This window comes from Aedes albopictus, unplaced genomic scaffold, assembly GCF_035046485.1.
Source record: "Aedes albopictus strain Foshan unplaced genomic scaffold, AalbF5 HiC_scaffold_40, whole genome shotgun sequence".
Taxonomy (NCBI): Eukaryota; Metazoa; Arthropoda; class Insecta; order Diptera; family Culicidae; genus Aedes; species Aedes albopictus.
Window position 1 is genome coordinate 27,008 of NW_026917199.1, and position 72,089 is coordinate 99,096.

A 72,089-nucleotide genomic window follows, 5' to 3' on the forward strand; every position below is an offset into this window, starting at 1 on the left:
ATGAATGAATGAATGAATGAATGAATGAATGAATGAATGAATGAATGAATGAATGAATGAATGAATGAATGAATGAATGAATGAATGAATGAATGAATGAATGAATGAATGAATGAATGAATGAATGAATGAATGAATGAATGAATGAATGAATGAATGAATGAATGAATGAATGAATGAATGAATGAATGAATGAATGAATGAATGAATGAATGAATGAATGAATGAATGAATGAATGAATGAATGAATGAATGAATGAATGAATGAATGAATGAATGAATGAATGAATGAATGAATGAATGAATGAATGAATGAATGAATGAATGAATGAATGAATGAATGAATGAATGAATGAATGAATGAATGAATGAATGAATGAATGAATGAATGAATGAATGAATGAATGAATGAATGAATGAATGAATGAATGAATGAATGAATGAATGAATGAATGAATGAATGAATGAATGAATGAATGAATGAATGAATGAATGAATGAATGAATGAATGAATGAATGAATGAATGAATGAATGAATGAATGAATGAATGAATGAATGAATGAATGAATGAATGAATGAATGAATGAATGAATGAATGAATGAATGAATGAATGAATGAATGAATGAATGAATGAATGAATGAATGAATGAATGAATGAATGAATGAATGAATGAATGAATGAATGAATGAATGAATGAATGAATGAATGAATGAATGAATGAATGAATGAATGAATGAATGAATGAATGAATGAATGAATGAATGAATGAATGAATGAATGAATGAATGAATGAATGAATGAATGAATGAATGAATGAATGAATGAATGAATGAATGAATGAATGAATGAATGAATGAATGAATGAATGAATGAATGAATGAATGAATGAATGAATGAATGAATGAATGAATGAATGAATGAATGAATGAATGAATGAATGAATGAATGAATGAATGAATGAATGAATGAATGAATGAATGAATGAATGAATGAATGAATGAATGAATGAATGAATGAATGAATGAATGAATGAATGAATGAATGAATGAATGAATGAATGAATGAATGAATGAATGAATGAATGAATGAATGAATGAATGAATGAATGAATGAATGAATGAATGAATGAATGAATGAATGAATGAATGAATGAATGAATGAATGAATGAATGAATGAATGAATGAATGAATGAATGAATGAATGAATGAATGAATGAATGAATGAATGAATGAATGAATGAATGAATGAATGAATGAATGAATGAATGAATGAATGAATGAATGAATGAATGAATGAATGAATGAATGAATGAATGAATGAATGAATGAATGAATGAATGAATGAATGAATGAATGAATGAATGAATGAATGAATGAATGAATGAATGAATGAATGAATGAATGAATGAATGAATGAATGAATGAATGAATGAATGAATGAATCAATGAATCAATGAATCAATGAATCAATGAATGAATGAATGAATGAATGAATGAATGAATGAATGAATCAATGAATGAATCAATGAATCAATGAATCAATGAATGAATGAATCAATGAATGAATCAATGAATGAATCAATGAATCAATGAATCAATGAATCAATGAATGAATCAATGAATCAATGAATCAATGAATGAATGAATGAATGAATCAATGAATGAATGAATCAATGAATCAATGAATCAATGAATCAATGAATCGATGAATGAATGAATGAATGAATCAATGAATCAATGAATCAATGAATCAATGAATCAATGAATGAATGAATCAATGAATCAATGAATCAATGAATCAATGAATCAATGAATCAATGAATCAATGAATCAATGAATCAATGAATCAATGAATCAATGAATCAATGAATCAATGAATCAATGAATGAATGAATCAATGAATCAATGAATGAATGAATCAATGAATCAATGAATCAATGAATCAATGAATCGATGAATGAATGAATCAATGAATGAATGAATCAATGAATGAATGAATGAATCAATGAATGAATGAATCAATAAATCAATGAATCAATGAATCAATGAATCAATGAATCAATGAATCAATGAATCAATGAATCAATGAATCAATGAATCAATGAATCAATGAATCAATGAATCAATGAATCAGTGAATCAATTAATCAAATAATCGAGTGTACATAAGGTATTTTTATCAAACGTGTAAGCACACGTGTATGACGATAAAAGGGCTCGTCTTACATTACTACGGTCGGTTCAAACGACGGTTAGAATAATCTAGTTTCAGTGGGAAATTTCCTTAAATAGTGTTCACAGACAACGATTTGCGAAATTTCTCTGCGATAAGTCGACAACCAGCTGCCTATTGTACAGGTCATGATGGATGGGCTTACATTTCCCCTTCTGCGTGAATTTGATAGAGCGGTGCACGTTTCCTCTATAATCCTGATAACACTGATAACGGCTTACACGAAACTCGTCCGAAAATCACGAGAACTGACATATGGAATTGGACGAAACATGGGTATAGTACAACTGATAAGATAAAATCAAGTGGTTTCTTCGGATGAGTTCGTTGGGTTTTTTTTTTTTTTTGGGCCAGTCAGATGCAATTTATGACTGTTTCAAACAGAAATGCGAGGCAATTTCTGACATCACGTGCATCACGCTGCTTCATCATCATCGTTTCGTATGTAATTTGGTCACATTCCCGCCAAGCTCGGTCATTCATTAGCTTCAATTAAGGCTCCGCGGGTGACATCGCCAAATCGCACTTGAGTTTTGTTAATTGATAAAACTATCACATTCACTATAATTGGTCTAGGAAGTTAGTATTGTGTTAGGGGTCGTTCATAAAGTACGAAACCCTCTAGTGTAACGTTATATATAATATTTCGTAAAAAAGATGTAAATGCATACATTTGCTCTGAATGTGAAAGTTTTCCCATGGGTTACGAAATATTTGAACAACCCCTTTGATAAAATGATATCGATGTGTACCGCGTCACAGTTAAGCAAATTAAGCGATAGCGGTTTGTGACACTACCAATCAACGACGTCGAGCTCACAACGTGGAAGCCCATCAGTAGGCGATGACAATCTGATAAAATAACTCAGCAAACCACAAACGCTTACTGCGTTTGACTTTTGCACGTTGAGTGAGAATACCCCAATTTCGACTAATTAGACAAACAAAAGTTGACCTTGGCTGTTAGTTATCGCCTCGCAATGGTAATGTTGTTTTATAGATATCATAGCGTGCGATGAATCGCTTCTACTAATTCATCATCAAGATAAAATGAATCACTGTGACCAAGTTCTGAATAGATAAGGTTTCCGTCATACAACAAATGACAATATCAGTGCAGTGGTACATCAATGGGTATTACGATTGTGTACTAATTAAACATTATCATACTGATATATCTTATTTATCATCATCAATTGAGACCTAGATTGAGACTGAGACTACTTCAATAGTTTTCTACTAAGAGTATATTTTATCTACGGAACCATTTCAACTGTTGTACCTAATTTGGTGGGGTTAAGTACAACGTGTTACAGCTCTGATAGCGTATTTTATAGAAAATATGGTTCAGGTGACGCAAATCTGATTGCATATGCATCACCTCAGTGACAAAGATAATAAAACTAGTAATAAACGGCAAATGCACTTGCTTTATTCCACCATTTGTGTCATGAGTCGAGGTTTCTAGGATTCACCCAAATTTATGAAAACTGGCTTTGCGTCTACCATATATTCTAGAAATGACTCCCTAACACTCAATCCTGAATTGTCTGGTCGGTACTTTTTTGACAGGAATATGGGGCCCAGGTTATGGGGCCCAGTGGTCAACTGTTTCGAACACAATACAAACTAAAACTTCGAAACCAAGTTAGGTAATTTTTATATGGCACGAAAACAGCTGAAGACAGTATTCATTTAGTAAAAAATAATAATGATTCACTGATTAACATAAGCACGTCTGTCCTATCGCCATTTGTTCCATACTATGGCACAAAATCTTCGCAAATTCACAGTGTACTGACATATACTGACATATACTTGGTACTTTTCGTTGAAGAAATAAGCTAGGCGGCGGCGGCGGCAAAGGCGGCGCAATCGAGGGAGGCGTTGATTCCGCGCGCAGCGCATTTATGAATCGTTCCGCGTCGCGTCGCGTTGCAGAGTATCCAATCCACGCACGCAAGCAACGGGAGTAAAATCAAGTCGAGCGAGAGTGGGTTGAGTTGAGTGTGGTTGCGGGCTGAGTCAGACTGCGGCCGGCTAAAAATGCGCAAACCAAACCGACGCACTCGAAGCCCAATGGGCCTTTTCATTTGACGTCTTAAATCAGCTGATTGTTCGGGCGTTTGACAGTTCTTCTATGAAGATGACACGTTCTTGTTAGCAGCTGTTGTTCAAGCTTTGTAAACAAATGCATGCACGGATCTGTCACATGAAAAGGCCTATCCTCCACGTTTTGTCGAGACAATGGATATACCGAACCGATCGATGGATGGACTAGAAGCGAACGGAAGGAGAGCAAGCCTGATGGTACAACGGTGCGAGAGAGGTTGCACATGTTTAGCTTGGAAGACGTAGACTGAAGACGTTGGTTGAAGAACGAGAAAAAGAAATTACACCACGTCACAGAGAACAGACATGCACTTCCAAAGTCGTGGGGATTTGAACTACGAGACGGACTGGCCTTTATGATTAAACATATTATGCGTTGCGCGAAAATTTGTACGCGCAAGCGCCCATACATCTCCGCCTGTAAGAAAAATCATTTCGGTGTTTTCGGCGCAGTATTCCTTGGCCAATTCGCGCACTTATTGTAGAAGACACCATAACGATTAAACATACCAGCGGAGGTCTATTAGCGATTTTGCACCTTTTTCGCTCTCTATTTTCTTGCAACGGGTAATATTAACCACAGTACAACGTAGAAAATTGTTTGGCAGCCTTTTGGATGAGGTTATGGATCCAACCACAGAGAACAGACATTGAAGTCCAATTTCAAAACTGTGTAATAATTTACCAATAATTTGAAATAGAACAATAAAAAATAACACCTATGTCAGTGGTGAATATAAAACTTATCTAGATAAGTTCACCACTGACAGAAGCAAAACACTGCTTGATGGCGCTAGTGTTTTCAACGCATTTTGGTTTGAATTTTTTAACAGCTTTCGAGAGAAAGATGTTTGAGCTTGGATGTGCTGTGCTCTCAGAGCTAAAAAAATCTTTAATTTGAATTCGAATCTTCATCTTTATTCTGATGAAGCTTGCATGTCCATTCCCTTCGGTATACAATCAATCCGTTCGTTTAGGTCACAGACAGGCATTGCTGCTGGGCCGATAATAGAGGAGAGAGAAGCTCAGCACAGCACAAAAATGAGCAATCCCAATGACGGCTTCGACCTCTGGCGAGATTGGTTTTGGGTGGTTCGGCTCGCAGTCAGTCAGTCATTCATCGCAGCAGGCTGGGTGGTTGGTCTTGGTACGGTGAGCGAGCAACTTGCACGATCGATCAGTTCGCTACTCGCAGTCAAGCCGTGTGGACGTGAAATTGTGCGAGCCGGGGAAATTCTCTCGAGTGTCTCGTGTGGAAAAAGTGTGGCAAAAAGTGATTATTTCTGAAACTGTTGGCTATTAAGTGACTGTGAGTGGCACATATCCCTGGACCGGATTCCAAGAAGCAAAAAGTGGGTTTTACACATTTTTTTTTTTGCACTGTATCCCTGTTTTAAGTTGGTTTCCGAAGCTTGGTGTTCTTGATGTGTTGGTGGTAAACTGCAGAGAATAAGCAAATGGATGTTTAAATTTATTTCGCTCAATGAAGAGAGTTGCAGTTATGCACGCGAGGAACGGTGCTTGAATATTTATAGAAATGCTAATTAATCTAGGCGAGTTTCAGCGATTTTTTTGACCTACAGTTGCTGCTTTGTGCACAGAAACCGGTGACTCTTTTGTGGAATGTGTCGTGAAAGTTTCCTTAGTTTCTGTCAAATCGGTGCAATTGACGCGTGTGTAAAGCTATCAAGTGCAATCAAAGTTGGCATTGATCGTGTTACGCCGAAAATGACGTCAAATCGAAATTGACCGAATCCAACTGTGCTGGCAGCTGTTCGTAATCGCCCGAAACGACGCAGCTTATCATCGTAGGATGCCGAGTTGATGAACCAAACGTATCATAAAAACGCTCATCAATTAGCCATAGCCTACTGTTTGTCCGACTTCTCGGCGGTGTCGAAATTGCGCGAAAGCAATTCGAATCCGTCCGCCCTCTTCCAGTGTGTTTGTGAACGGCAAGCAGAACGTTGAACGCAGGGGGTTTTAAAAATGCAATAAGAATCTTGGATATGCGGTAATCGATTCATATTGCACCGGTTACTCGACCTTTCCTCGTCGTCTCGCCATGTGTGCACACATTTTACCGTTTCTTTTTCTCCCCTGCTTGCAACGACGAAGGTTTCATCTTTCTATGGCCTACTGCGGAGGGAAGCACTGTATAGACAGACGCATGAAAGCGGGTGGAATGTCTCGAGGGGTGAGCGAACCTCACCTTTCATTCATTTTATGAGCTTATTTAACATATGAATCGGATCAAGTTAAACAGGATAGGATACTGACCTTTCTCACTGGATGTATGTTGATCCAAGGTTTGGATCGTAAACGCTCGCTGAATCACGTGTTGTCGCGTTCTGCGTCCAAGCCAGTTCAATCCAGAGATGCCCACATTGGAAATGTTTTCGATTCGAATTGGGTATTTCCTTCTACGGTCTTTCTCATTTTACATGTGAATCTTGGAACGGCATACGTGTCCTTTGTTTCATTGCTTATTCATTCTTAACTTGGCAATCTGAAATAAAAGCCAAATTTAAACTCTGGATAACTTGCATCAATAATCTAAAAACTCTGATTTGAATTTACTTTCGGCGTAGAATCAAAGTAGCCATGGCTCAATATTTTGAGTTGAGTAGACTACTGCGATAGCTTTCTCGATTTTCTCATCGGTACCATGCTCAGAGCCAATTTTTTTCGAAACTGCTTTATCATGATTAGTTCTAGAGATTCTGACTAGGGGCAAGACAGATATAACGAGAGTGAATCTGTTTTCAAAGTAATGCTCACCATTCCTCAGGATCTCTCAGGATTACTCTAGGGATTACTCTGATTTTCCTTAGGGGCAAGACAGATACAGCGAGAGTAACTCTGTTATCGATGTTTCTAGGGGCCAGACACTGTGCAATTCGCAGCAACTCTGAGTAATACTTTTTATTCGAATCTATTCAGAAAAGTCTCTACGAAGCGGAAAATCGGGCAAGACTGCTCGATTTTTCACTGATATCAGGCAATACTTCGGGAAAACCAGAATGATCCAGAGCTGTCCAGAGGAATTCTTGTCTTGCCGCTAGCTCAGAATTGCTCCAGACTAAAGAGTTCCTAGAATTTTCCCAAAGTGTTGCCTGATGTCAGAGGAAAATCTAGCAGTATTGCCCGATTTTTCGCATTTAAGAGTCGTTTCTGAATGGATTCGAGTAAAAAGAGTAACTCTTATAACTGTTATACTCAGGATGGCTCAGAGTTGCTCCGGATTGCACTGTGTCTTGCCCCTAGGATTCTGAATCTGCATTTAATTATTCTGTGATTCCTAATATTCTGTTTCAAAATTGTAAACTTGTTAGAGCGTTATGGTGTAGTAGGCTGCGGGAATGGACACTCGTTTTCCCAAACTAGTGTCCCCCCCCCTGGTGGTAGGTGGAAATATTCCCATCTTTGCGTCTGGTTGTTTTGCCTTTCTATATTCGAAATTTCGTGATATTTTCTGACTTTTTTCAAGTCCACGATTCCAGTAAATCTAATTATTTGTTCAATACAGTGGAACTTCCATAAGCCAATAAATAGTGTTGAGACCATCGACTCGTCGTTGAGTCGAGAATTGCAATAAAAATCCTCTGGAAATGCTGTTCGAAATGAAAATCGTAGAAAACCAGGAATGACAGTGACAGCTCCGTTTGGCGTTTGATTTGAATAAGTCATATGTTTGCTGTGATTCCTATGTAGATTCGACCTATTCAAATCGAACGCCAGCTTTGATGTCTGTCAGATTGTGCAGTTTTCATATTAGGGGCAAGACAAATACAGCGAGAGTAACTCTGTTATCGAAGTGTTGCTCAGAATTCCTCTGGATAGCTCTGGATCACTCTGGTTTTCCCGAAGTGTTGCCTGATACCAGTGAAATATCGAGCAATCTTGCCCGATTTCTCGCTTGGTAGAGACTTTTCTGAATGGATTCGAACAAAATGAGTTACTCAGGATTGTTCAGAGTTGCTCCGGGATTTCGCAGTGTCTTGCCCCTAGGTTGAAATAACCCCACTTTTGGGTAAACGGTTAAAAACCCAAACTTGGCTTCTCGCACGGACATTATCGGCTAGGTAGCTGCTTCTCGCTTTGTTTTTGACAACATTGCGAGCGGGAGAGCGAGGAAACAGCCCACTGCTGGGTAAAAAGTTCAAGCGGTTTACTTATTTTTGCGTTCTTTCAACGTATTTTATATATCAACTTTCGTACATGAGTTGATATCGCTCGTCAAGTAATATCGAATAAGGGAATTTTCCTGTGATTACGAATTATCTACACGCAGGGAATAATAAAAAAATGTCCCTAAAATATACTTATCGACCCGCCCTATATTATATATCTACATCTACACTATATACATTGTTTGAATTGGGTCGCGTGTTGCCGAATATTAAATTAAACAAACGTCTCTCATGGTCACACCGAAAACGCGCCTTTGTTGATTTGCCTGGTTGGTGACGAACCGGCGTCCCCACTCCGGCGAATTTATCATAGCCGGGATTCATTCGTTGATCACGGCCACCGATAAACATCGCGTAGCCTACTTGAATCGTGGCGTGCAAACCACCATCATCAGCATTATAATCGCTCACTCATTCGTACTGACAGCTGAGCTGATGAGGCGCCTTTTCGGCCTACCTTGTTTCCTGATTTTCGATTTTTTTAGCTTCACGCGTACGCAGTAGGCCTAAAAATATCCATCCACATGGAGGCACTGAAATATTGTGAACGACGACCACCCGAAATGTTCGTCGCTCCGATGATTCATCGCCCCCTCATTCTACGCATGCTGTCGTCGGTCACATGCGGCGACGGCGAGCGAGCGCCACCCATATGAGGCTGAATTATTCATGAAATATTAGCACGTTTTTTGATTCGCCATTTATTGGTGGACGTCACGTTTTCTGCGAAAACCGTGCGCGACGCAAAGCGTGTGTTGATGCGGTGTTGATACGCGCGATCTCGTGCTGTTTGTGTCCCATTCTGCGAGGGGAAAATGGCCAACTTCGATCGGTTTAATGACTTGATGCGATCGGTCCGCTCGCATCGCATCATCGTTGTTGGGTTGGGTTGGCATCGAAGCAAGCGGTTCGCCTCCGCAACATTTTTGCGCACTTTCCGTTCGTGTTGGTCATCAGGCAGGCAGGGCTCTGAGCCGTTGATGACGTTCGCGCGGAATTCCGTCGTATCTTTTTGATCGAGAAGGTGAAGGTTGTTTTATATCGCGTCGTGTGCTGGGCGTATTTTCCGCGATAAAAACCGGTTTCGCTCGGGAAGACATTCATCAATATACCGACACGGTTGCGCCAAATTCCGAGAAGACGCGCGTCCTTTCCGGTGTGATTGAGGATTGGAGTTCGAAGCCGGTATTCGGCGTCTACCTGAGGAATGTTGAAAAGGTACGCCCTGAAGGCGAAATTTGAGATGATCTGGGATTCAAAAAGCGAGATAACTTAAGTGGCGGTTGGCTTCACTTCCCTCTCAACACGCGTAGCCTGCTTAGTGGAAAGCTGCGGCGTTACTCTAAAAATAACCCGTGCCCGGCCCGCCGCCATGATAAATCAAGTTCACATGTGCGTGCGGCGGTGCGGCGGTACAGAAGAGAACGAAGAACCGGACTGCTTGGATCTGCGATCCTCAACCGCAGCATACGATGAAGGATGCCAACTCAGCAGCAGCGCTACTCGCTCTGGGGATGCGGGATTCACACTTGCGGCGAGAGCGAATTGAGTTCAGACGAGGTCATTTCGCAGAAGCCGCCCATGCAAACTACCGCGCTTCATTGCAAATGAATGGCACAAAACGGGTTGAGTAGGCGTTGAGGGAGCGGAGATGTTGCAACTTGCTGCACGCAGGAATGTGGCGCGAAACGCGTAAGCAAGAAAGCACGTGATGCGTTGGGCATGGTGATGCACGGCCCAGTGGCGTAATGTGGCATAAAATGAACTTTGCGGCGGCGCTGCATCTAGTTATCTCGGTGTTTGGGGATGTCATTAAGCAAACGATCGGGTTGGGGAACGTTCAAAAATTACGTCCACCATTGGGGGGAGGGGGGGGGGTGGTCTACAAAAGTGTGACACTACGTGTTTTAGGTATAGGGAAAATGCGTGACAGAGGGGGGAGGGGGGGTCTAGAAATCCCAAAAATTGATGGACGTAATATTTGAATCTTCCCTTGCTTGATTCCGATAGATTCTCGGCTAATATTTTTGAATATAAATAGTTGACATTTTGATTTGTCAATCATTGAAACAAGCATCGATGCCCATATAATCGATTTATTTCGAAATTTTGACATCACTAGTACATACTATCATATGGGCCTTTTCATTTGACGTCCTAAATCAGCTGATTTTTCGGGTCTTTGACAGTTCTTCTATGAAAATGAAAGTTCAGTGTTTTTTTATCTCCCTTTTTGGCACAGACCTACTGGTCCATATCGAATTCAGTGTTTGTGCCTTTGTTCGGCAGTTGTAAACAGTGACATGCACGAATCTGTCAACTTAAAAGGCCTATACAACCTAGAGTCAGTCTAGTTAGAGTCTGGCGGACTGTCACTTTCAATCGGAGCCAATCGAGCATGACGTCACGGTGTAGCATTTATCGGTGAGGACACTATGACGTCATGCTCGATTGGCTCCGGTCGAAAGTGACAGTCCGCCAGACTCTAATTATAGGGACTCTAATACAACCGTGATGTGTCGTCTTGTGAATAGGGATGGCCGACTGTAAACTGTATTTTCGTTTCAATGCAACAAGTCGAAGATAAAGATGTGGTAAATAATCGATAATTTAAGATACTCGATTAAAAGCTGTAATCGATTATCAACTAATCGATTAGTTTATTATTTTGCCGCATCAAACCCAAGTAACAGAACTAGCTGAATAACAGTTTCTTAAGCTAAAGTTTGCTGAAGAGTGGTTTGTTCCACTCTTGTACAGCAAAAATTTTTGTTGAGGAGGGACGTCATAAATTAATCGTTTTATTCGACTAATCGATTAATAGCCTCTAATCGATTGCTGAATAACCGATTAGTGGAGAATTTGCGGCACCTCTAGTCGAAAAAATCACATTCCAGACACGATTTGACGACGGTCTCCATGGTAACCAAGAACGCTGCGAATAAGTAATGTTCTAGCAATGCTTACTCGATCCCAACCGGAATCAAAATTCAAACACTTGCTTTTGGCTTGGCACTTCAACAAACTGCTCGGCAGACTGCGCGAGAACGGGCATCGTAAAGTTATCGTTTTCGGTACGCTTGCCACGCTAAAGCCTCAAACACAATGACAACGGCAAAACGGAACGGAACGGAACGGCAAATTTCCAATGTATGGAGCTCCGTGCAGTTGCTCACAATGAGTGCGCAACGGCGTCAACGGCATTGTACTAAAACGCATTTTTTTCCAAAAATCTGGAAAAATGCAGAACGGCAGAAACGGCAAAGACGAACCAAAACATTGATTTCTTCTTTTTACCGTATTTTATGATTAGTGGGCTATGTTTACGTCAGAAGGAAAATCTAATTTTATGGTTAAATTCTCAATCAGAAATCTCTCAGATTTTCTACGGGTTCTCATCCAGAAAGAACTTCGAAAATAATATTACCAAATCATTCTTCAGGGAATATTTGAAGAATTCCTCCTGTAGTTCGTTCCTGGGCTCCTTCCGGGGTTTCTTCAGAAATTCCGGGTTTCTGCAGTGAAGAACAAAAACATTTTTCCGAGTTTCATCTAGTGGATCCTTCCCTGATTTAGCAGAGTTTCTTACCGGATTCGTCAAGGATTTCCTTTCGGTATTTTCCCAATAAATACATACGGGAATCTAATGTGTTTTTTCCTTGATTTCTTCAGTAGACTCTTCCGCGCTTCTTCCAGGACTGCCTTCCAAAATTCCCCCAGGAGCTCATTCCCGGATATCTCGTTAAATTCCGCATTCCTACAGGAATTGGAATTCTACCCGGGATAACTCCAGTTATTGTTTCCAAGATTTTCCCAAGGCATCCTTCCGGGATTCCTCTAGGTGATCCCTCCGGTATTCCATGAGATTCTTCCAAGAAATCCTCCCAGGATTCTTTCCAAGATTTTTCCAAGACATTCTTCTGGGATTCATTTAAATGTTCCCTCCGAAATGCCATGAAGTCCTTCCAGGATTTCCTCCTGGGAATCTTCAAAGATTTCATCTCGAGATTCCTCCAGGAGTTCCTCTCGGGTTTCCTCCAGGAAGTCCTCCCGAGATTCCTTCAGGAATTCCTCCCAAGATTTTTCCCGGATTTTTCATCCCAGGATTCTTCCAGGAATTTCTACCACGGTTCCTCCGGAAATTCCTCCCGGGATTCCTTAAGAAACTCCTTCAGGGATTCCTTCATATTCTTTCCGAGATTCCTTCTGTGATTCCTTCAGGAATTCCTTCCGGGATTCCTTCAGAAACTCCTTCAGGGATTCCTTCACAATTTCCTTCCAGGATTCCTTCCGAGATTCTTTCAGGAATTCCTTCCGAATTTCTTCAACAATTTCTTCCAGTATTCCTTTCCGGGATTTTTTTCAGGAATTCCTTCCGAGAATCCTTCAGCAATTCCTTTAGAGATTCCTTCAAGAATTCCTACCAGGACTCCATCAGGATTTCTTCCCAAAAATCCTTCAGAAACTCCTTCCAGGATTCCTTCAGGAATTCCTTCCAAGGTTCCTTCAGGAATTTCTCCCGTTATTTCTTCAGGAATTCTTCCCAGGAATCTTACAGAAATTCCTCCCAGGAATTCGTTCCGAATATCTTCAACAATTCCTTCCAGTATTACTTTCCGGGATTCCTTCAGGAATTCCTTCCGTGATTCCTTCAGGAATTCCTCCCAAGATTCCTTCAGAAACTCCTTCATCTATTCCTTCAATATTTCCTTCAGGGATTCCTTCAAAGTTTCCTTCCAGGATTCCTTCCGAGATTCTTTCTGGAATTCCTTCCGAGAATCCTTCAGCAATTCCTTTCAAGATTCCTTCAGGAATTCCTACCGGAATTCCATCAGGAATTGTTCCCAGGAATCCGTCAGGAATTCCTCCCAGGAATCCTTCAGGAATTCTTCCGGGTTTCATTCAGGTATTCCTTCCAAGATTCCTTCAGGAAGTCTTTCCGAGATTCCTTCAGGTTTTCCTTTTGGGATTCCTTCAGGAATTCCTTCCGTGATTCCTTCAGGAATTCCTCCCGGGATTCCTTCAGAAACTCCTTCAGCTATTCCTTCAAAATTTCCTTCAGGGATTCCTTCAAAATTTCCTTCCAGGATTCCTTCCGAGATTCTTTCAGGAATTCTTTCCGAGAATCCTTCAGCAATTCCTTTCAAAATTCCTTCAGGAATTCCATCAGGAATTCTTCCCAGGAATGCTTCAGGAATTCCATCCAAGATTCCTTCAGGAATTCGTTCCGGGATTCCTTCAGGAATTCCTCCCAAGATCCCTTCAGGAATTCCTCCCGGGATTCCTTCAGGAATTCCTACCAGGAATCCTTCAGAAATTCCTTCCAGTAATTCATTCCGAATATCTTCAACAATTCCTTCCAGTATTCCTTTCGGGATTTCTTCAGGGATTCCTTCCGAGATTCATTCAGGAATTCCATCCGGGATTGCTTCAGAAATTCCTTCCGAATTTTTTCAATAATTTCATACAGAATTAATTTCCGGGATTCCTTCAGGAATTCCTTCCGGCATTCCTTCAGAAATTCCTTCCCGAGATTTCTTCAGGAATTACTACCGGGATTCATCCAGGCATTCTTCCCAGGAATCCTTCTGGAATTCCTTCCAGGATTCTTTCAGGAATTCGTTCCGGGATTCCTTTAGGTATTTCTTCCGAAAATCCTTCAAGAATTCTTCCCGAGATTCCTTCAATAATTCCTCCCTGGAATCCATCAGGAATTCCATCAAGGATTCTTTCAGGAATTCGTTCCGGGAATCCTTCAGGAATCCTTGAGAAATTCTTCCCAGGAATACTTCAGGAATTCGTTCCAGGAATTCCTTCTGGGATTCCTTCGGGGTTTTCTTCAGGAGTTTGTTTTGGGGTTCCTTCAGGAGTCCTTTCTCCAGGAATTTCTCCCGAGATTGTTCCAGGAGTTCTTTATTGGATTCCTTCAGGATATCCTCCCGTGATTCCTTCAGGAGATCCTTCAGAAGTCCCTTCGGATGTTTCTCCAGGAGTTCCTCCTGGGATTCCTCCAAGATTTCCTTCTGGGGTACCTCCAGGTGTTCCTTCGGAGATTTCTTCAGGAGTTCCTTCTGGGATTTCTCCTAGAGTTCCTTTCTGAATCCCTGCAAAAAATCCTTCCGAGATGCCTCCAGGAATTCCTTCCAGGACTCATCCAGGAGTCTCGTCTTAAATTCCTTCAGGAATTCCTTCCGAGATGCTTCCAGGAGTTTCTTCTGAGATTCCTACAGGAGTTGCTTTTGAGATTTCTCCATGATTTCCTTCCGAGATTCCTCCAGGAGTTCCTTATGAGATTTCTCCAGGTGCTCCTTCCGAGATTCCTCCAGGAATTCTTTCCAGGATTCAACCAGGAGTTCCTTCTGGGATTTCTTCAGGAGTTCGCTCTGGGATTTCTTCAGGAGTTCCTTCTGAGGTTCCTTCAAGACTTCCATCCGGCAATTCTCCTGCAGTTCCCTGCGGGATTCATCCAGTACTTTCTTTTAGGATTCCTCCAGGAGTTCCTCTTGAGATGCCTTTGGGAGTCCCTTACAAGGATCATCAAGGAGTTTCTTCCAAAATTTCTCCAGGAGTTTCGGAATTCACCCAGAAGTCCCTTCTAGTGTTCTTTCAGGAGTACCTCCCGAGTTAAATGCTGGAATTCCTTCTGGGATTCCTTCAGGAATTATTTCTGGGATTTTTCCAGGAGTTCCTCCAGGAGCTTCTCCAGAATTTCCTTCAGAAATTTCTCCAGGAATTGCTTCAAGAATTTCTCCAGGATTTCCTCCAGAAATTCCTCACTGGACTCCTTCAGAAATTCCATTTCCACGATTTTCCCAAGCCATCCTTCCGGGTTTGCGGAAGGAATTTCTGAAGAAATCCCGGAAGGAATCCCTGAAGGAAACCCGGGAGGAATTTCCGGATTAATCCCGGTTGTAATTCCTGGAAGAATCCCTTTAGGAATTCCAGGACAAATCCTGTGAGAAACCTGGAAGAATCCTGGAAAGAATTCCGCGAGGAATCCAGGAAGGAATTTCTGGAGTAATAACGAGGGGAATTCCTAGAGGAACTCCTGAATATTCCGGAGGAATCCCGCGAGGACTTCCTTGAGGAATCCCGGAAGGAAATCCTGAAAAATCCCGAAAGGAATTCCTGAAGGTATCCCGGAAGAAATTTCTGAAGGAATCCCGGATGGAATTCCTGAAGTAATTCCGGATGGAATTCCTGAAGGAATCCCGGTAAGAAGACCTTAAAAATCCCGAAAGAAATTCCTGAAGGTATCCCGGAAGAAATTTTTTAAGAAATCCCAGAAGGAATTCCTGAAAGAATCCTGGGATGAATTTCTGAAGGATTCCTGGGAGGAATTTCTGAAGGAATCCTGGGAGGAATTCCCAAACGAATCTCGGAAGGGAATCCTGAAGGAATCCCTGAAGGAATGCCGGAAGGAATTCCTAAAAGAATCCTGGAAGGAATTGTTAAAGAAATTCGGAAGGAATTCCTGAAGGAATCTCTGAAAAAATGCCTAAAAAATCTCGGAAGGAACTCCTGAAGGAATCCAGGAAGAAATACAATTATTGAAGTAATTCGGAAGAAATTGTTGAAGATATTCAGAAGGAATTCCTAAAAAAATCCCGGAAAGGATTTCTGAAGGAATCCCGGAAGGAATTTCTGAAGGAATCCCGGACGGAATTCCTGGACTCCCGGAATGAGTTTCTGGAATCCCGAAAGGAATTCATGAAGAAATCTCGAAAGAAATTCCTGAAGAAATCTCGGAAGGAATCCCTGAAGGAACCCCGGAAGGCATTCCTGAAGGAATCCAGGAAGAAATTGCTGAAGGAATCTAGGAAGGAATACTGGAAGGAATTGTTTAAGTAAATCGTTCCTTCAGGAATTTCTTCCGAATTAAAGGAATCTCAGGACAAACTACTGGAGGAATCTTAGAAGGAACTATTGGATGAATCGCGCAAAGAACTCCTGGAGAACTGCCGGGAGGAACTCCTGGAGGAACCTCAGAAGGGACTCTTGGGGAAATCATTGAAGTTATTCGGAAGAAATTGTTGAAGAAATTCGGAAGGAAATCCTGAAGGAATCCTAAAGGAAATCCTAAAGGAATCCCGCAAGAAAATTGTAAAGGTATCTCGTAAGAAATTTCTGAAGGAACCCCGTGAGGAATTTCTGAAGAAATTCGAAAGGAAATCCTGAAGGAATTCCTGAAAAAATCTCGGAAGAAATTCCTGTTGGAATCACGTAAGAAATTTCTGAAGGAATCCCGGAATAAATTTCTGAAGAAATTCAGGAAGGAATACTGGAAGGAATTATTGAAGTAATTCGGATGAAATTCCTGAAGGAATCTCCGAAGGAATTTATGATGACATCCCGGACGGAATTCTTGAAGGAATCCCAAAAGGAATTTCTGAAGGAATCCCGGAAAAAAATCATGAAGGAATCTCGAAAGGAATTCCTGAAGAAAACTCGGAAGGAATTCCTGAAGGAACCCCGGAAGGCATTCCTGAAGGAATCTAGGAAAGAATACTGGAAGAAATTGTTAAAATAATACGTTCCTTCAGGAATTTCCTCCGAATTAAAGGATTGCCAGGAGAAACTCCTAGAGAAATCTTAGAAGGAACTACTGGATGAATCCCCCTAAGAATTCCTGGAGAATTGCCGGATGGAACTCCTGGAGGAACCTCAGAAAGGGCTCTTGAAGTAATCCCAAAAGGAATTCCTGAAGAAAACCCAGAAAAAACTCCTGGTTGAATCCCGGAAGGAACTTCTGGAAATGTTCCGGAAGTAACTCCTGAAGGAATCCAGGAAACGACTACTGCAGGAATCCCAGAAGTAAGTCCTGGATGAATCCCGGAAGGAACTCGTAGAGGAAGCCAGGAAGTAACTTCTGAAGGATTCCCGGAAGGAACTCCTGGAGGAATCTCGGATGGAATTCCTGAAGGAATACCAGAAGGATCTCCTGGATTATTTCCGGAAGGTACTTGAGGAGGAATCCCGGAAGGAACTCCTGGCAAAATCCCAGAAAGAACTTCTGGAGGTATTCTGAAAGGTTCTCCTGAAGGCAACTTAGCAGAAATTTCTGGAGGAATTCAGGAATGATTTCCTGGAGAAATCCCAGAAGAAACTTCTAGAAGAATCAAGGACGAAACTCCCGGAGAAATCCCAGAAAGAAGTCCTGGAGGAATCCTGCAGGAAACTCCTGAAGGAATCACGGAAGGAACTTCTGGAGGAATCCCAGAATGAACTAACGGAGATTTCTCGAAAAAAAAACCGATTTAATTCTGGGAGGGACTCTTGGAGAAATTTCAGAAGGAACTCTTGGAGGAATACCAGAAAAACCGCCTGGATGAATCTCGGATGGAATTCATAGAGGAATCTCCGAAGGAACTCCTGGAGGCATCTCGGAAGGAATTCCTGCAGGAATTGAGGAAGCAACTGCAGGAGAAATCCCAGAAGGAGCTCCTGCAGGAACCCTGGAAGAAAATCCTGGAGGAATTCCAGAAACAACTTCTGGAGGAATCCCGGAAGGATCTCATGGATGAATCCTGGAAGGAACTCCTGGAGGAATCCCGGAAGGAACTTCTGGAGAAACATCCGAAGGGATATCTGAAGGAACTCCTGGAGGAATCCCAGAAGAAATTCCTGGAGAAACCTCGGAAGAGACTTCTAACGGAATCTCAGAAGGAACTCCTGGAGGAATCCCGGAAGGTACTTCTGGAGGAATCCCGGAAGAAACTCCTGAAGGAATCCTAATAGGAAGTCCTGGGGGAATCTCGGAAGGAACATCTGAAATCTCAGAAGGAACGACTGGAGGAATTCCGGAAGGAGCTCCAGGATGAATTCCAGAAAGAACTCCTGAAAAAATCTTAGAAGGAACTCTTGGAGGAATCCAAGAAGGAACTTCTGGAGGAATTCCAGAAGGAACTCCTAAAGGAATTCCGGGGGAACTCCTGGTGGAATCCCAGAGAAAACTCCTGCAGGAATCCTGGAGGGAACTTCTGGAGGAATCTCGGAATGAACTTCTGGAAGAACCACGGAAGCAGAGGAATCTCGGAAGGAGGAATCCCAGAAATAACCCCTAGGAATGTCTCATAGCAGTCACCTGGAAAAACCTCAGAATGAATTCCAGGTGAAATAACCGAATCCGAATTTGCACGGTTGTATTTTTTAAACAGAACAAATCAAAATAAAAACAAAAAAGCATTCATTTACACAAGAGTTTTCCGTTCTCATTGTGGGCTGGGAACGGCAAAACGGAACGGCACAACGGCAACGGCAGTTTTAGTACATTCTGTGCTTGCCGTTCCTGCCGTTCCGTTCCGTTTTGCCGTTGTCATTGTGTTTGGCCCTTAATGCGGCCGGCGGCCGAGACGCAAAACAGTCGGAGGCCGGTGGTAATTGTTTGTTCATTTTATCGAATTTTCTCCGTCCATGTGAGTACCACAGTGCCACATGTATGTACAAACACATCGAATTCGGATATTGTGTTGAGTAATCGTCGACACGTTAAGGTTTATCTATACAGTAGGCCATCTCTGATTTTGCAAGCATTTGAAAAGTTAGAAAATGATCGTTTAGGTAGGCTCAGTTTCGAATTCAGCAGGAATCGCTCAAGAAACTTCTTAATCGATTCCTGACAGAAACTGTCTACAGTGACTGCCATTTGAACTGTCATTTTTTCGCAACTGTGTACACGGAACTACAAATCAACCCAAATTTAAGTTGTTTTGACGCAATCCCGGTCTTCCGTGGAATAACTCAAATTTGCGTCAAACAGCTAAAGTGGTGAGTGAGTAGTTCTCGTTTGAGAGCGGCAAAAAAAATTAACCCACTGGTAAGTTATTTTCACCCAACGGAGGCCTCAAATGACGCAAATTTGGGTTAACTCAAGAAAACCCAAATTTGGCTTCTTCCACGGAAGAGCAGCGGATGCGTCGGTGCTTCTCTCTTTGTTTTCGACAACATTGCGGTGGGGCGAGGGAGAAAACAACCCAACTTTGAGTTAAAACTAAAAGCAGTTTAGCCAAATTTGAGTTTTTAAAACTTATTCTTTGGGTTTTAATATTTTTCCGTGTACTGCGATCGAAGGAAAACAGTTTATTGAGCAGTTCAGGCAAGCAAGTTCTTGTGCATCAAGGTAGGCTGAGAAATTTCTTCTGATCTGAAAACAGCTTACTTTTTTATTATTTTACATTTAAAATGTCCAACACACCTCAGTGCAAATCGATTTTTTCACCAGTTTTTGGGGTGCTCAAGCTCATTTATGACATTTTGCTGCTTCCATCATTGTGGATTCATTCTGGTCACCGTATCCTATCCACCAAGACAATAGGCCTTTTCATGTGACAGATCCCTGCATGCATTTGTTTACAAAGCTTGAACAACAGCTGCTAACAAGAACGTGTCATCTTCATAGAAGAACTGTCAAACGCCCGAACAATCAGCTGATTTAAGACGTCAAATGAAAAGGCCTATAATGATGAGTACCTTACCGCCACTCGACGTGTGTCATCCTCCAAAGTCAAACTGACCTTCGCGTGTGTGATAGCGATGATGATGATATAAAATTCTGGACAGACACCATTAGTCGCGGTGATGCAGTGCATCTATTTCGTTAGGTTTTTGTTATCAACAACAACGTTTTTTCCCTGTGTTATCAGCGCGTGTCCTTGGCATTCGTATGTTGTTAGTTTTCGTCTAATCATTCGAACCAACCACACATCCAAGTAAACACTTTCGAGCGGCGTTTCGTGAGACGCAGACGATCGCCTACTAGGGTTTTAACGATTATTTCTGTTCTGTTTCTTTCCAGTAGCGGCTCGTCACTAGAGTTCTAATCCGAAGACACGCGAGTTATCAAACGACCAAAGCAAAAAAAAAAGGTGTGACCGAATTAGTGTTGGGGTATCTAGAGAATGACTACAGGTGGAAAAGGTATGTATGCCAGAGTACATAATAATACTGACTGACAAACAGAGTTGGTGCCTGTATCGATTGGATCGGTAATTGAAGTACTAGGCGCGCTGTTGTACCGAGATTGTTTGCATGTCGAAATAATTGTTGACAAACACCGCGAGCTGTGCACCGACAGACTAACAACGGCGGGCAAAAGCTGATATTGCATTTCAATCCAAGTAGGTTGGACCTGAACTTGGAAACAGAATGTGCCGTGCCGGTCTCCTCCTTTTGCACTTGCATTGTGGGCTTTTGTTGGGTGAGAAGGAAAAATGTGTCACGGCATTGACTGACACTCCGCGAGTGCAATCACAGCCTACGTCGATTGTCTGAAATCGCGTTTTCCAGGTACCTACAAGAAGTGACACCTATCTGAGTAGACCGAATAGACAGACACGTTCAGACCGTCTCTCGGAACTTTAATGAATTTTACTCACGTTCGTTGGTGCTGAATGGCGTTCGGAAAGCTTGTTAAACCCATTATAAAACGCGAAATCCATTTCGAGTTGTTTTACGGCTTATGCGGATGTACGCGACGGCGGCGATGATAGTGCGGCGGACTCTCGATGACTCCGACACCGACACGATGAGTGTTTGCAAATGGATTTTTGGAGGCGCAACTTTTAGGAAACGGCTCGTGCACATGCAAACGGACGTAACAGATCAGGAAATTCACATGTCGCTGAATTGATGCTCTTTAAGAGTTATGTAGATCTTAAATGCATCATCAGAGAAACTCTTTGTTTTTGTCATTTGACAACTAGAAGCAAGACAGAGAGAGTAACTCTGTTATCAAAGTGTTGCTCAGAATTCCTCTAGATAGCTCTGGATCACTCAGGGTTTCCCGAAGTGTTGCCTGATACCAGTGAAAAATGGAGCAGTCTTGCCAGATTTCGTAGAGACATTTCTGAATGGATTCGATCAAAAAGAGTTACTCAGGATTGCTCAGAGTTGCTCCGGATTTCACAGTGTCTTGCTCCTAGTTTGACAACATCTGAACACGGAACAAAAACGGAAATATACAACCACAGACAAACAGACGTAACACTTGGTCAAGAATGCCATGATCGTGGTTATGATTTCGTGACGCTATTCATAATGATTTGTGCTGGATGAGTGCGCCTGGATATCGGTTGCTTCCGAAGATCTGCTGAGCAGCGTAAAAGAATTATCTGTTAAATGTAGTGCGCATAGTCTTTTAAAAATGTTCTGTTTATAGTATCTCGGTATCTCCTTGAAAAAGGCCCAATGAAAGAGCCGAAACGTCGGGCAAAGCAAAACTCAGTCCAAGACTAAAGAAAGCCAGATCTTCGGAAGCTGTTTATAAGTGTGATTTGTTTCAAGTCCCGTGTGTCTGTGAGTTTTCTTTCACCATCTTACGTCGAGGTTATAAGCCGTTAAGAGCTGTTCACAGTTCAGATGGAATTTCTAAGCTTATCTTGGTGTAGATATGAGTCACTCAAGCAACTGTTTTTGAATGAATCACTCAAGGAAGAGAATTTTTGAACAGTTCAGGAAGTAATCGCTCAAAAACTGAGCAAGCGTTGCGTTTTTCTTGATCCCATTACGGAACTGAGAAGAAACGTCAAATCAAATCGAGCTGGCTGTATTAAATGTATTAACTATTCAGATGAAACGGCAGTAATCATCGTTTTAAAATTTCTACCAGGAATCGGTCTAGAAGTTTCTTGAGCGATTCCTTTCGAACACGAAACTGGGCTTGAATGTTATATTAGAATCTAGGGGCAAGACAGATACAGCGAGAGTAACTCTGATATCGAAGTGTTGCTCAGAATTCCTCTGGATAGCTCTGGATCACTCTGGTTTTCCCGAAACGATGCCTGATTCCAGTGATAAATCGAGCAGTCTCACCCGATTTTCCGCTTCGTAGAGACGTTTCTGAATGGATTCGAACAAAAAGTGTTACTTAGGATTGCTCAGAGTTGCTCCGGATTGCACAGTGTCTTGCCCCTAGATTAGAACTATTTACATGTTGTTTTCTCTAAAAAGAGCTGTAAAGACAAAAACAGTCATTTAGACGGTGAAGTATAATCTTAGACAAAAGCATATGGAATTTCACTTCCCCCGTAGCTACAAATATAGCCATTACACTTGGGATCCCGGATAAAAAATTACCATTCTTTACATGGTAAATATTATTAACAAATGACTGGTTTTATTGTTCACAATAAAACACATAGTAGATATATTGTTACTTTTTACAATAGAAATCAATCCAATATAGTTCGTACAATAAGTGAACATTAGCTTTATTAGTGACTGATTGATTCGATTGTTTTTTAATAGTTCTATAATAATTTAAAGTTACTATCAGTAAAAATTAATTTAAGTTGTTTTTAAATAGTTGCAAAAGTGCCTGCAAAGTTGTCATGGACTTTTTATTAAAAAAGAGTTTATTTCTCAATTACACTTAAAAACAATTTGTAACAAATGAATAACAATAAGTATTATTGCTGCTTGGATCATGTTTGTATAATCAAATACAAAATCACTTGACACATTTTTTATAGTTTTCGTTTTAAATTTGAGTACAGTAGATGTTTCGGTTATCGAATGTTATTCGCTAAAACTGACAGACGTCAAGCCGTGTTGGCAAAGGAAGCTCTCAATGAATAACTGAGGAAGTACTTATAGAAAACTAGCTGAAAAGCAGGTTTAGCCAAGTGAGGATGTTAAGACAAGAAAAAGATGAACAATAATTTTTCTAATGTTTTCCAATAAATTAAAGGAATCTAGTAAATAGTAAACTGCCATTGATAACAATACAAATACAATTAGTTTAATGGGGTCAATTGAACCGATGTTAAAATAAACATGCAATAATATTTGTTGTTATGTAAACAGATTTCGCCTTTGAAAAACCAAAGAATTCATATTTCTCGGTAACATTTTTCACCAGCATTTACAGATACTAATGGCCACATGAATTGTGAACGATTTATGATATGGATCATACGACCTGAGGTCTGACTTGTGATATTTGGCAGTTATTTGAAAAGATTGAATATAGATCTTATCAACAGCTGCCAAGCAATACATACCAGACATACATCAGAGTGTTTGATTCTTATCATAAAATGTGCATATCATTCTGGCGGACGTTAGTGCTCGTAAATGCTGGATATAAATGTTAGCGGGAAATATAAATTCTATGGATTTTCAAAAGCGAAAACTGCTTACAAATAACAACAAATATTATTGTATTTTTATTGTAACAACGGTTCATTTGACGCCATTCAATTAATTGTATTTGTATTGTAAGAACAATGAAAAAACATTAAGATATATTGTTATCTTTTGAAAATTGCCCTAAAAATGTCTCATAAAAACACAATACATTCTATTGTTTTTCGCGAAAAAGTGTATGAAAATTTTCTCAAAATTTTATGGTTAAGATACATAACGACCACCATTTTTTATTGTGAAAGTGCCATTTACCATTCACCGAATGGTATAGAACAATAGGGGTGATGGTGAGTGTGTTGTGTAAATTACAATATGTTTAATGGTGAATATTTTTCGAAAAAATGGTGTTGTAACAATAAAATTTATCGTATTTTTATGATACTTTTTATCAGGGATACTTAACCTTTTTTAACCAGCTTACGTCATCTTCTACGCAGTACTGATGATGTGCTGTACATTACAGACAACTACTTGAAGAATATTTTCAGTAACAAAAAAGTGACGAACGTAGACCGAAAAAAAAACAACATTCATTGAGTCCAGTGGCGTAGCAAGGGGGGGGCGGAGGGTGCGGTCCGCACTGGGCCCCCGAATTCAGGGGGCCTCCAAATCAGGGAAGGTTTCTTACACTAGTTTGAATAAAGTTCTTTAAATAGCGAAAGTTTCCTATACGTATATGTTCAATACTTTGCAGGTCTGCTGATAGTTATGAAGGGGCCCCTTCGTAATTATCAAGGGTTTTTGGAATGGGACACACAGATGGCTTATTTGAAGTCCACTTATTAACAATTGTAGATAACACCATTTATTCAAGAAGTTTAGTTAATTTACTTTCAACTAGTTTGATAATTATTCTTTGTACCTACAGGGGCCTCGAAATTTCAGGAAAAAATATGTTTGAAATCAAAATTGAATTTCACGAAATTCAGTACCGATATGGAAGTAAAATTGTGTAAACCTCCCAATATTCTAACCACAGGACCAAACACAGGACTTTTGACTTAGATTGAATTTAGCAGCTGAAATTCAGGGGCCCCATTTATGAAAATTACATGTTACATGTAATGTTACGTCAAAACCGTAATACTAATAGTTTGTCGATTTTTTGCTGCCTGCTCAGCGTATTCCAAGTATTCCTTGAAGGGTTTCTGCGAGAATTCCTCCGGGCAAGGTAAATTCACCTTGCCTACGGGATATGTTAAACGATTTATCTAACAGTTACTTCAAAGATGTCTACAAAAAAAAATCTCTAAGAATTACTTCAGAACTTTATTTAGAGATTGCTTCAGAAATTCTTTCAAGCATTGATTTAAGAATACTTACAATGATTCCTTTAGGATCACTTCAAAGCATTTCTTCGTGATTTTTTTTTCAGTAATTTATCAAGGAATCCTTCAGGAATTCTTTTGAGTTTTTTTAGGAATTTCTTCAAGCATTCCTTTAGGAATACCTCTTCGGATTCCTTCATAAAGTCCTTCAAGGATTATGTCAAGAAGTCCTTCAACGAGTCCTTTAGATGAATCTTAAGGAATTTCTCTAAGGATTCTTTTAGAGATTTCTCCAAGAAGGAATCTTGCTGGAGCTCCCCATGGAATTTTTTTTGATGTATTTCTGAGATTATGCTTGGAGCCATACCTGAATGGATCCTTGGGTGGTTTTCTATCGGAATTCTGGAAGAATTTCTAAAGGAGACCTTGAAGAATCTTATTTATAAGATGTATTCAGGAATCATTGGGTTGCTTGTGGAGGTATCTTCGATAAGATTATTGAAGATTTTTCACTATTATGCAGTAGTACAAGAAGTGCTAGAAGTATTATGAGAAATTGCTTAAAAGATTCCTGAAGAAATCTTTAAACCAAAGGGATTTTTGGTAGAAAAAATTATGATATGCCTAGATTATCTCTCAAAGAAATCAATGGCTGAAACCCCAAAATATTCCACTCGAAATATTTGATTCAATAAAACAATTTTCAAAAGATTTCTTATAGACTTCCTTGGATAAATTTCTGTAAGACCCCCTGAGCAATTTTTTGCAAGAATCTTTTGGAGATGAATGTGTTCATCCTTGTAAGATTATCTGAATTAAAATTTGAAAATCTGAGAAATCCCTAAAGGAGAAAAAGAATAAATCCTAACTGGAATTACTTGAAGGATTCTTTAACGAATTGTATATGAGGATTTGAAAAAAGTTGCGCAAGGAATCTGTGGATGATTTCCTACATAAATTATTGGAAGGATTTCTGAAGAACTAAAGAAATGCTTAGACTAATTTGTAAGAATTCATTGAAAGGACATCAGGAAAACAATGCAAAAAGAACCCTTTAAGAAATTTCTTTGAAAAATAGTCTTGAAATAATTTCTAAAGAATTCCTCTGGGAAAGCGCTTACGCCTAAGAGACTCGTTATGGAATTTTTGAGAATACATGTTACTAAAGAAATTCCTACAGAAACGCTTGGAGGAGTTTCCGAAGCAATCGATGTAGCAACTTTCGAAGAAAATCTTGAAGGAATTTGAAAAGAAGTTCTTGAAGAAATTCCTAGATGAATCGTAAAATATATCCAAAAAGGAGTTCCTCATTTGAAACAAATGCTTGATAAAATTGTTAGAAAAATTTCTTAGAAGTTTCGCCAAGGAAATCGGGACGAAATAGGTGTTATCGCTAAAGAGATCTTTAAAGGTATCAATAGAAACATTCCAAATGAAAACCTTGAAAGAATACTTAAAGGATTCATTCAAGGAATACCAGTAGGAATTTCTGTTAGAACTCTTGAAAGAATTATAACATTTTTTTATTTGAATGTCAGAAGTATTTCTTCGGAAATTTCTTTTGGATATTTTACAGTGATTACTTTGGAAATTCAATTCTGTAAGGAATATCTTTAAAAATTTATTTGGAAATCCTTTCGGTAATTACTTTGAAAATTTCCTTCGGAAATTCCCTTAGCATTTTTTTCTAATTTCATTATATTTGAAAATTTTCGTTGACAATTCTTGTGGAAATTGTCACAGCTAATTTAAAATTGAGTTCGCAATTCCTTTGGTAGTTTTTTTTTTTTTTCAAGGAACTCCGTCAGAAGATGATGATGAACCTGGGCTTGATAGTGTAATACCTGTACCTGTGTGGGCTTCGTGGCCGTGCGGCTAGAGGCGTCAGCCATCTAGACGTTTCGTAAGCCTCGGAGTGTGGGTTCGATTCCCGCTCCAGTCGGGGAAAACTTTTCGTCAAACGGAAAATTCTCCACTGGGCCACTGGGTGTTATGTGTGTTGTCCGTTGTCATATGTTAGTGCTTGTTCAGTCTGTACAACCTATGGTTGAAGACGGTGTAGTGTCTTTTTTTTTTTTTTTTAAAAGAAAATCGGGTTAAGTACTGTTCCTTTCAGTTCCACTAAGAAATTGCATCCTTTGACAGATACGTATTTCGACCTCTGTAAGGTCGTCTTCAGTGTTGTGTACTTGTCAAGATACGTCACCTTGTCGAGTCAAGTGCACTAGTGGAACTGAAAGGAACAGTACTTAACACGATTTTCTTTTTGGTTTCATTGAAAATTTCTGCCGCAACTCTTTTGAGAAATTGTATGGCAATTCTTTCAAAAAGTTCTTTAATCAATTCCTGACAATGCTTCAGCAATGGCTTTGCGAACTTCATCAGATTTTTCTTCTACGGAAATTTCTTTGAAAATTCTGTCTGCCACTGCTCGTTGGTTTATTTTTCGACCATTCATTTGAAAAATCCTCTGGTGATTACTTTGGGAATAACTTCAATACTCTTCCGGGATTGCGGGATTACGGGATTTGATAGAATAATTCATATGGCATTTACCGACTTTTGAAATTCATTCGGCGAATTTCCTGTGAATAACCCTATGAAAATCTTTCATATAACATTTGGCGAAGTTTTCGACAAATCCTTTTTGTAATTGTTATTCCTATAAGATTAAGGGGTTTTCTTTGATATTTTTAAACTATTTCGGCAATTTCTTCAGGATTCGGTTCGGTAACTCTTATGGAAATTTTTCGGCAATTTAGTTCGAAATAAATTTTGGTTTTTATTTTTGAAAATATCTACGGTTTAAGTTTTCGAAATTCTTTGGGCAATTGCTTCGAAAATTTATAAGACAACTGCTACGGGATTTCTTTGAACAATTTCTTTGGAAGTTTCACCGGCAGTCCCTTTGCTAATATACCTGACAATTACTTTTGTAATTATTTTAATAATACTTTAGAAATTCATCCGGGAGGTACTTTGAAAATTCTATAGTTAATTCGTTTGTAAATTGTTTAAAAGTCCTCAAAAGTCCTCAGAAAATTCTTCTGGATATTTCTTTTGATAATTCCTTACGGAGTTCAGTCTATTTGTCACTGTTGTAGTTCTATGAGATACACTCCCGCAAATTTAAAAACAAAACCAAGAATTTACAACGGAACGGTCGAAAAAAATCGCATAAGAATTACCTTAGGAATTTCCAAAAAAAAAAGGTGATTACCAGAGAAGTGAAGGGCAGAGTGTATCATTGTACTTGCCTGGCAATATACGAATTCATGTAATGGCAGGCAAAGAAAGCCCTTCAGTTAATAACTGTGAAAGTGCTCAAGGAACACAAAGTTGGAGAGAAGCAGGCCAAGCTCCAATTGGAGCATCGAGCCAGAAAGAAGAAGAAGAAGAACCAGGGAAGTTCACAAACAATTTCCAAAACAACAAAATCCAAAAAATCACAAAGCAATTCCTAAAATGTTTAAAGGAATTGCAGTAGCATTTCTAGGAGGATTTTTTTGTGAAATTCTTGAAAGATTCCTTACATTTTTGTAAAAGAATTTCTATAGTATTCATTAAAGAAATTTCTGAATCCTTGAGAGGCTAATTGGAGGAATTTCTAAAGCTTTTCTATCGAAAACACTTAAAAGATCTTCCGGAGGAATTCTTATAGAATATCTTGGAATAATTTGTATAAGAATCTCCGAAAAAAATTATACCTATAAATAATGTAAAAATATTCGTAAACTACCTGGGAAAATCAGTTTAAGAATGAATTCAATGAAATCAATTTAAGAAATTTAGAAGAAAATTGTATTAAATTCTAAACGAATCTATGGATAAATCCCAAGTGAATTAATTGAATGAACTACTAAAGAAAACTTTAGAAAAATTTCTAAGGGAATTTGGGAGGATTTCCTAAAGAACTCTTTGAAGGAATTCCTTTGGAATTTCGAATAAAACTTAGTTAGAGTTCCTTAAGCGATCTCTGAAAAAATCCCAAAAGTAATCATCGGTAGAATTGTAAGAAAATATATTATACAAATTATGCAAGGAATGCTTCATCCGATTAGGTATCGGACCCTTGAAGAAATTCTGAAAGAATCTTTAAAGAATTTTAAAGAGTTTTTGTTTTGAAGAAATATTTAAGGAATCCTTGGAAAAAATCCAATTGGGTTTTTTAATTATGAAAAATGTGTTGATTTTTTGGTTTAATACGAAAGAGCATCTTTTTCTGAGTGACTATGATTTTTTTTCAGATTTTTAGAGCTTTGTTTTGGTACCTAAAATCAATTTCAAAGAATTTTTTTGAAATCACCTTTTGACAGCTGGGCAACTGTTTGACAGCTCCGCCCAGTACAAAGTGCGACGAGGGGTGGTTCGACAAATCGCTCCCATACAAACTTCAAATTGATTTTAAAATAGATTCCCGGACTCCAAAATTCATGAAAATTTGGATTTCGGCTCAGTTTGACATGCAGATTCAGAATATCGAATTATCTCAACACCGTTAAAGAAGCCAATTATAATTATGAAGCGATTCCTGAAAAATTTTCCGATGAATATCCTCTTTGATTTGAATTAATCACTTAAAGGATGCTTCAAGACATTTTTGAAGAATTCCTGAAGAAATTCACAAAAATGTTTTAGGAGGAATCATTGGAGAAACTTCTGAAGAAACCATTAAATTTGAGAAGATAAGGGTATCTGCTCCTTTAATATTTAAGGCGAAACTGGAAGCATTTTCTTATTTTTTTCGGTTTTTGATTTTTTATTAAATAACGAAGCAATATTTTCAAAATCGGTTTTCGTGCACATGTAGAGTATGGATCAAGGTATCTTCTGAATTTTTTGAGGTGGAAAATGTTTTCCATTTTTGCAAAAAAACCATTTTTTGTGAAATTTCGTTCAAAAATGGTTTCTGCAAAAACAAAAAATATTTTCCACTACAAAAAAAATCAGAAGATACCTTGATCCATACTCTACATGTGCACGAAAACCGATTTTGAAAATATTGCTTCGTTATTTAATAAAAAATCAAAAACCAAAAAGTGAGGAAATGCTTCCGGTTTCGCCTAAGCATATAGCTCATCCCATTTTTATCGTACTCAAGACAAAAAATAAAGCGCGTTTTGTTTTGTTTCTTATTTTTTGCATTTTTGTGAGACGAAGCACGAATGGTAACAAAAATTGCGTGAACTGTCAGTGTCGTAATCGCTTTGTATTCTAACAGGATGAATTTGGGATCGTAAGATTATTAAGGACACGTTGACCGTACCAGAAATCCTCAGATAATTTTTTGAAAGATTTTTTGGAGAAATAATTACTAAATCCTAGAGAAATTCTTGACTGAGTTGCTTGATGAAAACTTTTTTCAAAAGATTTCTCGAAAGAATTTGAAAGGAATCATATAAAAAATCGCAAAAGAATTTTTTAGGTAGAAGATTTCCCAGAGGCTTGGGGAAAATCCTAGAGTAGATGGATATTAAAGAGTTCGTTGGAGGAATTCCAGAAGGATTTTTCGAAAGAATTTAGAATACTTAGAATACAAAATTGAAGAATATTCTCAAAGGAACTCGTCTAGAGATTAATCAATGTATTCTTTGAAAATTTTCTGGAGGAGTTTTAGGATTGATATATAAGTAAAATCTCAGAGAAACTTCTTGCAGAGATTTTTTTTTAAACAAAAGCATTGCAGTAAGTCTTGAAGGAATCTTTGGAAGAAATTCTTAACAATGATGATTGCTTGAGGAAATGCCAAGATAAAATCTTGGAGATTTTTCTGAAACAACTATGTAAAGGAATAATTGAGAAATGTGTGGAGATATACTTGACTAAAGTAGTAAAATCATTAAACGAATATTTATAGGATCGCCTAAAAATAACATGGAAAAATTCTAGAAGAACTTCTCTTCATCCGGCGGAATTCCGCTGTAATTTCTTGGAAGAATATCTGGTTCCGAAACAATCATTGGAGAATTTGTAGTGATTTTTTCTGGAATTTCTCAGGAGTTCTTGGGGGGTTCTTATAGATGAATCCATATACATATTATTGATAGAATCCAATGTGGACTTCCTGAACAAATATTTGGAAAATTACTCGATGGAGCCTTTGCAATTAACCACTTAAAGGAATCATGAAGAAAAATTATTCTTCAAAAAATATTTCTTAAAGATAATGGCAAAGAAATCTTGAAAGGAACTCCTAAAGGATTACTTGGTGCCTTTCTAAATAAATTGGTCAACATTTTTTCGGCAATATTTCTCAGAAAAATATTACGCTCATTGATGGAATTACGGGATGTATCCTTGCAGAATTCTCCGAAGAAATTCACAAAGGAATATGTGGGGGCCTCAATTTCGGTTCCGCACCGGGCCCCCAAATTCCTAGTTACGCCACTGATTGAGTCCATCATTTTGTACGTCAATGCGCGTTACAAGTCGTCGGTCGCGCTTACGTTAGCCCCGGATGACAAAGTTCTCAACTTTTGACTTTAAAAATCCCAGAAACATCCGAAATCAACCCAATCCGCACGCAAACACGATAAGCCGGTTTAATCTCAAAATTTTAATTAACAACAATAGCCACGCACCGAATAAATCAAAGTTGGCCCTAGGGGTTACACCGAAAAAAATATCAACAACCTGCCAATCATTCCGGTCAAAGCAGGCTACTGCGAGGTTGCTGAGTGGACAAACAGTAGGCGATGACTTTGGCGAGGCGCAGCTTCCTTCTACGGAGAAGACTCTTATAATCTCGCGGGGTGTGGAGATGTTTTTGTTTTATTTTTTCCCCCAAGGCAACAACGGGAAAAATCTTAGCAATTTATTGTTATTCTTCGAAACCGGTTGTTCGCGCTATCAATGGAACAACGAACACAAGTACTTCCATTTGCGCGAACTCTCTCCTCGTATGGTCCTGCTGACGCTGTCTCTTCTTGACGATGAATGTATGTATTATTGGCAGGTGTGCCTCGCGCCCCGGTGTACTTGAAATTATTGGCAGTCTGCGCCTGCGGTTGAAGAAAGATAAGACTTTTACGAGCACTGCATGATTCGAACGATTGACGAAAGTGGTCCAGCCAGTGTCCGTCCGATCGGCGACACTGAACTTGAGGGAAGCTACCTTGAAACAGAGGAAGTTTGTTGTTGTTAGTCACGCTTCGGATGCTATAAATATTTTTTTTTCCGGAGTCCATATTTGCATATGCAAAGGAATGCATTAAATTAAAAGTTTGAATATTCATTTTCAGTTTTTATTACGTCGGAGAAAGATCTCTGATTGGGTTCGGAACTGGCTTAGTTCAAACTGGTTCGATATGATGTAATATGTGAGGATAATTTCATCATCTTCGGCTTTCGTTAATAAGTCGCATAAAGGTGATAAATAAAAACAAATTTGATCAATTTAATATTCCTTTTTTTTTAGCATTGGTTATTTTCGTCGCTTACTCGCTGATAAGCGCTGGGAATGCCTGAGGACGTCAGCAAGCCATGATATTTCCATCACCACGGTTGAGAGACGTCATAGATGGCGTTGATTGCTATTCGCACGTCAAACTCTTGTCAGATTTCTGATCGTACTGATATTTCTCAATGGATTCTCTCAATGGATCATTGAAGCCAACTTTTCCGCTACTAATCGCATCAAAACAAAAGCGCCACCGTATATGGACGGTAACACAGTGACAGCAGTCGAGTTACGTCAAACACACAAGGCTACGATGGCGCTATCTGTTCATTTCATAGCGGCCGTCTTAGTTATTTTAGTGATCCATTTCGATTGGAGCACAGTTTTCCATCACTGTTTTGTGTCTTGCAAAAGTAAATAGTATCGTTTTGCTGTCCGTGAAAAAATACAAATGTCTGTAAACGTAACTTTTTATATTTCATTGTTTTCCATACATTTCACCTGTCAATAGGGTCCTAAAATTAAAGACGAAATCTCGCTTATATTGAATAATACGATCAAGCATGGTATTCTAATCGGAATTGTACTTTACTCGAACTTGAAAAACAAAGGAATAATGAGAAAATTCGAAATAAGTAAAATGGTAAATAGTTCTACTTTGACACTTGAGGTCAACCTTGTGTGACGGAGCTCGACAATTTTCTCACTGGGAATTCGAAAATGTTCCTATGGATTACTGCACGAATTTATAGGGTACTGCAAGCACCTGATCTAACCTCACTTTGTGTGACAGTTCAGCGAGCTTGTTTACAAGGTGTTAGAATTTTTAACGAGCGGTGAAAATTAAATTTACGTTTTCCGTCTCGTAACCATAATGATACGGAAATATCGATTATATTCAACTTTACTAGTACAAAATTAATCGTCCATCTACCGTTTTACTGAAATTGTAACGAAAAACAGTTTTGCCGGATCTCCGCCAGAGACTAAGTCCATGTAAACAAGCTCGCTGAACTGTCAGTGCACGGCTTCGTGACGTCATCTTGCAGTATCCTATGAGCCTCTGCACGAATTTGCCCTGTCCTGCTCACTCCCACAGAACATTTGAAAACAGCGCGCACAGTAAAAGTCAAATTTGACTTTTACTGTGCGCGCTGTTTTTAAATTTTCTGTGGGAGTGAGCAGTACGCCAGATTCGTGCAGAGGCTCATTCTGATCTGCTTACTCTTACACGAATTTTGACGTTTGAGCGGTGTCGACACCTCTTAAACGTCAAATTTTCTGTGAGAGTAAGCAGGCCAGTATAAATTCGTGCAGTGGACCATCTGACATACACGGTGAAAAAAATCACTCAAAGTATGTGTTATAAGCTAGGGACGAGACAGAAGACTAAAAAAATAAAAATTATATATTTTCAACTACGGTTAATAAAAACGTCAAAAAATGAGTAAATATGTCCTTTTGTACCATATATTGTGGTTTAAAACAAGAATCCAGATAGGACTTTAGGAGCCTATTACGAATTGTTTTTCGTTTTGAGTTCAAATTAAATGACCAATTATCCTTGTTAAAGTTTGACAACAGAACTTATATGACCAGAATAACATAGGTAGGGTTCTGATCTAATTCCCGTCTATCTAAGCACCGACCAATAATTATCGAATTTATTTTACCTTGCTTGACGCTTCATGGCCAACTTGTTATCAATTACTAATCCATACAGGGTGTTAGGTTCCTGAGTGCAAACTTTTTAAAGGGTGATAGAGGACCATAAATGGTGAAAAAAATTGTTCTACGCATATGGTCAAATCTCAACCGTTACGTAGTTATTGAACTCCCCATGTTTTTTACTCTTATTGCCTTAACTGGCTATAACTTTAAAATAGTCAAACTTTTCGCACTTTTTTAACCCTTATTCGAAAGATTATTGAATTTTCTATCAAATGGCATCTTTGAACCGATCGGTTTAGTTAAATCACTAAGTTTTCTAGAGCAAATAGCCTAAAAGTTGCGTGTTTTAATTTGTTTTTGTCAATTATCTTTGAAAAATGCGTAATAATTTAAAATTCTTTATTTGGCAAAATTGTGGCCCCTGTTTCACTCGACAATTCGTTCTTTGGCATCAAACTTCTATCTCTTATCGTTTTTTTTGCAATTTCGATTTAAACGTCGCATTTCAGATCAGAAATTTGCCATCGTCATGGAAAGCACTTTTTGCGCACTGTGCCACACATTCAAATCAAAATTGCAAGAAAACGATAAGAGTTAGAAGTTTTGCGTCAAAGAACAAATTGTAGAGTGGAACAGGGGCCACAACTTTGCCAAAGAAAGAGTTTTAATTTATAACGCATGTTTTAAAGATAATGGACATAAACAAATAAAAACACACTATTTTTAGCTATTTTGCTCTAGAAAACTTAGTTATTCAGCTAAACCAATCGGTTCAAAGATGCCATTTGATAGAAAATTCAATAATCTTTCGAATAAGCGTTAAAAAACTGCGATAAGTTTGACCATTTTAAAGTTAGAGCCAGTTAAGGCAATAAGAGTTAAAAACATGGGGAGTTCAATAACTACGTAACGGTTGAGATTTGACCATATGCGTAGAACAATTTTTTTCACCATTTATGGTCCTCTATCACCCTTTAAAAAGTTTGCACTCATGAACCTAACACCCTGTATATTAGCTTCCATCTGTAAAGAACTATACGACTTTCTCAAAATAATAAGACTGAATAATAGGGTCCTAAAATTTAAGACGAAATCTCGCTTATATTGAATAATACGATCAAGCATGGTATAATCGAAATTGTACTTCACTCGAACTTGAAAAACAGAGGAATAATGAGAAAATTCGAAATAAGTAAAATGGTAAATAGTTCTACTTTGACATTTGAGGTCAACCTTGTGTGACTGAGCTCGACATTTTCCGCACTGGGATTTCAAAAATGTTCCTATCTGACATACACGGTGAAAAAAATCACTTAAAGTATGTGTTAAAGGCTAGGGACGAGACGAAAGGCTAAAAAAAATAAAATTATATATTTTCAACTACGGTTAATAAAAACGTCAAAAAATGAGTAAATATGTACTCTTGACCAATATATTGTGGTTTAAAACAAGAATCCCGATAGGACTTTAGGAGCCTATTGGCCCTCGGATTCTGTTTTCGTCTAGTCCACGTCTATTTCGGGCAAAATCTGAATTCAATTCCCGGCACACCTTCTACGTTACACTATGGAACATAAGATGATCATAGAATCGCGTTAATCATAGTTGCGTCCTGGGCGCCAATTTTTTTTCGATTGAGTGGGCTTGTGTCGTTCTCTTCAAATAGCCTACTATGCTTGTAGAAGAACAATCTATTCTGCAGCTTGATATCATTATCCGAATCAGATTGTCAAAACATTACCATTGAGTCATTTGTATTGGATTGGATTTCCCATGTCATCGAACACCAACCAACGATAATAATCCAATTTACTACTTGGTTTATCGTCTGTGTCAGTCCCGCGTACACATTCGCATTGACAACAATGCGGCATTGTCCGCGCGAAAAATCATTAACTTGTTATCTGGCAGCACTCGATCCAAAGCCAACTCCGATGATGGCGGGTACCTAGTAGACTGGAAAGTCGCAGTTGACAGTGACGATAATTAAAATCACATTACCACTTGAAATTGATGCATTCCCCATATGTATAGCTCGATGTATAGTAAGTACATTTCAATCGCTGATGTTTCCCACATCCGGAGATTATTGTGTCACGATTTGTACAGCTCGTCGCTTGGCTCGTCGCATGACATACTTTGACGGCCACGTGGTAAGGGTGATTTAGCAACGAATGTCAGAGTAGTTGACAATTTTTTTTTTCAGTAATGGCTTCGGATCAAACATACGGCTACATTCACGAAGAAGCTATGAAAAATATGAGAACAAAAATCGTTCATCAATGAATCGATGTCCAAATCAAATTTCAACAAAATAAGCTTCTGTTTTGTCACAGACAAACACGTTCGGTGCTTTGTCATTATCCTTGCAAGTTAGGACAAAGAGTAATTATCGTTTGTTTTGTTTTGATTATGGTAAGCGTTGTGTTGAAACGATTATACTGAAAATTTTCGCTACTACCAGACTGTACCATGATTTTCAATTCCCACAAGTCAGAGGGAATGACACTTCCTTTGCTAACCGGAAAAATCCGCATTTATCCGTTGCTAGCCGTCGTTAACCGCGTTTAACTGCTGCTCAGTTAGCAGCGGTTAGCGACGGTTAGGAAGGGATAAATGCAGATTTTCCGGTTAGAAAAGGATATCTCATTCCCCTTGCCACAAGTCGAAGATTCCCTTCAATATCGACTGATAGACGCTCGACTGTTGAACAAAATAAATAAAGTCAAGTAGAAAGGGCACTCGATCCGACGAGTCTCTGTCGCTGGGGGCTTGTCAGTTGATGATCGGTGACGTACATATTAGACCGGCAAAGGCATGGCTTGCTAGATGTGCGCATCGGACGTTGTACACGGCTCGGCTCCTCCACCTAGACCTGGATGGAAGATCGTTGGAAGTTGTTTATTAGCAGCAATCGTTTGTTGCGGCAAATAAGCTCTCGCAGCGGCGCGTTTCCGATAGATTTATTTCCAATTCAAGAGGTGCGGCCGTAAATATTATACCCACTGTTGTTGTTGTGATGTAAACAATCAAAGTTCACATTTCGCAACGTGTTGCGGGGACTTTAGAACGTCATGTGATACTGATGTGACGTGATGTCGGTCATGGAGTGCTGCGCTGTTTGTTTTTCTCGCGAAGCTCAGCTCCACGTGATTTGTGCAGGAAAATGTTGTTGATTTGAATAAAAATTTACATCTGATCACACTGGTGCATGTGTTCCGAAGCTTCGAAGGGTTGAGTCAAGCTTGTTTTACTACGTTCTTGCTTGGACGTGGTCATTGCCCTTTGATCGAACAGATGAATGTAGAATGAATATGTCTAGTGACATGTTGTCGTTATTGTGAGAGAGCGTCGTTTGGTTTGTGGTGACACCTTTTAATGCGAGGTATGCACTTCAAACGGAATCGCTCAAGTAATTTTCGTTCAGTGCATTATTTTTTCGTGACCGGAATGGTCAAGAAATTTAACACAGCAAGCCCCATTTGATTTGACGTTTCGTTTCAGCTCCGTACTAGGATCCGGAATAAAGCGACGCTTTCTTATTTCTTTAGCTATTCCTTGCCTGAATTTCCCACGCATCGAGATAGGCCAAGACATTTCTTGCGATCTGCGTACTACCCAAAAGACTGGAACTAGCTTCCAAGTAGCTCAGATATTTAAGATTTCATCTTGCATTGTTTAATTTCAGAGAAAGATCCAAGAACCCATATATCTAGGATGCAGATGCTTGGAAAACTTTATCAGTATAATGTCTTAAGTTTTTAAACTAACTTGTGTATGATAAAATCTTTTTGGGACATCTTCTACTACCGCAGAGTTCGTATAAAATCATAAATAAAACTTCAACGACTGAAACGACTTTTAAATCGAATTTCAAATTCAATTCAACAATGAAATACAGTTTATTACCGATTTTGGCAACACATGCTGAATCTTATGTTGCCAAAATGGGGTGTTGCCAAAATCGGTAAAATTTTTTTGTGGATTATTTTTAACTTTTATGCGTCAATTTGGCTTATATTATAAATATGGACTATTCACAAGCTATAAAACGATTCCTGTAGGTGACGTTCATAAATTACGTCATGATTTGTAAAATTGTCGATTTATGAAAATTTAATGAATTTTGATTTTTTAAAGAAAAGTAAGGCTAAAATAACAATACATTTACAAACACAAACGATTTTTCTGTAAAAATTGTTGGTCAAAATTTTTTGTTGCCAAAATCGGTAAAAAATTGTTGCCAAAATCGGGTGTTGCCAAAATCGGTAAGAAATTGTTGCCAAAAACGGGTGTTGCCAAAATCGGGAGGGAAATGTTGCCAAAAACGGGTGTTGCCAAAATCGGGAGTAGACAAAAACGGGTGTTGCCAAAATCGGTAAGAAACTGTATCAATACGCGAGGCGTGCCTTTTTCGTGAAGCGCTCTTGCTTATGAGATCTGTATATTCTCGACTTGATTCAATTGCCCCAAATATTTCATTGACCGCAAACAAAATATCTCACTTCATTCGAGAACGTTCTCAATCGAAGAAGGCCGTTCGTTCGGCACGATCAATGACATAATTCATATCGTTCGCGTGCTCGTCGTAGTAGCTATAGTAGGCCGTGCGTGGTGGCGCGAGTCGTACGTCAAAAGGACAGGACCAGAAGCGGCCGCGCAAGGCCTACTCCGGCGTTTGTTCCTTGCTGATGTTTATGGCTTGTGTGGTATAGTAACAACAGTCAGAGTTCAATTGAACCACACATCAATTGACCCCTGCCAACCCGAGAGAAATTTGTTTTCATTTAATCAAATCGACCGAAGATAACTGGGCGCGATGGGCGATGGCCATAAACAACAAGGCGGAACAATTTTATTGTGCCCCGCCGATTCGAGCGCGTTGTTGTTTACGCCGCAATAAAGATCCTGATGTGAAAGACGCGAAAGACACTCATCTAGCGAGTGCTTTTCGAGTGACGTCATAGTCATAGTAAACTGGTCAGCAGAAAAAGTTAAACATTTCAGCAGTGCTATATTTGAGTGAAATCGCTTGTTGATGTCATTTCAGCCAGCACCCAAAATGGTATATTTACAGAGGGTAGTTGGGTGGCGACAAGCAATTAACACTAAAAATATTCGGAGAAAAATTATCACGTCTTTACTGCTGAGACAATAGTGGCACGCTTCAGCGACGGCGTCATTATTTAGCATGAGCATGAGTATTGCAGTAACTCTTTGTAGGAACAGTCATCATTAAACAGTTGATTTTTGTAGTCAATGTTCAAACTGTCTGGCTGATTGCTTATTTTTAAAGGTTACTAGATTGTACGTTTGCTTGGTGCAGGTGACATATTTTTGTTTACCTCCCTAATGCGTAGACAACTACCAAGTTGTTGCATGGCGCTATCAGTCGCCTTACAGTGCTATTGTAAAACTGACAAGCTCTATATACAGTAGACGTTCGCTCGTTGCAAACGGTTTAACTGCAATGCTTTTTAACTGCAAGTCCGCTAAGTGCAACAACTTTGCCGTTATCGCACCGCTATCTGTCAAAAACAAAACGTAAACAGAGTTGCGATGTTTTTCGGATGCACTACAGCTGCATTGCGATGTTTTTTAGTGCATTCTGGCTGCGTCTAACAGCAACTGACAACTGTTTGTCGGCTGTCAGTCGTTGCAATTAGCGAATTTCATTCGGTAACTGAAACGTAAACATGTTGCACTTATCGGACGTCTGCTGTAGACCAATAAATAGTCTTAGTAACCTAAAAATGCCATTATAGTGATAAAGTTTACTTGTATTTATAAAGCATTGGTTCTACACAAATGGCCTACTTATCTCGGTGATCCCTTCAATTACAAAATGAGAACCTATGAATATGAGAAGATTCGAATATACTTGCATACCTACCCTGGAACAGACGGATATTGTGCAAAGTTGACAATACTGTCACAATAGAACTAACTCATGTAATCTAAACCAATATAAATCAATTGACTTTGAAGAAAACGTCTGACATCGTCCGGTATGCGCAAATGTAGAGCACCAGCACCCATTAATCAAAAGATACTGATTGAGCGACACGACACGCTGCAGTGGCAGTTAACCGACCGCGTCCACGCTCTCATCACATTCTTCGAATGCCCTTTCATTACCCGTTATGAACTGTAACGAACCATCCATAAATACAACTCGCCTGCTATGCTATGATGATGATTACACTCCCACTTGGCATCGACGTCGAAGAAGAGTGTGCTTTGATTAGTTTCTTTTGTTGATTGGAAGACCAGACCGCAGTTACTATGACGACTAGTCGGCACGGCACGCTCCGATCAAAACTAGAACTTTTTTCTGCTCTTTTTTGGTGGGTGCAATCGAACGAAATTCGAGATGCAATCAAGTTCATGGCCTGCTTGCTGCGGCGTATACTATCAAATCAACGTTGTGCTGTGACCTCATGCTTCCGGTACGCTGACGCCCGTGCGGTGCGCTGCACACACAGCACGCGGTTCAATCGACGTCGGTTTTTTTTTTGTTTCAAAGATGACTGATAAGGTCGGTTGGTTGCGTCGATTGTGTTTTTTTCAGTTTCGGTTGAATGAGTTATACGCCCAGTCAGTCGGTGTGCTCGAGTGCGAAGGCTCGACCGCGGTGTACGTCAATGGACCACCGACCGATCGACACGACCGCTGAGAGTTATTGCGTAGGTAACGGGAGGTACTTACAAAACTGACGGTTGTTGGCTTTCGTTTTCAATGTCAAAGTAAGTTCTATTTTTGGGAATTTCCCACCGGAGTAGAGAGTTTTTGCACAGAAAAAGAACCTTGACGAGCATTATGAGGATGGATGTTTCCTAGATTTCGTTTTTGCTGCTTCGTTACACTCGTCAATGATTTTTTTTGCTCAGTTGAACTCGTTTATGACGATTGTCACTGTGCGACTACATGTTACTAGTAACTAGTCAGCTGACTAATCTAGTAGCCTAGTGCAATTAAAGATTCATATTTGCACGAAGTATGTGACACTGCCATAATAGTTCGGGGAAGTTAATTGAAACAAATTAACGAGGCAGAGCAATGGCGTTACACAAGTTTGAACTTCCAGTTGACATTACGCTGAATTGGTTGGTATAACCGAACAGGGAATGACACTATGTAAATGGCAACAAGGATGAATTTTGGCTTCCACAAGATACGCATCACATTACTAGATGGAAAAGAGGCATTTGAAGATTTGCACCTTTTCTAGATACATACAGCAAATCCAATACAATTTCTATTATCAGACTGAAAACTCAACGTCATATTATTAGAAAAATTCTGGAGGACAAATGAAACAAGTCATTATCTAAAAAATGCCGATCAACTTTATTTAACTGCTTTCCACAAGTAAGAAGTAAACGTGACGACCGACATGCTTGAAGAAGACCTCGTTCAAACTTCAGTAATCATAAGCGGTTAACCGTTTCTGGGCCCATAACCTGTGGACTCTCACTTGCTTCTTCTCACCGCAAAGCATCAATGTAAGGCTTGTTCAAAACTAGGGGCAAGACAGATACAGCGAGAGTAACTCTGTTATCGAAGTGTTGTTCAAAATTCCTCTGGATAGCTCTGGATCACTCTGATTTTCCCGAAGTGTTGCCTGATACCAGTGAAAAATCGAGCAGTCTTGCCCGATTTTCCGCTTCGTAGAGAAGTTTCTGAATGGATTCGAACCACGATTTGAACAAAAAGAGTTACTCAGGATTGCTCAGAGTTGCTCCGAATTTCACAGTGTCTTGCCCCTAGGTCTGACCCTTATGCATTCGGAAACTACTGAAGCGATCGGTGTGAAATTTTGTATGTGAGTACTTTTGGGGCCGAGAAGGTTCTTAGCGTCTAAAACAGGGGGCTCTCATACTGATGAGTTTGCGGGGCAATTCTCTATGGAGCTGTATGTCAGAAAACGTAGTAAGCAGACAGTAAGACGTTCGCCGGGACAGCTAATAGTGCATAGAAATTCAGGCTAGCAACTTGAACCAACGTATCAAAAAGTGGATTTTGCCTTCGTTTTATAGTACTTCAGTTGAACGTACCTCAATGAATGAAATGCAGCTGTAAACAGAAACCAGGTTTCAGTGAAAGTAGTAGCGTAGTAGCGAGTCTATGAAGTCTATGATAGTAGGCCACGCTTTCTGTTGCACTCCTTCAGAAACTGTACCTCATCAGCAAATGTCATTTTGTTTCTGAATTGATCACTATCTTTCTTTCCAACGTAGACTTTCAAGGAATCTCATGGCCTTCTCAGTGATTGTCAAGTGACTATGATAGTGATGTACAATCACAGCGAACGCAGCGAACATACAATAACTTTACAGTGCACCACTGGGACCTCCTAGTTTATATTTTAGTTGTACATATACGGAATGAGTTAACAAGGCCCTAACTTCAATAAATACTTCCAAATCTACAATGCCTCCCTTCTCTATCTTCTTCCAGGTTGGCTATCATGTCGCCAAGTGTTGAACATCATGGTCATCTTCGGCTTCATGCTGAACTATGCCCTGCGAGTTAACTTCACCATCGCCATCGTCGTGATGGCGAAAACCCTGAAGAATCTCACCAACGGTAGCGCGGCGATCGAAGGCTTCGCCAATGAAACCTCAGCGGCACTGGCCAGCGTGGCCTCGACGACCGAGCAGAGCGTCATCAGCGAAGCGGACAAGTTCGAGTGGGACGCCTACCAGCAGAACCTGATGCTCGGCAGTTTTTTCTGGGGCTACGTGCTGACGGAGCTGCCCGGAGGCCGTCTGGCCGAGATCATCGGAGGACGCCGTGTCTTCGGATATAGCATGCTTTTCGCTAGTGTATTGACTTTGCTTACTCCTATTGCTGCTTACACCCATTACATTGCGGTAGTTATATTGCGAGCTGTTCTAGGCTTCTTCCTGGGAGCATCCTGGCCGGCAATCCACCCGTTGACTGCAGTCTGGATTCCACCCATGGATCGGTCCAAGTTCATTGCTAACATGATGGCCTCGTCGCTGGGTGCCGCCATTACGATGCCAATCTGCGGTTACCTGATCGCTACGATCGGATGGCAGTCGGTGTTCTACTTTACCGGCGGGCTGGCCCTGCTGTGGTCGATCATGTGGTTCTTGTTTGTGTTCGAGACCCCGGCTGAGCATCCTCGCATTACCGCAGAGGAACGTAACGAGATCGAGACCGCTATCGGTGCCGGCGTCAAGGCCAAGAAGCCCACGTACGTCCCGTGGAAGTCGATCTTGACTTCGCCACCGGTTTGGGCCATCATCCTGACCCACGGTGCTTCGGTGTTTGGCTTCTTCACGGTCGTCAACCAGCTGCCGACCTACATGAAGTACATCCTGAACTTCAACATCAAGGAGGTAAGAGTATCTGAACCCTAGAGTGCGCTTGTGCCGTTATATTAATCCCTTCCATGTTTGATTCCAGAACGGTCTGTTGTCTTCGCTGCCCTACTTCGGAAAATACGCCATGGCTGTGATCTCTTCCCACTTGGCCGATCATCTGCGTAAGAACGGAACTCTTTCAACCACCGCCACCCGCAAGATCTTCACTGCTTTCGGTTAGTATGCTCAACGCATCGATCACTTCTAACCATCACTAAATTTACCATTCATCTCACCCCGACAGCCGTCATGACTCCCGGCTTCCTGATGATCGTCCAGGTGTACATGGGTGAGAACCGCAGCTGGGCTGTGGGCATCTTCACGCTGGCTCTGTTCCTGAACGGTGCCGTCACTGCCGGTTACCTGGGCAACGGGCTGGACATCGCACCGAACTTCTCCGGCACGATCTTCGGCATGGCCAACACGCTGTCCTCGTTCGGAGGTTTCGTGTCCGCCTACATGGTCGGCGTTCTCACCAATGACAACGTGAGTATTCCGCTTCTTGAATTAAAGCATGGGCCCATAACCTATTGAAACAAGAGACTCACTTACGCAACCAATCAGACTTGTTCTAATCACAACCATCAACTCTTCCTATCGCCATTCACAGCAAACCTACGGCCAGTGGCAGATCGTGTTCTGGATCCTGGCCGTCATCTACATCGTCGGCTCATCTGCCTATCTCATCATGGGCACCGGTGAGCTCCAGGCCTGGAATAACCCACCGGAGAGGGGTGTCAACGGCCGCGAGACCGAGGAAGGTGTCCCACTGAACCAGCAGGGACAAAACAACAAACCAATCTCGGCTTCCTCTTAAGAAGAAGGAAGTCCCTGCTAGAAGTGCGCTTATTAGTACATATACACACAATGCTGAGTCACTGTGCTCTGGCATCGTAGTAGGCAGCTGGGTGGAGAGGAGTGGAGTGGAATCAAATATCTGACTTGGAGAAGAACAGGGTCGCGCAGCCTGCTGCGATCGGTGCTTCTTAGAAACATATATAGATACTTATTTGAATTTCTCTCAGAATCACGCGACCGTGTTCGTCGGTAGGGCAGAATGTAAATTTTAATTTGTTTAATTTTAAATTGCGACACATCAATGAATGTTAGTTTTTTTTAGTTTACTTTTGTATGAGTGATTTCTGTTATTTTTAGTTGGAGTACTACTTACAGTAGATTTCAGAATGAGAGTGGTAGATTCTCGTGATTTGCTTTAGCATTTATTAATTTATTCTGTTAAGAGTGAATCGTGACGAAAAGTGAATCATCGGTAGAAGTATTTGAATATTGCGAGTCGAGCTTAAGATGCTGAATCCTCAGATGTAAAACATCATTCCGGTCAATGCTCTGTTATTTCGATCGTAGTGAATGAATCAAAACTTAACCTCCACATAACAAAATGAGTTCAGATTTCAATTGATACACTGCACTGCTAAAGTTTTCATGTTTTAGTGAAAACTGTCAGAAATTCGCACCTCGCGAAACTGATGGTAGTTATTCAAGCGTAGACTGAGTTCTCACCATTTGCCAAATTATTCAAAAACAGCGAACATAATCATCACCGTCTAAAATGGAGTTTTGAGGAAAGATACTCACCGATTATCGCGTTTGAATCGCGGGTAGCGAACTAAACCTTAAAACACGTGTGCCTTTTCACTGAACTGAAATGGTGTCAGAAGCAGAAAACGAAAACAGAAAACAAGCCAAGTGTACTTTGAACCTCTACTATACATGTATACAAAACAATAGACTACGTATATATAGATCGAATGTCGTGTACTCTGAGTAAAACAACTGTCCGCGATGGGCGATAGAAAATAGCCACATGTCAACAATTTAGGGTATTTTTATTTACAATCTTCTGTAGAGCAGAGTAGAAAAAAGTATACAATAGTTTTTAGAAATTACTCGATTTTAATAAAAAGGGAAAATACGTGAGAAAATCCGAAAACGGTTTTTCAATGTTGCTTATTTTATTGAAGAAGAAAATCCATTTGGTAGGTGCAGTTTTAGACACAGTAAAGTGAACTACTAGAACAACACCAAATAAACTGTTCCAGTTTCGACGCGTCTCTTTTTTATTCGCCTCAAATACCCTAGGGGCAAGACAGTTACAGCGAGAGTAACTCTGTTATCGAAGTGTTGCTCAGAATTCCTCTGGATTTCTCTGGATCGCTCTGGTTTTCCCAAAGTGTTGCCTGATACAGGTGAAAAATCGAGCCTAGGGGCAAGACACTGTGAAATCCGGAGCAACTCTGAGCAATCCTGAGTGACTCTTTTTGATCGAATCCATTCAGAAATGTCTCTACGAAGCGGGAAATCGGGCAAGACTGCTCGATTTTTCACCGGTATCAGGCAACACTTTGGGAAAACCAGAACAATCCAGAGAAATCCAGAGGAATTCTGAGTAACACTTTGATAACAGAGTTTCTCTCGCTGTAACTGTCTTGCCCCTAGAATCGAGCAGTCTTGCCCGATTTCCCGCTTTGTAGAGACATTTCTGAATGGATTCGATCAAAAAGAGTTACTCAGGATTGCTCAGAGTTGCTCCGGATTTCACAGTGTCTTGCCCCTAGAGCGTGTTACACCGATCTGACAGGATTGTTCACAATCTGCGAACTTGACTGCGGAAAAAAAATGCGACCATGTCGCCGTTGATGTGATGCTGCTCACCGAGAAACATACGATGTGATGATGATCACAGACAAACAGATGATGTGATGTTGATCACAGACCAACAGATGATGTGATGATGATCACAGATAATGTGATGCTAGGGGTGATGGCCTAGGGGTAAGACAGATACAGCGAGATTAACTCTGTTATCGAAGTGTTGCTCAGAATTCCTCTGGATAGCTCTGGATCATTCTGATTTTCCCGATGTGTTGCCTGATACCAGTGAGAAATCGAGCAGTATTGCCCGATTTCCCGCTTCGTAGAGACGTTTCTGAATGGATTCGAACAAAAAGAGTTAAGTGCCCCACACAATGCATACGTTTGCGTGTGCGTGACAGTAGTTTGACACATTTCCCATGGGAAAACTGTCAAAAAAACGCAAACCTCAACGGAACGGACGCTATGTGTTCCAGACTTTACTCAGGATTGCTCAGAGTTGCTCCGGATTTCACAGTGTCTTGCCCCTAGTATCAGCATCACATCATCACTTTTAGTTCAATTCATAGTCCTCGAAACGAAGCGGACGCTTCACTTCTCTTTTTGGTCTCCCACATCCATTCGCTTGCACACTTGTACCAGAGACAGATGCCGGAGTACTGGACGAAATTCTGGTTGTCGACGACGGCGTAATCCACTCCGCATCAGAGGTTTCGTCCTGCACTCGAGATCCTTCGATTTCTTCACAGTCAGGCAGTTTCTTCAAATGCGACGAATTTCTTCGGTATTGTTTCCCTTCAGCAGTCTCCACTACAACACTGTTTCCGGCTTTGGAACGTACTGTGACCGGTTCCGGATGAAACATCGCCGATAGCTTGTTCTGTGGCACCAAATTACGCATCAGCACTCGATCGTTCGGTTGTAGTTCCATACTGGTAGTTCGATTGTTGGCGTCATAATAAGTCTTGGCTGCGTGTTTATAGATCCAATCTCGATCCCTGGTTTCACCGTCTGTGACATCTTCACTCGGCGTGAGCTGCGGTATCCAATCGCGGAACTTTCTCCCAAACAGAACTTCAGCAGGAGAGCGCCCTGTTGCCGGATGCTGTACCATCGAATACACGTAATTTGCTTCCTCCAGATCAATTTTCCAGTCAGACTTATTGATTTCAGCGATTCTTAGGATTTTCAGAATCGACCTGTTCTGACGCTCCACATCTCCATTGGCCTGTGGCCAATAAGGAGTAGTATGCTTCAGTTTAATGCTAAGTTGCTTGCAAAAATCTTCCATTTTCGCACTTGAAAAATTTTTCGCGTTATCGGAAACTAGGTTTGCAGGAATTCCCAGTCTCAGAAAAACTTTTCGAAGCTTCGCAATGATGTCATCAGAAGTAGTAGTTTGCATTACCTCAGTTATGCGATAGCGACTGTACAAGTCAATCACTACCAAGATAGATTCATTTGACGGCAGAGGCCCCAACATATCCATTGCCAAAGTATGCCATGGTTCACTTGGCAACTCTCTTACTGACATCGGCTCTCTTCCAGTAGTACCACTTACTAGTTGACAGTCCTGTCGTGTCCGAAACGAGCGGAATCTATTTTCAGGCCTCAAAACTGTCTGGGGTTGGTTCTTTCGGCCAATTTCCACCGCGAAATCAAACACGTTTGTTTCCGTCAAAATAATTCACAAGACTGATTTATTAGTTCTGTTTACCTGCCTTCTACCCTGCGTCTCCATGGTAACCCCGTTATTCTCTCTTTCAACTTCTACCTTTCTCGCATTTTTCAGTACCTCGTCTATTCTCTACATTATCTCTTTTTCCTACTCTTTACTGAAAAAATATTGTTCAAAACATGTCTATAAATTTCTGCAGTTTGCGAGTTCCCCTCGTTGGTCTCAGTGGTAATATTTTTTTTTTCAACTTAAAATTGTGAAAGAGGGAAAAGCCCCTTTGAGTGATTTCCTCAAATTCGAAATCTTTCTTAAAAATGCACAGAACCTCTTTATCTTTTCTTAAAACATAACAATAATATCTTAAGACTAAATGCTCACACGTTAGTGACGCATAGCAGAGCCGTGATCTTGTGTAAAGACAGCGTACCATATCGTGAAACGTCCATCATCTCTAGAAATCCAAGGGTGTGGTTGGATCAGGGGGTCATGAAAATGAATCTTCAAGGCTGAAAATAAAGAATTCCAAACAAAACGAACAGTATCAAACAAAATAACAAATCTAATTTAGGAATTTGTATAAAAGTTTTAAAGCAGGTTCATATTTTGAGCCAAAAATATCCCGTATAGATATATGAATAGGAAGACCTGCAGCGTTTATGCTATCAAATAATTTCTTCTTCGGTTCAATAAATCGAGATTCTCAATCTGCTGGATTCCTCGTTCGCGCGATGATTAATCATAATCCCATTTTCTGAAATTGAAAAAAAAAGATTAATACCATTTTCAATCACTGGAAGTTCAAATGTTATTAGAAAAGACTGTTATAGTATCACTATCGTTATTGAGATTACCCAAACCTGCAATTGCATTGTTTAAACTATCCATTCGAAGTTTATTGTTGATTCTACATTCGTTTCTCATTCCAAATTCTGATGCTTGTATCACGTCCTGGGTATAGATAGCGTGTGTATTCGCTCCAAATAATAACTTTTGCTCTTTGCGTCGTAAGAACGATGAATCGTTCGTTTGAATACGTTGGACCAGTTGATTTTTTTTTTTTTGTTTTGGTATAACCACAACAACTTTATTTCCGGCTCTAATGGCGGAGGGTTGCTCCTCTGTGATTATCAACGTATTTTTGCTTAATAATTTTGATTCAGCGTCCTTGTTTCGATTTGATCACAATCAACAGCTTCCGACTCTTACAGGCTAGGGAAACTTCCTCGGTACTCAAATGGTGTGACTCCGTGTTTTGAATGTGGATTTGAAGTATTGTGGACATATCAATATCAAGTTTATTCTATTCTCCTTAGAACCAGCAGCTGCCTTTATCATACCTTTTTTTTAAGCTTTCTACTGAAAGGTTTAATTGAGGTCTATTTTCATAATACCATCTTGTTCTGCCAACACGCTAAGAGTTCATTACTTTTGAATGACGGGTCATTATCGCTCTTTGCAGTGCTAGAGTTAGTTCCCACTGATGGAAGATTTTGTTTCGGTCTGTGTTTGTGGTTTTGGCATCCTCGCATCTCTTTTCTACAACTCTTATATATCTGGAGTAAGTGTCCACTATGAGTAAGAATTTGCCCGATTTATGGTTGGATTCTGAGGTAAAATCTATTAGTAAGATCTCTTGAGTTTGGTAATTGTCGGCAAGCTAATGGTATTGACGGATTACGCCCAAAAAATCTCAGGCCAGAGTTCTAATTTTTAAGCAATGGCTACGACATCATTTCTCATTTCAGGCTACCAATAACTATTCTCAGAATCACCAATGTGAGCCATTGGTAATTGTACCAGCAAGAGTACATGTCAGCTCTCCTTCAGATGTGAACGCATAAAGATGTTTGACTGATCCAGTAGTTACGCTATATATAATGGAATTGAGTTAATCATTGTTTGTTAGTAAATTGAACGTTTTTTTTTTGCATAGACAATCTTCCGCTCCTGAATCAATAAGGAATGCTACCGGTAACCCTGCATTATAACCCACAATGGAAACATTGGTAGCGGCACGTCGCTCAGTTAGAAGAAATTACTATTTTAAATTCAGCATATAAAAAAAATAATAAGAACAATTCAAGTTTGATTGTATAGCTCAGCGAATTGGTTTAACAAGAAAAAAATAAAACCCAGAACGCTTGAAATCAACGGATGAAATCAACATATTTACAGGACATATTTATATTTCGTTCGATTTATACTGAAATATATGAAACAAATCAATGGTATCAATGGTATTTCAGACAAAGAGCCACTTTAGGGTAATCAACCTTTGAATGCTGATATTTTAAAGTCGATAAAACATTAATAGGAAAATAATATGATTTTGAATATTTTATCACATGCTTAACCTACAAAACTACCACACGGTCAAACCAATAGCAAAGCGATCTTATCGCAGCAAACGGATATGAATTTTGACCAATCAGCGACTGGTCCCCGTTTGACAGCAAAATGGTCTCAAATCGGCTGACTACGTGACGCATCCTATCCTAGCTTTCAATCTTCGTTTTTTTTTTATCGGATACGGCATCCAGTTTACTGACTTTAGTCACTCCACCACTGTGTTATTTACTGCCTACGTCGGATGCATGATGAGTAACTAAAAGCATATTGAGTATGAGGCTAACACAGAGCTCACGAGTGTGTTAGCAATTCATGGACAACACAGAATTAAAATAAAACCATGAAGAGTATGAATGTAACACGAAGTCACAAGTGTAATGCCAATTAATGAACAACACAGAGTTCTTAAACATAGAGGCATAATGAGTATGAGGACGCATACCCAACAATCATTTTTGCTGCATAAGAGTGGAACAAACCATTCTCAAGCAAACTTTAGCTTAAGAAACTGCTGTTCAGCTAGTTCTGTTTCTTGGGTAGCTCATGAAGGTGATAGGGATTCATTAAAAAACTAAGTATGTATGAACAATACAGATTTCATGTAGTGACTAACTCAGCACTCAACTGTCTTGATTAATAAAAGTATAATGAGTATGAGGACAACACAGAATCAGCGAGTGTGACAGTAATTCATGAACAACACAGAGTTCTTGTGATGAGGAACTCAGAACTCAACTTTGATAGTAATTAATTAACAACATAGAGTTCACGAGTGTGATAGGAAATCACGAACAGAGTTCATTTCCACTTGGCTATTATGTTTCCAGTTCAAAACCGAATTAGCGACATTTTTTCTTTGACTTCCGCTGCTTTTGCCTTGCGTTAAACACAATGTCGGAAGTGGGGCGCTGTATTGTACACCTGGTGCTCTATACAGCGCCCCACTTCCGACATTGTGTTTAACGCAAGGCAAAAGCAGCGGAAGTCAAAGAAAAAATGTCGCTAATTCGGTTTTGAACTGGAAACATAATACTAGAAATATAAAGAGTATGAGAAAACACAAATTCCACGAGTGTGATAGAAAATCATGAACAACACAAAGTTCGTGTAGTGAGTCACTTAGGACTCAACTATCTTGATGAACAACTCCGAGTTCATTTCCACTTGGTTACTAGAGGGCAACACAGAATCCACGAGAGTGATATGAACAACACACAGTTCATGTAGTGAGTAACTCAGAACTCAACTGTCTTGATAAACAACTCATACATACAAAGTGTGAGGGCAACACAGAATCTACAAGTGTGATAGTAAATCATGAACAACTCAGAGTTCATGCAGTGAGTAACTCAGAACTCAACTATCTTGATGAGCAACTCAGAGTTCATTTCCACTTGGTTACTAGAGGGCAACACAGAATCCACGAGTGTGATAGTAAATCATGAACAACACAGAGTTCATGTAGTCAGTAACTCTGAACTCAACTATCTTGATGAACAACTCAGAGTTCATTTCCACTTATTTACTAAAGGGCAACACAGAATCCACGAGTGTAATAGTAAATCATGAACAACACAGAGTTCATGTAGTGAGTAACTCAGAACTCAGCTATCTTGATGAACAACTCAGAGTTCATTTCCACTTGGCTACTAGAAGCATAATGAGTATGAGGACAACGCAAAGCCCACGAGTGTGATAGTAAATCATGAACAACACAGAGTTCATGTAGTGAGTAACTCAGAACTCAACTATCTTGATGAACAACTTAGAGTTCATTTCCACTTGGCTACTAGAAGCATAATGAGTATGAGGACAACGCAAAGCCCACGAGTATGATAGTTAATCATGAACAACACAGAGTTCATGTAGTGAGTAACACAGAACTCAACTATCTTGTTGAACAACTCAGAGTTCATTTCCACTTGGTTACTAGATGGCAACACAGAATCCACAAGAGTGAAAGTAAACCATGAACAACACAGAGCTCACGTAGTGAGTAACTCAGAACTCAACTATCTTGATGAACAACATTTCCACTTGGCTACTAGAAGCATAATGAGTATGAGGACAACGCAGACCCACGAGTGTGATAGTAAATCATGAACAACACAGAGTTCATGTAGTCAGTAACTTAGAACTCAACTATCTTGATGAGCAACTCAGAGTTCATTTCCACTTATTTACTAAAGGGCAACACAGAATCCACGAGTGTAACAGTAAATCATGAACAACACAGAGTTCATATAGTGAGTAACTCAGAACTCAGCTATCTTGATGAACAACTCAGAGTTCATTTCCACTTGACTACTAGAAGCATAATGAGTATGAGGACAACGCAGAGCCCACAAGTGTGATAGTAAATCATGAACAGCACAGAGTTCATGTAGTGAGTAACTCAGAACTCAACTATCTTGATGAACAACTCAGAGTTCATTTCCACTTGGTTACTAGAGGGCAACACAGAATTTACAAGTGTGATAGTAAATCATGAACAACACAGAGCTCATGTAGTGAGTAACTCAGAACTCAACTATCTTGATGAACAACTCAGAGTTCATTTCCACTTGGCTACTAGAAGCATAATAAGTATGAGGACAACGCAAAGCCTACGAGTATGATAGTAAATCATGAACAACACAGAGTTCATGTAGTCAGTAACACAGAACTCAACTATCTTGTTGAACAACTCAGAGTTCATTTCCACTTGGTTACTAGATAGCAACACATAATCCACAAGTGTGATAGTAAATCATGAACAACACAGAGTTCATGTAGTGAGTAACTCAGAACTCAACTATCTTGATGAACAACTCAGAGTTCATTTCCACTTGGTTACTAGAGGGCAACACAGAATTTACAAGTGTGTTAGTAAATCATGAACAACTCAGAGTTCATGTAGTGAGTAACTCAGAACTCAACTATCTTGATGAACAACTCAGAGTTCATTACCACTTATTTACTAAAGGGCAACACAGAATCCACGAGTTTAATAGTAAATCATGAACAGCACAGAGTTCATGTAGTGAGTAACTCAGAACTCAACTATCTTGATGAACAACTCAGAGTTCATTTCCACTTGGTTACTAGAGGGCAACACAGAATTTACAAGTGTGTTAGTTAATCATGAACAACACAGAGTTCATGCAGTGAGTAACTCAGAACTCAACTATCTTGATGAACAACTCAGAGTTCATTTCCACTTATTTACTAAAGGGCAACACAGAATCCACAAGTGTGATAGTAAATCATGAACAACACAGAGTTCATGTAGTGAGTAACTCAGAACTCAACTATCTTGATGAACAACTCAGAGTTCATTTCCACTTGGTTACTAGATGGCAACACAGAATCCATGAGAGTATTAGTAAATCATGAATATCACAGAGCTCATGTAGTGAGTAACTCAGAACTCAACTATCTTGATGAACCACTCAGAGTTCATTTCCACTTGGCTACTAGAGACATAATAAGTATGAGGACAACGCAAAGCCTACAAGTATGATAGTAAATCATGAACAACACAGAGTTCATGTAGTCAGTAACACAGAACTCAACTATCTTGTTGAACAACTCAGAGTTCATTTACACTTGGTTACTAGAGGGCGACACAGAATTCACAAGTGTGATAGTAAATCATGAACAGCACAGAGTTCATGTAGTGAGTAACTCAGAACTCAACTATCTTGATGAACAACTCAAAGTTGATTTCCACTTGGTTACTAGAGGGCAACACAGAATCCACGAGTGTAATAGTAAATCATGAACAACACAGAGTTCATGTAGTGAGTTACTCAGAACTCAGCTATCTTGATGAACAACTCAGAGTTCATTTCCACTTGACTACTAGAAGCATAATGAGTATGAGGACAACGCAGAGCCCACAAGTGTGATAGTGAATCATGAACAGCACAGAGTTCATGTAGTGAGTAACTCAGAACTCAACTATCTTGATGAACAACTTAGAGTTCATTTCCACTTGGTTACTAGAGGGCAACACAGAATCCATGAGAGTAATAGTAAATCATGAACAACACAGACCTCATGTAGTGAGTAACTCAGAACTCAACTATCTTGATGAACCACTCAGAGTTCATTTCCACTTGGCTACTAAAAGCATAATGAGTATGAGGACAACGCAAAGCCCTCGAGTATGATAGTAAATCATAAACAACACAGAGTTCATGTAGTGAGTAACACAGAACTCAACTATCTTGTTGAACAACTCAGAATTCATTTCCACTTGGTTACTAGATAGCAACACAGAATCCACAGGAGTGAAAGTCTAGGGGCAAGACAGATACAGCGAGAGTAAATCTGTTATCGAAGTGTTGCTCAGAATTCCTCTGGATAGCTCTGGATCACTCTGGTTTTCCCGAAGTGTTGCCTGATACTTATGAAAAATCGAGCAGTCTTGCCCGATTTTCCGCTTCGTAGAGACGTTTCTGAATGGATTCGAACAAAAAGTGCTACTCAGGATTGCTCAGAGTTGCTCCGAATTTCACAGTGTCTTGCCCCTAGGTGAAAGTAAACCATGAACAACACAGAGTTCATGTAGTGAGTAACTCAGAACTCAACTATCATGATGATCTGAACAACTCAGAGTTCATTTCCACTTGGCTACTAAAAGCATAATGAGTATGAGGGCAACGCAGAGCCCACGAGTGTGATAGTAAATCATGAACAACACAGAGTTCATGTAGTCAGTAACTCAGAACTCAACTATCTTGATGAACAATTCAGAGTTCATTTCCACTTGGTTACTAGATGGCAACACAGAATCCATGAGAGTATTAGTAATAGAAATACACTAGAACTCCAATGGCGCTGTTGTCACTTATTCTAATTAATTTAATTAATAACTTTAATTGTAATAATTGATTATTTATAGGTGTCCACCTATAAATGTCAAATTTGTTTGACATTTCTAGTACCGCTAGTGACGCTGTAAAGGCGTGGCAAACTAGATGTTAGTCACACGAACAGTCGCGACAATGGACTTCTGTGGCTAGTTATTCTAATGTATTAGTAAATCATGAATATCACAGAGCTCATGTAGTGAGTAACTCGAAACTCAACTATCTTGATGAACCACTCAGAGTTCATTTCCACTTGGCTACTAGAAGCATAATGAGTATGAGGACAACGCAAAGCCCATGAGTATGATAGTAAATCATGATCAACACAGAGTTCATGTAGTGAGTAACACAGAACTCAACTATCTTGTTGAACAACTCAGAGTTCATTTGCACTTGGTTACTAGAACCATAATCAGTATTTTGGATGTAATAATGTGCAAAACTCTATAGTTTCTGAGGTTACGACCACAAAAGCATTCTTATTTATTTTACAGAAAAAAATAAAGATACTTTGTTGTAACACAGACATTATTGAACTATTCAATTTAACAATAAAACAAATAAATTGACGAATGGCACCTTACTGTAGTGGAAACTGTATGATAAATTCTTCAAAAATTCCAGCGCATAAGGAACTATACGTACTCGGAACGAGAAAGAGAATAAAACAACGATACCGTCGCCGTACTATGTGCTATGCTTTCCAAAACGTGCCTTGGGCGTTGCGAGCGTTATTAAAGACAATTTTTAAAAGGTCTTTATTTTTATTATTTTTTTTTTTAAATTAGTTGTGCTTCCCATTTTTTTAGTATTCGCTTGAACGCGCTCTGTACTTTTTAATGAATGATTGGGTGTGAGCCTAGGGGCAAGACAGATACAGCGAGAGTAAATCTGTTATCGAAGTGTTGCTCAGAATTCCTCTGGATAGCTCTGGATCACTCTGGTTTTCCCGAAGTGTTGCCTGATACTTATGAAAAATCGAGCAGTCTTGCCCGATTTTCCGCTTCGTAGAGACGTTTCTGAATGGATTCGAACAAAAAGTGCTACTCAGGATTGCTCAGAGTTGCTCCGAATTTCACAGTGTCTTGCCCCTAGGTGTGAGCTCCGTGCATACTTGCGATACTTGCTTTGCAGCGCACTCAAACAAAAATAAAACACATCTTAGTCACTCCCGACAGCTGATGCTGCGTACAGTAGACAATATGAATGAAAATAAAACACAATTACTACGTCCGACCGATATCCTATCGCAAAATGTGATCCGATATCCAATTGGAAAACTAGTACATCATCTGTTTTATTCCAATAAGACTTTTGTTTTTGAAAATTCCATTTGACAGAACGACTCGAACATGTGATGTGATATCTCCCAGGGCATGGTTTTGCAGCACATGAAGCAAACATCAATAATGCAATAGGAAATTCTGCAACGATGAAAATACCAGCAACATTATCAAAACCGGTGGGGAAATAATCAAGCCAGTGTATGCATGTCCTCCATCGACTATCAAGACAAATAGCTTGATGAAAACAAAAAGTGATTTCAACTTGTTATGCTGCACACCAGTATGCATTCTTTTACCACTTTTGCCTCTATGTGTGTGTGTGTGTGTTGATTGACAAGTGGCAAATAACGGTTGCTAAGTTACAGTTATTTCCCACTTGCGAATGAAAACCGCAGTGAAATGTTTTTCTCTCTCCCACTCTCACACGGATAACTCTCGCAACTAAATGAATGTTGGAGAAAAAAAAATGGAACATTCTTGAACAATAATTGTGTTTGACGAACTAGGCCAAATGAAAATCTGAACTTTTAAAGCATGAATACAAAATCTCACTGGCACTTCATGCATGAGCAGAATATGTGTGTGTACTTACTTTACTTGAAGGATAAATTCTCGTGTCTTTTTAGTCTCCAATCTCCACCCACGATGGGCATATTTCTTTATTCAGTCCCATCTGTGCACGATGCACGGCATTCCAACTTTCAATCAGCATTGATAATGCAAATGTACACCCGCGGAACTTACTTTTCGGGAGCTAATGCGCCAATGTCGTGTCCGAAACGAGCGGAATCTATTTTCAGGCCTCAAAACTGTCTGGGGTTGGTTCTTTCGGCCAATTTCCACCGCGAAATCAAACACGTTTGTTTCCGTCAAAATAATTCACAAGACTGATTTATTAGTTCTGTTTACCTGCCTTCTACCCTGCGTCTCCATGGTAACCCCGTTATTCTCTCTTTCAACTTCTACCTTTCTCGCATTTTTCAGTACCTCGTCTATTCTCTACAAGTCCAAGCAAGACTTCACCATCCGTTCCGCATCCTTATCAATTTGTGGCCACCAGACTTTGCCACGGAGTCGCTGCTTCGTCCGCTCGATTCCTGGATGTCCGATGTGCGATAGCTTCAGTACGCGATCTCGAAGGGCTGAGGGAATCACAATCCGAGTACCTCTCATCAGGATGTCATTGACACAACCCAGCTCTGCTCTGAACGGTTCATATCTTTTCAGCACCACACTCCATTGCCCGGTATTCAACGCTTCTTTTACGGATGACAGTTCGGAATCTTTCACCGTCTTCCCAAGAATCTCATCAATGGTTAACGCTGTCGGTTTCGCCGTGTTTAGACACGTCGCTAGTAACATGGATTCCCCGATTTGATCATACGTGGAACACTTCTGAAATTCCGGCAGTCTGGAGAGGGGGTCAGCAATGTTTGCCTTTCCAGAAACATGGGCGATCGTGTAGCGATACGACTGCAGCCGCAAAGCCCAGCGTTCAATGCGATGGCATGGCTTACTTTTGGTTCCGAAGATTACTTTGAGTGGTTCGTGATCCGTGACCAGTTTGAACTCCAATCCTCTCAGATAGGGTTCAAGCCTCTCCGTTGCCCAAACTAAAGCGAGTGCTTCCCGTTCATTCTGAGCATAGGATCTTTCGGCTGGAGAAAGACCTTTGCTTATGTAACAAATCACCCGTTTCTTTCCATCCCTCACCTGAAGCAAGACTGCCCCCAAACCAACCGGGCTGGCATCGGCTATCAAAATGGTTTCGTCATGTGGAGAGTAGTAGCCTAGATTTCGAGGATCCGAAACTTCACGCTTAATTTGTTCGAAAGCTTCGGAATGCCTTGGTTCCCACTTAAACTTTACGTCCTTCTTCAACAGTTCTCTCAGGGGTGCCCTGATAAAAAGTATCATAAAAATACGATAAATTTTATTGTTACAACACCATTTTTTCGAAAAATATTCACCATTAAACATATTGTAATTTACACAACACACTCACCATCACCCCTATTGTTCTATACCATTCGGCGAATGGTAAATGACACTTTTACAATAAAAAATGGTGGTCGTTATGTATCTTAACCATAAAATTTTGAGAAAATTTTCATACACTTTTTCGCGAAAAACAATATAATGTATTGTGTTTTTATGAGACATTTTTAGGGCAATTTTCAAAAGATAACAATATATCTTAATGTTTTTTCATTGTTCTTACAATACAAATACAATTAATTGAATGGCGTCAAATGAATCGTTGTTACAATAAAAATACAATAATATTTGTTGTTATTTGTAAGCAGTTTTCGCTTTTGAAAATCCATAGAATTTATATTTCCCGCATTTATATCCAGCATTTACGAGCACTAACGTCCGCCAGAATGATATGCACATTTTATGATAAGAATCAAACACTCTGATGTCTGTCTGGTATGTATTGCTTGGCAGCTGTTGATAAGATCTATCTTCAATCTTTTCAAATAACTGCCAAATATCACAAGTCAGACCTCAGGTCGTATGATCCATACCATAAATCGTTCACAATTCATGTGGCCATTAGTATCTGTAAATGCTGGAGAAAAATGTTACCGGTTTTTCAAAGGCGAAATCTGTTTACATAACAACAAATATTATTGCATGTTTATTTTAACATCGGTTCAATTGACCCCATTAAACTAATTGTGTTTGTATTGTTATCAATGGTAGTTTACTATTTACTAGATTCCTTTAATTTATTGGAAAACATTAGAAAAATCATTGTTCATCTTTTTCTTGTCAACATCCTCACTTGGCTAAACCTGCTTTTCATCTAGTTTTCTATAAGTACTTCCTCAGTTATTCATTGAGAGCTTCCCCTGCCAACACGGCTTGACGTCTGTCAGTTTTAGCGAGTAACATTCGATAACCGAAACATCTACTGTACTCAAATTTAAAACGGAAACTATAAAAAATATGTCAAGTGATTTTGTATTTGATTACACAAACATGATCCAAGCAACAATAATACTTATTGTTATTTATTTGTTACAAATTGTTTTTAAGTGTAATTGAGAAATAAACTCTTTTTTAATAAAAAGTCCATGAGAACTTTGCAGGCACTTTTGCAACTATTTAAAAACAACTTAAATTAATTTTTACTGATAGTAACTTTAAATTATTATAGAACTATTGAAAAACAATCGAATCAATCAGTCACTAATAAAGCTAATGTTCACTTATTGTACGAACTATATGGGCTTGATTTCTATTGTAAAAAGTAACAATATATCTACTATGTGTTTTATTGTGAACAATAAAACCAGTCATTTGTTAATAATATTTACCATGTAATGAATGGTAATTTTTTATCCGGGTGCTGTCATGGTTGAAAGGTTTGGGATGAACTTACCCAGGTAATTAATCAGACCAAGAAAGCTTCTTAGTTCCTCCGCAGTTTCTGGATTCCGGAATCATTGAAGCATTGATGGTCATTCCGTATTCCTTCAGCCTGTTCAAAACAGCAGCCAACGCCACGTCATGTTCTTCAATGCTCGCCCCGAAGATCAAGATGTCGTCGATGAACGGCTTCACATTCTTGATACCAGCCAGCACTCTCTCGATGACACTCTGAAACACCTCCGAAGCACATGAAAAGAAAAATCATTATTGAATGTATAAGAAAATGTTATACATTTTTGCCATTTCGTTTATGTTATAAACCATATAAGCGAATGTAATGCATAACATAAGAAACAAGCAATGAAAAGTATAAGTTTGGCCTAATACGAACAATCAGTAGCGTAATGATTTTTATTAGAGTTCTTATATTGTCAATGTGGTACAACAAATGAAATTTATTACAATATATTTTGAAACTACCTTCTTCTACTTTTTCCTCTTCCAGTAAGCATGATCAATAACACAAGTTTACAAAATAAAACGAAAGTCGTGAACTTCTGTCAACGACCAAAATTTTTGAAGCACAATTTAGTGCTGAATTCGAAACCGACCTTCAAAAAATTTTAAGTAGAACAGTTTTTGAGTTTTAGCTCAATATCGAGTTTTACAACTTTTCAAAATATGTAATTTACTAAAATTCAAATATATTGCGTTTTGTTCAACCAATTTTAAATCTTTTTTCATCAATTGAAAGCTGAATACAATACCATTCGATCATCTGAATACAGGTTTTGCGTCAGATTGATGAAATTCAAGATATTTGCCTGCTTAAGGGACGATCTTCTTAAATTTTAGCCAAATTCCCAAATTTTTTTGAAGATATGTATTTTTTTCAATGCGAAAAAGACAACTGAAAAATTCTTTCTTGACGTTTATTTGACATCATATGTAGGCGAGTTACAGTAAAAATTTCAGCTCAATCAAAGCATTGATTACGGAGAATGAGATGTTTGAAGTGAGCGACATTGCTTAAAAATAGAACAAAAATCGATTTCAAATCATCAACCTTGTATGGAAAGTCGAAAAAATTTCCGCTCTACTGTAATTTTTTTCTTTCGCGTTTTCGAACTCAGGGCATGATTCTACACCAAAAATGATCATCAGCTTACCGAGTTCAAAAATGCTGTAAACTAGTGTAATGAATACACATTTTTTTGTGAAATACTTATTTTATTGATTATTAAATGATTTAATGCACACGAAAACACGAATACACCATGAAGAAAATTGCGATACTACGCAATCCGGCGGCATCCAGCGGATGTAGTTACTGCATGTTGTAGGTATTCCAGCGACTAGTTGAGGACACGGCGACGTGGCGTATTTGTTTTAGCTTGTTGATCAAGCCGATGTCGTTCCGTTAGAGGCAGTTAGAAGTTTCGCTTGAGATGTTTGTCTGTTTTTGCGCGCCAACATCAGCTCAAAGTCGTTTATGATGATGTATCTAAAAATGGGAGAAATGATGGTAATCTTTCATTTCAGCAAATATATTAAAGTCTTACACGCCGCCTCCTTCATCTCCCACGAACTCCTTCATCTCCCGCGTTGACTGGTTTCCCATTGTTGCTGATCTTTCTCCGTCGTGATCCGAGTCAGTAATCTTGACTCACATTCGGGGAATCTTCTTGATGCCATCCAAGCCATTTGTTTTCTCTTCCGTGCCGCAGATCTTCGCAGATTTCGAACCGAGTTCCGATCAGAGTCGGGACCGGCAGTAGAAGTTTCGCGAGGTGCGACTGCTGTGTCCGGCCGTTATAGCATGGCTTTTCAAACGGCAGCGGCTACTCGAACGAGCCCTTGACCAGGAACTGGATTTCTATCAGGATCTGAAATTTCAAAAATTATTAAACATTCTTACCTAGCAGCAATCAATTAAAAAGAAGCTTACCCCCAGAACAATTACCTGATAAAGCTACGTCAAAAACTCTAGTGGAGGAAATTATGCAATTAACTTGGCAATTAACTCTTTTGTTTACGAAATTTACTGCTGCTCACAGGCGCCGCTTGGCGGGAAATATTTTCAAACGGCTAACTTATGCAAAGTATAAGTTAAACCCTAGGGGCAAGACACTGTGAAATTCGGAGCAACTCTGAGCAATCCTGAGTAGCACTTTTTGTTCGAATCCATTCAGAAACGTCTCTACGAAGCGGAAAATCGGGCAAGACTGCTCGATTTTTCATAAGTATCAGGCAACACTTCGGGAAAACCAGAGTGATCCAGAGCTATCCAGAGGAATTCTGAGCAACACTTCGATAACAGATTTACTCTCGCTGTATCTGTCTTGCCCCTAGGTAGCGGTAGTAACCGTCATGAGCCGCAAAAGTGGTGATTGCTCGAGAATCCTCAGATAACTCAATTTGATGAAACGCCTTATTCAGATCTATTTTAGAGAACACTTTGCAATTGTGCAGATGCGGGATAATGTCATCGAAAGTTGGCAGGGGGTGGTGCTGCGGTACTATCGCTTTATTGGCATCACGCATGTCAACGCAAAGCCGGACTTCGTCCCCTGCCTTCGGTCGCACAACCAATCTGGAAATCCAAGGCGAATCACGTGGCGCCCGTTCGATAATATCCTCTTCCAGCAGCTTCCTCAGTTCATTCTCTGTTGGTTTGGGCAGACACAGCGCAAGTGGAAACGCAGACACCGGATTCGGAAGAACAACGAAGAAACTCGTTTTAACTCGCGTTACAGAAAAGATTGCTTTATTAACGTGTTCGATTATAAACGGAAGTTACAGTTATGGGAAAATGAATTTGACACTTGTCTTTCTTTCTATTAACGTTGGCAACAGTGCTAAATGTGCTTACTTCTCAAAAGGTCCTATTCGTGATTCGATGAGGGATTGGACAGTGCAAAGGGAGCGACGATTGATTACGTTCTTCATTCTCCACCTTCGGTTGTAGCGGTATCGGAATCCGACATTGTGAATGCTGGACGGGTTTCACATCAGGGTCGATTTGGATGGACACGGTTACACCTTTTACCTTTCCGACTTTATCATCACTTTTCTTTATGGTGCAGATCGACGTATCTATCTTGAGGATTCCAAGGTCCTTCGCCGCTTTTCGCCCCAAAAGGTTCAATCCACTTTCTTTGACAACGAAGACTTTGTCGCGCGCACAGGACTTCTTGGTTTCGATTTTCGCCACAAACATTCCCTTCACGGACAGCCGATGATTTCCGTACGCCAGCAAGGTTTTCGCGACTTTTTTCGTTTGATACTCCACTTCCACTTTCTGTTTCTTCAGGAACGACCAAGTCTCTTCACTGATCACATTGACCCCGGCTCCGGAATCAACCATCCAGTTGAGCTTCACACCTCCCACCTTACAGGCAACGCGGTCATCGTCATCCGGGCTTGTTGCAAAGACATCATTCACGCTTTCTTCATCGCTGGATGAATCGTCGGATCCCCTCCTCTGCTTTCCATACACCGATAAAAATGGAAAGTTAAAATTTATTCGACCACGGAATATACCTTTTATAAGACTATTCAAGGATTATTGTTATGTGTGCAAACATAACGCTTAAAGTTTACCTCAATGCCTCTTATGTTTGATCAAACATAAAAAGTATGTTTATCCTCCTATAGTTAAAAATTATAACAGCCCACACATAACTTTTAACTTTGTGCTCATTGATAAACAAAATGGCCACGAGGAAGAAGCTGGGAGCAATTGCGTCATCTTCGCAAACTGCAATCGTTCTAACTCATTTTAAAGGTAATTGCTCCAATCAAATTGTTTTTTGTTTTGTGAAATAATTCTAAATTTTGTTTTCAGGATCGAATCATTCAAACGAAATGGAGACACCTCAGGAAAGACAAGTTGTGCAAATCGCCAGAGTACGAACCGAAGGATGCCAGAAAGTTCGCAGTCGTGCCGGAAGATGCGCGAACAGGAGCGGAATTCGGCGGTTTCGATAACTTTGTTGATTAGCGGAATCAGGAATTTTCTGGAATTCCGGTAACACCAGCAGTCACACGAGTTGCCACCATCAGCCGCCAAATCCACCAAGAGCCTGCTTTTGGGTATACGGAGCGGCGTAACGAAGCGGTGGCGACAATGAATTCACGAACGTGATCAAAACATCCAGCAGCTGCGATTATACAATTGAGAATATGTAGATTGTTTCTCGATTTGTTTCAATAAACATTAATTGAAATTTTGATAAACTTGTTTGTATTTATTTGTTTATAGTTTGAATAATGATTTTCATGGGAAATTGACACATAATTCTTATATTCTACCTATGCATAAATGTTATAAGCCTCACACATAAACTTTATTTGTCACATTAATAAATTTTATTAAGTTTCAGCCATAATTTTTATGTGTGGGAAGTTTTATAGATTTTATATTTACGGGCATACTTTTTAAAGGTGATGCCAAATTGCAAAAAATTATGTAGTTTCACACATAATAGTTAAACGGAAAATCTTCTCAGTGTACAGGGCTGCCAGTGTATTTATTCATCAATATAACAATCACATTATCAGTTTGTGATCAGCATCACATCATCTGTTTGCCTGTAATCTTCTCCCGGTCGAGCCCAGCCTACTCCTCTGCCCAGCCTTTCTGGGGAATTTTGTTGTCCTCCTCTCGGCCTACCAAGCTGCTCTTTTAGTAGATGGCCTACCAAGAAGTCATCTGTTTCAATTTCCTCTCGGCCTACCGCACTGCTCTTCAGACAGACGGCCTACCAGAGAATCTACTGTTTAGATTTCCTCCTGGCCTACCAAACCCTAGATCCGACTATGAAATAATCCGGATGCCCCTAAAAAACCCAATTGGGTTCTTTAGGGGTATCCAGATTATTGCATGATCGGAATCTCCGTTCAGAAATTAATCGAAATCCAAAATTTCATCATTTTAGGTGCCCGGGAACTATTTTTAAAAATCATTTAAAGTTTGTATGGGGAAATTTTTTTGTTCGGGGCGAACTGTCACTTTATCGATTGAACTGTCATTCAAGCCACGAAAATTAAAACTGTTTTGTTTATTTAACCATCAAAACAAAGGAATCGGAACGCAATAAAATCACGTTATACTCAGAAAAATGAGCTCTTTCGATTAGGCTAAAGAAAAAGGCAATATTTAATTCACTAAACAACCCAATTCAGGCCAAACATGTCTAAAGGTCCTATCTGCAGAAAAGAGGCTCTGTTTGGTTTCCCTCTCTTTCGTTAATATCTCAACTGTTTATTTATATTATGATTGTCCCCTTGCATTGAACGATGGTCAAAACAATCGTCTTTTGATTTGTACTGCAAAAATCTAGGGGCAAGACAGATGCAGCGAGAGTAAATCTGTTATCGAAGTGTTGCTCAGAATTCCTCTGGATAGCTCTGGATCACTCTGGTTTTCCCGAAGTGTTGCCTGATACTTATGAAAAATCGAGCAGTCTTGCCCGATTTTCCGCTTCGTAGAGACGTTTCTGAATGGATTCGAACAAAAAGTGCTACTCAGGATTGCTCAGAGTTGCTCCGAATTTCACAGTGTCTTGCCCCTAGGCAAAAATAGTTGAAAAGTGTACCATTACATTGCAATAATTAAAAGAGAAAGTGAGCAAAGAGAGCCTCTCAAATGCAGATAGGACCTATTGAAATGTTTGGCCTGCACTCAGAAATAAAAGAAGTCATTAATGCATATTTTTAATGCAAAATGCAGGTTCGACTGGGTTCATGCATTAAGTTACTAAATAGCAAATAGCTTCTAAAAACTAAATCTTATATAGTATACCAATGCATATTTTTTAGTATTTTTTTTTTACTATTTTTGAGAAATTGACAGTTACTGCAAATGTCTGCTTTTTATGCATCAAATGACTTATTTTTAGTAACTCAGACTTCTCTATTGAATTTCTACCATTTTTTTTTCTTTGATGCAGTGTTAAATTAAAATCAATATTTAATTTATTTACAGCTTTATTTATATGCATTTCACAATTGATAATGTTGCTAAACATGAAGAATTATATTTATTAATACCTAAGCATACGTTCCGTTGAGTAGAATACTTCGTTGTGGGCAAGGTTGTGGGTGCATCTACATGAAGTCCAGACTCTCAAACGCAGCAAACCAAGAGCTCCAAACCTGGTAGATTATAATAATATATTACAAAGCTTATGCTATATGATGAATAACACATTTGATATTTACCATTGAAATGTTTAAATACATTATTTATCACCTGAGTGTCGCGGACTGACTCAATATGCTCTCTCAGCGGGAGCCAAACATTGGGAGCCAAACATTGAAGATAGAGGTTATGTTATACCTTGTTGTACCTGTGTGCTTGATTGAAGAGTATTGTTATCTAGGTGCTGCGGATATAATCAAAACTGTTGTCACGATATCTCCATTTGCCGCTATCAATCCGTTGGAAAGCGAGGAGAAGAATAAATATTGTTTTGAGCCCATTTTAGCTAATTTTGTAACAACTACAGGGGATAGACAAAATGATCGGGACAGGCAAAATTTTCACTTTTCAAAAAATCTTCAATTAGCTGTTACTTTTCGAAAAGTGCATCAAATATTCTCAAATTTTCACTGTAAGTTCCTCAACTAGTTGTGTATCAGTGGACAAAATTTGGAAAAGATCGGACAATTCTTCACGAAGTTATAAAGATTTTTGAAAAAGGTAAAATTATCCGATAGCCAACTTTGAGCTGTTATATCTCCGGATTCAATGAACCGAATGCAATGAAATTTTGACCATTTATGACTTATATAATGAGATATGAAAAACCATTGACGTAACTTAATATTCTTAACACGGAAGAAAATTATAACGATTAGATTATTTTTTTAATAAAACACCAAATTATCTAAAACATCAACATCGTTTCAAAATTCAAGATGCAAATTATAGTTCATTTAGTTTCCCTCTAATTGACTTATATATAAATGCGATTTGAAGGAAAGTAACAACATAGCCGCCAATAAATTGAAAAAGTAATGGGATGCATATAAAAAATAGACAAATTTACTAAAAAATCGTGAAAAAAATAAAATCGCTATAACTTTTCACTTGTAAAAAATTTCAAGTTAAGTCAAATGTTTTCTAGAGTTCATTATATAAGTCATGGATGGTCAAAATTCCAATGCAATCGGTTCATTGAATCCGGAGATATAACAGCTCAAAGTTGGCTATCGGATAATTTTATCTTTTTTAAAAATCTTCATAACTTCGTGAAGAATTGTCCGATCTTTTTCAAATTTTGTTCACTGATACACAACTAGTTGAAGAACTTACAGTAAAAATTTGAGAATATTTGATGCACTTTTCGAAAAGTTACATCTAGTTGAACATTTTTTGGAAAGTGAAAATTTTGCCTGTCCCGATCATTTTGTCTATCCCCTGTATCTATCCAAATTTCCATCGCGAATGGAAAATAATAAACTTTGAACACGACAACAAAATTGGAATAATGGTGGATTGATCATGTTTACCATTTCCGAACAGCGTCGCGACGGCATGTTTGACAACTGCGCTGAGAGAGGTGTTTGCAAGAAAATTGAACGCTCGTGCGTGTTTACAAGCTGTGTGCCGGGAGTGTGTTGGTGTGTGTTGGCTAGCTTGAGAAATAAAACCGTTTCTATCCGCAGCACCTAGTTTATCACCACAACCGCACCAGCACACTTAACAGAATTCTCAATAAATGACTTGTTGAGTCATGGACTAAAGCTAGGGGCAAGACACTGTGCAATCCGGTGCAACTCTGAGCAATCCTGAGTAACTCTTTTTGTTCGAATCCATTCAGAAACGTCCCTACGAAGCGGAAAATCAGGCAAGACTGCTCGATTTTTCACTGGTATCAGGCAACACTTCGGAAAAACCAGAGTGATCCAGAGCAATCCAGAGGAATTCTGAGCAACACTTCGATAACAGAGTTACTCTCGCTGTATCTGTCTTGCCCCTAGGACTAAAGCACCTTGAATCTGAATTTTAGAAATTCGAAAACTAAACTCAATTTACGCATTGAGATACTAAGAACTATTTTATTAATGCGTAGTTTTTAGTCATTTGCATGCATAAATTTAATTTAGTTATCAAGTGAATGAAAAATAGTCATTTTATGACTTTCTCGTTTTCTGAGTGTGAATTGCACAGTGTCTACCCATCAATGAAAATCATCCAGCAAGCCCACCGTGCCCAGACAACCCTTCGGAAACACATCTTAAATCACGCAACGTTTTCGAATTCGAACACACGAGTTTCGAACTGTCATTTTCCATCGCGAGCCTTCAAAAAAACTTTTTTTTTTTCTCTCGCCTCTCGGCACAGAAAGTAGTGATAGTGGAAGTGCTGGTGGATGGGTTTTACGGCGGATCAATTACAAGGCCATTCGACCGGAGACTCTTTCTTGCAGCCGAAAAACAACTGTGACCACAATCGTCTAGGGGTTGATCAGCACTTTGCCTGAACCGCAGCGGACAGTGTTCTGTTACATAACCGTTCGCGTATTCTCCCGGCCAACCGGCCAATGTTTGTTTTGGCAACGGGAATCTGCATGCAGCAAGCTTGTTGAAGATCCGTCGTCGTCGTCCGTCGCATGACAAAGTACAAGGCCGCGCAGCAGCACGGATGAGGAAAAAATCAATGTTTTAGAAGCATTTTCGGTAAGTTGACAGTGTGCGAGGTGAAGGCACTTGATTTGATGATAGCTGCTGAATGGTTCAATCGGTGCGGTGTCCAAGCAACACATGTTCTAGACGATCCGCAGCACCGCGCCGCTATCAGTCAGAGCGAGTGCTCGTTTCGTAATCACTTCGAATATTGTTGTTTTCTCGCACCCATCTGTCACACAGTTTTCGGTCCGATGTTAATCTGTATCTTTGCGCTTTTCAGATAAAACATTGTCGTGCGAAAAAAAAAAAAACGAAAAGAGCTGAGATAAGCCAGTGTGCAAGTGATAAAAGGAACAGAAGATGGCCAGCACTGGAAGCACGGGATCGACCTTTCCCAAGTGGCAGCTGGCGGTTCTGATTGGAGCACCGGTGGCCCTCGGAATTGGCTATCTGTACTGGAAGAAATCGACCGAAGCGGAAGAGGGTTCGGGCGATAAGCTGACCAAGAAGAAACTGGGCGAGATTAAGGATAAAACCATATCGCTGGATGGGGATGAACGGTCACGGTCCCAGCAGGATGCACCGGCCAAAAAGAAGGCACCCACACCGCTGGAAGAAGCGCAAAAGCACAAGAACGAAGGGAATACGCATTTTCGGTGAGTTTGAGTTATTTTTTTTTTTTTCAATCACAGGGCTGGTAGCGAGACGGGCTTGGTGGTCTAGTGGCTACCGCCAGGGCCCTACATTTTCAATTTCAATTGAAATTTTCAGGTGAAGTTTGTAAACAATGTTTTCAATCGTCAATGGAAGCAAGGCGCCGTCGTCGTCGCCCAGTCCGACTGTCATCGTCACCGATGAACCGACGGTGCTGCGCCGTCGCAGATGCCGCTTTGTTTCGCACTCACAAGCTCACGCACGCTCGTTCGACATCAAATGAATTTCTCTGTTGTAACTCAATTAGTGAGTGTAACAACCGACAAATCTGTGTAATGTTGATGTATGCTATGCATATTTTACTGAAATAGTCTATTACCCATAAAATAAATTAAGCAAACAAACATTTTAAATAATTTGAAAATTTCAATTGAAGCCCAGTCGGTGTGAAAATGAGCCGCCGCCCGTCGTTGCGTCGAAGAAAGCGACAAAAAGAACGGATGAAGCGAAGCGCTTGGATGTTGTTGTGAATGTTCCCGTCGTCGGCGTCCGTCCGATGCTGATGGGCGCTCGCTTTCAGCGTCATGTTTTGGTTTCGACGATGTAGGCCCCTGGCTACCGCTTCTGATTTATATGCAGAAGGTCCTGGGTTCAATCCCTGGCCCGTCCCTTTGCTCCTACTTTGTATCTTTCTATATACTTTCTCGCTGCTCTCTACATATACAACTCATGTATATAAACATGTTCATAGCCGTCGCTAGAACAGAAACGGGTTGAAAAAGCCGTTTCCCTTCCTTCCAAACTTTCACAGCACAGTGTCACAATCCTATTAGAAAACGCCTACAAGTTATGCAATCAAGCGAACTGTGCCGCACATCTTCAAAATAATAAAAAAACACACAATTCTATCACCTTCCCCTGGTATCCACACACCAATGTGTGAACCTTCTGCCAACCAATTCCCACCAACACTCCAACATCCGCATGAATTTGTGCTGGCGCAGAGGTATATTCGGCCAGATGTGGATACAAACGATTGCAATCATCACTTCCTTACCCCTTCCCCACATTGACCTGCACCCTGACGTGGCAGGCGCCATTGTCGCCTAAAATAGAAGATCACCATCGCTCACACACTGAAGATGCCTGCTAGTCCCCGGCAGTTATCTCATTGGTCCTTGTGTGAGTGTAGCTGGTCTGGCGATACTGGAGTAGCATCCACGGGCGGTCAATCAAGCTCAAGCTCAAGCAAGTCAATCACAGGGCTGGTAGCGAGTTACTTGTTAATGACTTGGAGAAGTTTTTGTTTGGAGGAACTGTATTCATTACTAATTTAGTAAAAGAAAACATAGAACACTAAGTTATAAATCTAAGGAAGGAGAAGGAATGATATCAGTCTTTCCCGGACAAATCCACCTCTCAGGTGGTACATATATTATTTCGCCCATTACGTATTGCTCAAGTGCAGATTGCACATAGAGCAAAGATTTTGCCCAAACAGTGTAGTGTCTACCAAGTGAGTAAGATTGATGTAGCCGTAGCTCACTAGAACAGATAGAAGCAACTATGTACTTGACCTTCAGTGTAACATAGGATGCCGTCTGAAATACTTCGATCCAAATAATTAGATGGGGATTTCGTAGAAAATGTCCTATATGATTCCTTGACCTGATTTTAAGTTTGTACACAGACAGGCTATCGTATAAATAAACTACGAAATTATGTGAAAAATTACAAGCAATTGTAAAATCACTTGGAGCAAGGACGACTTTGTCCCATTTGACCAAAAGTCGTTGTTTCCACTGTGTTTTGATATTCGGTTCACAAGAGTTTCTTCTAGTAGACAGAGTGTAACCCGTATCGCCCTTTTGCCACCAAACAAGACATCTCATAAACTAATATTGGTTGAACAACGGTTATGTAAATCCATTTGATGTATGTACTTGGGTTTTAGACCTCAAGTTTTACCAGTTTACTTTACCTGATCAGTCACATCGATTTTAGTATTAAATAGACGCAAAGGTCGAACACCATGGCCAAGTTCGCAGGGGTTGACGGTATTAAAGTGAAGGAGTTTCATTTTGATTATTGTAATGTAGTGTTCTTTAGTGAAACATATCACCTTTTTAACACTTTAATGCGCCTCCAACGCGTTGCAACGTTGCTATGGTTCATCACGAACCGGCTGCTGCAGATGGAGTATGGTTGATCATATGCATCATACATGCTCGATAAACATGGAGGAACCGCCGGGGCTCATTAGAGTCTATTCCCAAGCAATAGTTCCAAGTCGGTTGGATTTGAGAAAGTTTTGATGATCGTTACAAATCCTAATAAAACTATTACATGTATGTTCCGTTTTTATCAACACGGTCTGCGATTTTCAGTTGACAAAAACGGAATAGTGATAAAAACGGAATAATTTTCTTTGACAAAATATTTTGCAACATTTTAATACGAATTGAAAGTTTTACTGTAGAACACATTCCAAAAGTAAAAATATGCAGTTTACTATGAAATTTAATTGTTTTTTGATATCTTTTAGTACATCTTGGTTGCACAGTTCAAATTACAGTTTTCTGACCGTTATGCCGACAAGTGGTTTTCACAACATTTTTAGAAATTTATCTTTGTTGAACGCAAGAATGACACATATTATAGTTCCAGTAATTGTAAAAGTTTTGTCTAGGATACTTTTAGGAAATCTCCAGGATTTTTTTCTAGGTTATCACTTGTAACTTCTCCATAATGTTGGATTCCCCAAGAAGTTCCTCCAGAATTTTTCTAGGCTACCGTGTACTACATGCCACTTGTTTATCCTTTGGAATAAGATAAGAATTTTAAGGAAAAGAGGTTCTGCTCCTTATGATTTCTTAAGAAATTCCTTCTCGGATCAAAATATCTCTGTTTAAATTTCTCCTGGAGTTTCTTTGAGGATTTCTTCAAATATCCTTTCAGTAATTAGAATTTATTAACCTTCCTTATGCATTATGTTGGGAACAGCTCGCTGACGTAGACATCTTGAAATTCATCCAAGTGTTGCTTTAGAGATTCATCAAGATTTTACTTTTGAAATAAAGGATTTTCGACGTTTCTTCAGAATTTCATACGGGAATTCTTCCAAGATTACTCTCTGAAATCCCCCCAGAAAATGTGTCTGATATTCAACATTTTTTTCTACAATTTCATCAGAAGTTCTTTTTGGATTCTCTAAAGAGTTT

General features: G+C 39.5%; 3 protein-coding genes and 1 long non-coding RNA gene across 6 annotated transcripts in view; 2 read left to right on the forward strand and 2 right to left on the reverse strand.

Annotated features, from left to right (window-relative positions):
- Positions 1 to 5,485: 5,485 nt before the first annotated feature.
- On the forward strand, positions 5,486 to 45,365 carry LOC109411693 (sialin). Of its 2 annotated transcripts, none has more exons than XM_029864385.2 (6): positions 5,486 to 5,699; positions 20,335 to 20,456; positions 42,483 to 43,390; positions 43,458 to 43,590; positions 43,659 to 43,900; positions 44,025 to 45,365. In XM_029864385.2, exons 2-6 carry the CDS (start codon positions 20,438 to 20,440, stop codon positions 44,229 to 44,231), a joined length of 1,509 nt encoding a protein of 502 aa, XP_029720245.1. In that variant the 5' UTR covers positions 5,486 to 5,699; positions 20,335 to 20,437; the 3' UTR covers positions 44,232 to 45,365. The 2 variants fall into 2 exon arrangements, with proteins under 2 accessions (XP_029720245.1, XP_029720246.1); XM_029864386.2 differs by having other exon boundaries at positions 20,338 to 20,456.
- A 14,727-nt stretch (positions 45,366 to 60,092) lies between these two features.
- Positions 60,093 to 61,925, reverse strand: LOC134284645 (uncharacterized). 2 transcript variants are annotated; one of them, XR_009995857.1, is made up of 3 exons: positions 61,541 to 61,925; positions 61,140 to 61,463; positions 60,093 to 61,081 (listed from the first exon to the last, which is right to left on the reverse strand). It is a non-coding gene; the product is annotated as an uncharacterized LOC134284645 (long non-coding RNA). The 2 variants fall into 2 exon arrangements; XR_009995856.1 differs by having other exon boundaries at positions 61,526 to 61,925.
- Positions 61,926 to 62,452: 527 nt separating this feature from the next.
- LOC134284646 (uncharacterized) lies at positions 62,453 to 62,944 on the reverse strand. Its single transcript, XM_062843648.1, has one exon. It carries the CDS (start codon positions 62,942 to 62,944, stop codon positions 62,453 to 62,455), a length of 492 nt encoding a protein of 163 aa, XP_062699632.1.
- Positions 62,945 to 67,889: 4,945 nt separating this feature from the next.
- Positions 67,890 to 72,089, forward strand: part of LOC115262164 (mitochondrial import receptor subunit TOM70) — a 15,811-nt gene continuing 11,611 nt past the window's right edge. Inside the window, exons 1-2 of the mRNA XM_029864387.2 lie at positions 67,890 to 68,265; positions 68,495 to 68,870. Coding sequence (XP_029720247.1) covers positions 68,575 to 68,870 — 296 coding nt within the window. The 5' untranslated portion in view covers positions 67,890 to 68,265; positions 68,495 to 68,574. The remainder of the gene's footprint in view (positions 68,266 to 68,494; positions 68,871 to 72,089) is intronic.

Coding starts and splice junctions, on each gene's coding strand:
- LOC109411693 (XM_029864385.2), top strand. Junction 43,391..43,457: donor TGAACTTCAACATCAAGGAG/GTAAGAGTATCT, acceptor GTTTGATTCCAG/AACGGTCTGTTGTCTTCGCT. Junction 43,901..44,024: donor GCGTTCTCACCAATGACAAC/GTGAGTATTCCG, acceptor CGCCATTCACAG/CAAACCTACGGCCAGTGGCA.
- LOC134284646 (XM_062843648.1), bottom strand. CDS start 62,944: ATGGTTGATTCCGGAGCCGGGGTCAATGTGATCAGTGAAGAGACTTGG.